Below are 70679 nucleotides of genomic sequence, written 5' to 3' on the forward strand. Positions count from 1 at the left end.
GGTGCAGGGATAACTCAGAGACCCGTGCTCCATGCTGCCCCCTGCAGTTCCTCAGTGGGATTCAGCTCCAGCTGCCCACGGGGGCGGCCCCCTCCCTTCCCTGTCGCACACGCCCACTGCCCTGCTGTGTGTCCTGGGACCACGTCCTAAATAAACCACTTGCTGAAAGCTTTGTCTCGGGATCCATATGTTTACGAGAGAACTCAAACTAAAAAGCAGACATTGGAAACTGGTGGACAGAATAGTGTTCCTCCTCCCCACCCCCCCACCCCTAGTAGTATCTACACCCTAATCCCCGAAATCTGTGAATATGTTATCTTACAGGGCAAAAGGGATTTGGCCAGTCTTGAGATTGCAAGATAATTGCAAGATTGAAATAATCCTGGATTATCTGGGTGGGCCCAATGTAATCACAAGGGTCCTTTCAAGAAGGAGGTGGGGGAGTCAGAGAAGATAATATGATGGGAGAAGTCAGAGCAATGTGATTGCTGGAAGGGACCACAAGCCAAGGAATGTGGGCGGCCTCTAGAAGCTGGAAAACGCAAGGGAACGCATTCTCCTCTAGAGCTTCTAGAAGGAATGCAGCCCTGCCAATACCTTGATTTAAGCCCAGTGAGACCCTTTTGGACTTCTAACCTCCAGAAATATAACAGACTAAATTTGCGTGGCTTTAAGTTACTAAGTTTGTGGAAATTCATTAAACAGTGAAAGCAAACTCATTCAGTAATCAATCAACCACTCTTTCCCACTGAACCCGAGCAGTCGCAGCAAGCTTCCCAACATATGCTCATCAGCAGGAATTAGTACACAAGGAATTACCCATGAACCATCCATGTGCCAGGAACACCTGCCCTCCAGATCCAGACCCCGAGGACACATCAGAACCACCCTCTCCCCATGGGTGGGTCCAGCCCTCGCTCGCCTGTGTTCTCAGCAACCTTGACAATCAGGGACACCACTTCACTAACTCTCTGTGTGAAAGATGCTTCCGGGAGCACAAGCCCCACGAATGATGCCCGGTGGCACCTCTCAAGTGCCTGACCCTGTAACACAGCCGTTTGGGTGTGAGACGCTTTGCTGCGGCTGCTTTGAGGCCGCCATTTCGTTTCAGGGACATTCTGACAAAGCCTAAGAGACACAGCACTGAACAGTCCATGCTTCATTATCAAGTAATGTGGGGAAAAGGCACCTTGATGCTAAACCCAAGACCCTCCCTACCCCATCCCTCCACCTAAGTGGGGATCAGGGATGCCTGCCACATCATAACTCGTTGGTGTGTTCAGGAGGTGTTAGATGATAGCTACTATTTTTCCCAATCGGTCGATCAAGCCCCCATCTGCCTCCTTTCCCCCCAGAGGCTGAAGCTGTCTGCAGGGCGGGGGTCAGTCTGGCCTCCCCGGCGGTCCCGCCGCTGGAGCCTCTCGCGGCCACACGGCGTCGCTGTCGAGCCACCCTGGGCCCATAGGGAGGCGCGCAGGGCTGCGGGGCGGCGAGGCTCCTCGCGGAGGCGTGGGCGCCCCCCCCCCCACCGCCCAGCAGCAGCGATCCCCCCCCGGGGCTGCGTCCTGGGTCCCAGCCCGGCGGGAGTCAGCCGCCTGGCGGGCCCCGAACCACGCCGAGGTCCGCAGCCGCCGCTGTGATCCTTCAGAAGGCGCCCCCCTTCCCCGGGCGAGGAGCCCCTCGCCGCCTTCTGCGAGAGGCTGCCTCCTGAAAGACTGGCCGAAGAAGCCCCGGTGGTCCAGGCGGACCTTCCTCCTCTCGCTCTGGAAAAGATGCACGTTCGTGCGCACACACACACACACACACACACACACACACACACAATCGCTGGAGGGCGCCCAGACACTGGCTGGGAAAATACAAATTGAAGACCAAATCTGCCGACCCAGAAAACCTCTGAGCAAAAGTAAAAGGGAAAACACACCGTTTCGTTATTAAATAAGCGTTCAACTAGAATGTACTGCACATCACAGGCAGCCCGCAAAGAGACGGCAAAGGAAGACTTCTCTCCTTCAAATGGCCAGGCAGACAGCCCATTAGGTACACGTTCTCAAGATAAGCCACGACCAGTCCTCCAGCAAGAGGACTCGACAGCGCTGTGTGTCACCACAGTTCATGCTAAATTTGCCTAGCAATTATGGTGGCCACCTGTGTTTGCTAATTGCCTTTCTGCAAAAGAAAAATACTTTCCTCTTATCTTTATGACAGGAAGCAGGTTTGCAACTTGGAACCAAGCACCAGCTGGTCAGGCTGCTCGTCTCCCACAGAAAGGGGAAGACGGGGCGCTGCTTCCTCCAGGATTCCATTTCAAAGAGATGGCTTCCAGGTCCTTAGGGAAACATTCCTGGGAGGTAAAGCCGACAAGAGGCTTATTTAGCTTTTGAAAAGATTTAGGTACATTTCAAAGAGGCAGAACTTACCAGGTTTCTCAACTGAATGCTCTAAGAACAGGGAGGGAGACAGTCTCTTCCCTTTGTTTCAATAGGGAGAATTAAACTTCTTTTGTTTTGGGGAGGCGCCTGGTTGATTTCAGCCCAGGTCATGACCTCAGGGTTCCGGTGAGTTCCAGCCCTGCATCTGGCTCTGCGCTGACATCAGGGAGCCTGCTTGGGATTCTCTCTCTCTCTTTCTCTCGCTCAAAATAAATAAACTTAAAAACTCTTTTTAAATTTGTATTTGCCCTTACACACCCGTGGTAAACACTCATTACCCCTGGAAACCACCACCTCTGCCTGCCCCACCACAGGAGCAGATACCACAGGCACAGACACCCACACATGTGCAAGCACACACACATGCACACATGGGCACGTGCATACACCAAGGCCGTGCACACGCATGCTCACACACACACATGCACAAATATGCGTGCACGCCTACTCTCACTCACCCTTTGCTTATCCTTTGTTTTCTGGACCCTTTTCTTTTCCAAGTGGAGCCAACAAAACCCAGCAAAAGTGAAGCCGGGGTCTAGGTGACCCCCAGGCAAACTGCAGGAGCCGAAGCAAAACTAAATCATGGCGACTGTAAGCCACGGAGTTTTAGGAGACAACGGACCAATACAATAAACCTTAATTTCTTTTTTAGCGCCTGATTTGTAGTTCAGGATCCAGCAGCATGGAAAGCTAACCCCTCTCACTGCGCATGCGCACGCGCGCACACCCAGCTTAGTGCACCTACAGGTGTCCGCGCACGTACATGCAGAGCACAGCCGGGAGAAATTGCTTGACCTTGCAGTCCCTACTCTGTCTAGAGCCGATGCAGCTAATGACATGCCAGACATCACCCCACGGTTGGCTTCGCAGCCCGCCTTCTGCCCTCACCCCACCTACCCCCTCTCTCGTGCTCACGGGGTTGACCACGGACCCAGGGGCCGCAAGCCCTCAGCCAGGAGAAGAAAGTGAGGGGTAGGAGAGGTGTCCAGAACCATAATGTGACCAAGGGCCTCCTGTCCTCTATAAGTCCAATGCCAAACATTTGGGCGCTGGGCCCGGGGTGGGCGCTAGTAAAGGCCAGACGCAACCTAAAAAAAAAAAAAAAAAAAAAAAAAGACTGGGCCTGGCTGGTTTTGCAGGGGTGCAAATGAGGCTGAGCCTGGGGCAAGGCCAGGGATCTGAGCCCGCCTGGCTTCTTTGCTGCGAACCCTCAATCTGTGTGTCCTGCCTGCCTCCTGACCTACCACAGCCCAGCCTCTGTCCGGCTCCACCTTCAACCAATAATAATTATTATTATTGCAAATCGTAGTAATAAAGTTCCCTGGTGTGTGTGCCAGTCTTCTGCAGAAACTTCATGAACTAGAGGGGACAGCACCTCTAATCAGGACTTTCCTGCCCTCGGGGCTCTCTGCCGAGGCCCCAGGGCCACTGAGAGATAACAAAAGCAAGCCCTCACCCCACCCCAGTTCAAGAGAGACTGTTCCGAGTTAGAATTTCTTTCCAGGGAGGTGTCAGCCCCGGAGGAGGAAGGAGGTGGTGTTGACACAAACACACCCTCAAAACCACCACCCCTCCAGCCATGCAAGGGGGACTCGGGAGCACCACCGTGGAGGACATAGGGTGCCGGAGAGGACCCTGGCACATCATCCCCACACCCTCGCCCTAGGCGCGGACTGAGCCACAGACCCTCAGGGCCAGGAGGCTGTGTCCAGAGCGCTGCGGAGGGTTTGAGTGTCCCCCTGGATCAGACATTCCCCACGTCAGGAACATTGCAGGCTGAGCCCTGAGGGGCACGCCTACCAGTCTCCTTCGTGTGACAACAGCATCATCAAGGAGCGCTACCCTTTTGCTGTCACCCTTACTCCCCTCTGGACCCTGACAGAGCCTGAAAACAACTGCCCACCCAGGGGGGGGGTGGGGGGGGTGGGGGGCGTGGAATCAGAGAGACTTCCGTGACCACACACCCTTCTTCTCCCTTCCCTACTGCTGCGAACCCGGCCAGCTTACATTGGAGAAGCTGATATTGGATGGAGGAGAAATATTTTTATTGAGATACGACTAGGCTTATTTTTTAACTGGCCAAAAATAGTTTCTTTTTTGCCCAACTTTTTTTATAAGAATTTTCAAACACACAGAAAAGTTGAAAAAATAGCGCAATAAACACCCATATGCTCACCCAAAAATTGTTGACGGGGTGTGTGTGTGTGTGTGTGTGTGTGTGCGTGTGTGTGCATGGTTTGGCTGAACCGTTCGAAAGCAAGCTTCAGACATCACAGCATTTCACTCCTAAATCCTTCAATGTACACCTCCTAAAAGAATCTGATTTTTGATGCCAGAATTTGAAAATGGTCTAATACCTGAAGGAAATGGATAAAGCTACACTTAGCTGAAACATTTTCTTTTTTTTTTTTAAGATTTTATTTTTAGGGGCGCCTGGGTGGCGCAGTCGGTTAAGCGTCCGACTTCAGCCAGGTCACGATCTCGCGGTCGGTGAGTTCGAGCCCCGCGTCAGGCTCTGGGCTGATGGCTCGGAGCCTGGAGCCTGTTTCCGATTCTGTGTCTCCCTCTCTCTCTGCCCCTCCCCCGTTCATGCTCTGTCTCTCTCTGTCCCAAAAATAAATAAACGTTGAAAAAAAAAATAAAAAAAATAAAAAAAGATTTTATTTTTAATAAATGTAATCTCTACACCCGGTATGGGGCTCGAACTCACAACCCCGAGATCAAGAGTCGCGTGCTCTACTGAGCCAGCCAGGTGCCCCTGAAATATTTCCAAGGAGCAGGGGAAGAGAGAAGCAGCAGAGAAAGTGCTAGAGCAGTGGGGTGAGAAAAACCGAATGATTTCCTGCACCCTCCAAAGTCCAGCCAGTTGAGCAGTTCTGTAAAGAAGATAAGACAGTTTCAGGTAATGACCGGTGCTATGAAGAAAGAAAACAAAGCAGGATACAGGTGATAAGAGGAGGAGGCGAGGCAGCCTTGGAGTGGGTGGCTCAGAGTGATGTCACATATGAGCTGAGACCCCAAGGACAAGAAGTCAACAAAACAAGGCAATCGGGGGATCTGTGTTCAAGACAGAGTAATCAGCCAGGGCCAGCGGCCTGGAGGCAGAAAGGAGCCTGGAGTGACAGCTCGGAGAGAAGGGGGGGACAGGAAGTAGTGAGAGAAAAGCAGTGGTCGGGATCCAAGTCTCATCGGCCAAGGGGAGGAGTTTGGGGAGAATTTTAAGCAGGCAGGCGACTTGATCTGGCTTGTAGTTTTCGATCCTCTGCAGGTTAGTTGAAAAAGACTTGGGCGGGAGGGCCAAGAGGGAAACCCGGAAACCATCAAGGAGGCTGTTTCCAATTCTACAGGCAAGGGAGGATCGTGGCTTGGATAAGGTGGTGGCAGGGAGGTAGGCCATAAGCCCCCCCCCCCATTTTAAAGTTGAGGAAACTGAGGCTCAGAGAAGTGAAGTGACTTAACCAAGGTCATGCAGCATCTAAGGGCAGGTCCAGGATTTTTTCTGGGATTTTTTTTAATTGTGGTAAAAATATATATAACATAAATTTACCATTGCAGCCACTTTTTTTTTTAATTTTTTTTTTCAACGTTTATTTATTTTTGGGACAGAGAGAGACAGAGCATGAACGGGGGAGGGGCAGAGAGAGAGGGAGACACAGAATCGGAAACAGGCTCCAGGCTCTGAGCCGTCAGCCCAGAGCCCGACGCCGGGCTCGAACTCCCGGACCGCGAGATCGTGACCTGGCTGAGGTCGGACGCTTAACCGACTGCGCCACCCAGGCGCCCCTGCAGCCACTTTTAAGTGTACAATCCAATGGCATTAAGTACATTCACCATGTTGTGTGACCATCACCACCCGTCCATTCCCAGAACTTTCTCATCATCTCACACAGAAGCTCCGTGCCATTAACTCCCCGTGATGAAACACTGGGTTCTATTCCTGAAACCAGTTCTACACTGTATGTTAACTAACTTGAATTTAAATAAAGAAATAAAACAGTAGCTCCCCCCCCCCCCCCCCCCAGTCCCTGGTTACCTCTACTCTGCTCTTTATATGTCTGAATTTGCCGATTACCACCTGTAAGTGGAATCCTACAGAATTTGCTGTTTTGTGTCTGGCTGATTTCACTAAGCCTGTTTTCAAGGCTCACTCGTGTTGCAGCATGTATGGGAATTTGATTCCTTTTTAAGGCTGAATTGTATTCCATCGTGTGTGTGTACCGCGTTGTATTTACCCAGCCACGTGTCGATAGGGGTCCAGGATTTTTACCAGGATGTCCGAGTTGCAACGTTACTCTGGTCGGCTCTGCTCCAAGACCTTCCACAGAGCCCAGCGCCGTGCCCCCTGCGGCCACCGGAGGGCGCACGGGGAACCCCAGGCAGGCGGTTTGCAGGCAGAGGAGTGTGGAGCCCCGGGCTTTTGCACACACAATCGTACACCCAGAACGTGCAGATGAGAGGGAAGCTGGCTGCGGGTAAAGTGGCTGGACTACAGGATCAGCCTCAAATGGAGGAAAGTGGGGAGGTCAGGGTGGGAGGGGCTGCCCCTGTAATCTTCTCCAACAGCACAAAGGAGACAGGTGCTGGCCACCCACAGCCTCCCGGGCAGCTGTCCTCCAGTGTGAACAACCCTGGTGCTGAGGAGCTCAGTGGGTCATGCGGGGGAGTGACGGGAGGGGGGAGAGGATGAGTCCAGCGAGGCTCGGATTCCCACTCCTGCTCTTCTCCAGCAGCAGCCAAGTGAGCTCCGGCCTGCGCAGTGGGCACATTTTACAGATGAGGAAACTGAGGCTTGGAGCCATGCACCGATTGTCCACACAAGTGGAAGGGGCCAGCTCTGAGCACCGCCACGTGGTCCTGTGCACTTCTCGTCTCCAGGCTCAGTGCCCTGATTTCTTCAACCACACCTCCTGACGGGCGGTCTTTAGGCCTCTCCACAGCGGGGGTGTCGAAGGGTATGTGGCTCTGGAGGCTGACCGCCACGGCCTCCCTCCTTCTGAGCACTGGACCTCTAATAATGCCACCTGAGTTTGCCCTGCCTGGTTTTGGCAGCCACCTCACGGTGACCAAAATTTCTGTCTGCTTAAATCCTTCGACTTTTCCCTCCTGTACCGTTTGTTGCTAAGCCATTCCTCCCCCCACCGCATCCATGTGTAGCTGGGTCTTTGGATCTGAGTCCGGGAACTGACATTTATCCCCGTCAAATTTCATCTCGTTCACTCATCTGACAAACATTTGTTCAGTGCCCACGCCGTACCAGGCACTGAAAGACAAGTCCCCTGCCCCGAAGGAGCTCTCACGGCCATTAATCACAGCCGCAGCCATCAGCGAGGGCCTGCTACGTGCCCAGCACTGAACTGGGTGCTGCCTGCAGGTTGTCTCGCTGATGCTCATGGCACTAGGGTATAGGGGACATTGCCCCCATGTTGCAGATGGGGAAACCAAGGTTCAGAAAGTTTATGTCACTTGTCTGAAGTGGCATAGCTAGAAAGTGACAGGCTCAGCATCCAACCCTCCAATCCCTTTGGATTCTGAGCCTGTCCTCCTACTTAGACATCCTCTATCTCAGCTTTGAGTTCTCTGCAGAGCTGGTAAACTTTACTGTCTGGATTTCATCAACCGCACTGATGAAACTAAGATGAAATCGGGAGCCCCGGGGTAGGCCACCCAAGCCCCCGTCCCCCAGACAGGCAGCCACCTGTGATTCCACACCCTGTGGGTTCAGCAGATACAACGCACCTGAACGTGAACCACCTGACCGTTCCCCCACCTTCACCCCCAGCCCCAGGCTCCATCTCCTGTCCAAGTAGCTATATATCTGCTTGTTAGCATCTGTGGCCATCAAACCCGTCCCCAATGCCAAGTCCTCTACATGCAGAAGCCCTTTGCCTGCACCACAGTGAAGATTCATCTGCCATTGTCCCTCCCCTGGGGCTGGGGGGGCGGGGGGGGAGACTTGGAGCCCAAGGACCCAGAGAGGGCAGTTGCTTTGGGATTTCTCAGGATCCAAACATCCCCCCCCCCACCCCCTTGGCATCTGTGGCTTCTTGTCTCCCGCACCGTCTGCTCCCGCACCGTCTGCTCCCGGAGTCTCAGCCCATCTTTTTCACTCAGTGTTTCTGCCCAGCTCAGGAAAACTAACTGCAGAGCAGGCCTGTGGGCAGGAAACAAGGCAAGTGGAATGAATAAATGCGCTGCTGGCGTGGGAGCTGAGGTGGGGGGGGGGGGGGGAGGGTTGTGACATGAGCTCCGAGCTCCCAGCCAGGACCCAGGGACACCACACCCCAGGACAGGGCTCAGACTTACCACCTCACAGAACCACATGCACCCGCCCTCCTGACAGCCCTGTAAGGTTAGAACTATTATCGTTGGGCCCATTTTGCAGGTGGGAAAACTGGGGCCCGGCCAGTGGGCTCGAAGGCTGAGTGCTCCCCCCGCTGAGACTGCTTCCTAGAAAGAGATCAGCGGCTTGTGGACAGAGCCCACCTGCCGACCGTGAACTTGGCCAGCTCCTACCATAAGCCAGGTCAGCGCTGCAAATAGGTCAGAGCCAGGCCCTGCCCTCGTGGCCTCAGGGTTGAGGGCAGAAGAGGCGGAGGACAAGAAAGGGACGCAATTCCAGGCAGTGACAAATGCTATAAAGAGCACAGAGCCTGGTAGAGAAGGTGTTCCTAGAGTTGGGGGCCCTACTCAAGCTAGCATGTCCCGGAAGGCCTCTCTGAGGAGGTGACATCGGAGGAGCTGAGAGGGGCTGGCCTTGGGAAGAACAAGGGTAAAGATGATAAAAGGGCGTGAGAGCCAAACCCACCCTTCCACCCCCCAATCAGGGTTGATTTCAGAGAGGGAAACCACCGCTCTGAGATGAAGCCCAGGCGGGCAAGCACATGGGACCGTGCCCTCAGGGTGACTGACACCTGGCTCCATGGAGACCTGCCTCCTCCACGCTCCCTCCAGGGGGCTCTGTGGGCCCCCAAAGCCTCACTCTGTGTCTTCCTCACTTCCCCCATCCCCGACTCCTTTCTGCACAAGGCCCAGCCCAAAGCAGGTGCTGCGTAATGTTTGCCGAATGAACAAACACGCAAAGGCCCTGCTCACCAAATCCCGAGCACCAGCAAGGAGGAAGTGTGAGGACAAAGCCGAGGAAATCCTACCTTGTTCTACAGGGAGCCACTTGATGGAGTTTGTGGCTCCTCTAGGTGGGGGAAGCAGCAAAGACAAAGGGATTCCAGAAGGTGGGAGGAGGGGTCGCCTACACAATTGGAAAATTTCACAAAGTCCAGATTTCAAGCTATTTTTAAAATATCTGAAGCTCTGGCAACCCCAAGCCTGCATATTCCCATGGCAACACCAGCGGGTGCTGAGCACCGCTGCCCCCTTCAGACTGGACATGCGCCCTGCACTTCCCCGCGAACCCGGCCACTCACTGTGGCCAGCACGTAACCCACCCCCCCCCATTCACATCACCTGGCCCCGTGGGCACCTGAGTCGGCCCACCCTGGTTGAAAACATGGAACGAGCAGAAAGCAGTGCCGGGGACATGGGGACTGAGACATCTGTCGCATCAGCCTGTAGCTAGGAGGTCCCCTCCCTCAAGTTCTTAGAGCAGTTCTCTAGCGTGGGCGTTTCCAGATCCACATAAAGCCAGTCTGTGTGCTGTGTTCAGGTGGCAGATGGGCTCTGAAACTCAGGCACGCCCTGGAGGTGTGACTTACAATTCCTGATGGGCCACTCTCCCGGCCATTCCCTCAGAACTACTGGAGAGCGCCACTCCTGGCCTTCCCTGGGCTGGGGGCTCCAGCTGCTAGAGTACCGGCCCTCAGCCATCCTGGGACCTGTGTCCTTGAGCTTTCCTACACGGGGTGACAGCTGAGGCCCAGCCTGCCTGGCAACCTGATGGGCTCGGCAGTGATTGGCTGGACCAGGACCTACTCTGGGTGCCTGAGGACAGCCTTGGTTAGTCATAGTCGATCTAAGGTTAGTCATTACGTTTGCCCAAGTGCAGTCCTGAGCAAGCTGCATTTTTTTCTCTTGTCATATCTCACATTGTTAGGAGCCTGGGCATTTGTTTATTCCTCTGCCCTCCCGGATCCCTCCCGGGAAAGGGGCGGGGGGACGGTGGGCAGCCTGGTCTGGCTCCAGGAGGAATGTGCGGTCCATAAGTTCCTCTTGGCCAATTCTGATCCCAAGGAGCACAAGCCAACTAAGCCCCCCATGATTGCGTATGTGCGGCTCTGGGCAGAAATGTATGACAAGTCACACAAACAAGTTTCAAACAGAACTGGGAGTGCTCGAGCGAGCCTCACTCAGCAGGGGAGGGGCAGAGAGAATGCCAAGCAGGCTCCGCACTGCCAGCGCAGAGCCCGACGTGGGTTTCGAACTCGCAAGCCGTGAGATCATGACCTGAGCCGAAATCAAGAGTCAGACGCTTAACTGACTGGGTCCACCCAGGAGTCCCAGGGCTGACCCTCAAATTAAGTGCTGTGTGCTAGGCACTGTGCTCGGGGGGTTATATGCTTTATTTAAAATCCCAACAACCCTCTAAGGTAGGTATTAATCCCCATTTTACAAGTGGGGGAAACTAAGGCTTAACCAGGTGATGTCACCTGCCCAAGGCCAAACAGCTAGCAAGTGGTGGAGTCAAGATTCAAATTCAGGCATGTAGGACCCCCCTTTTCCTGGACTCCCCTGTTCCTGGCAAGGAAATTTGAGAATAAATGGAGGGGAAGAAGGGGTCGGTTAGAGTCTGAGGGCAGAGGACAATCCATTGTGCAGGTCTACTGCTATTCTGTTAGAACCACGCAATGAGGGGGACTGAATCTGGAGCCCCTAAACCAGTGCGGAAGACTTAGGAATAGCTCTTGGCCCTTGGGAATTGACTAAACATCTCACCATCCCCGCCCAGGGCCATAGTCTGAGCACCCGACAGGCCCCACATATGCCGCAGCTTCTGACTTGAACCTGTGAGCAGGTGGTGAGCAGGCAGACAGGCAGCGACACCAAGAGGGGCTCGAATGGCCACTCAACTGGATGGAACCTTTGCAAGCGGCAAGAGACCCAGACCGCACAAAGTGAATTTAGGCACGACTTGAGCATGACTCCACTGGGGAGCCACGGCCTCAGGGGAATCATCAGCCCTTCTGAGACTATCACAGCCACGTCCCAGCCCCTGAGGCCAAGGCCACCACCCGGGTTGGGAAGAAAGGGTCCCTCCACGCTATTTATCCAACTTCCCTCCCATTTCCCCGAACATGCCTGCACTCGCGCCCCTGGGTCTGCAGGTCCCTCCCGATTCTGCCTCCTGATGGTCCAAATCCAGTGTTAACACTACCTTCTCTGGGCAACCCACCAGAGTCTGATCTATCAAACCTCGTCATTCTTTCCTTCTCTGGAAACCGCAAGAACTGCGTGAACCTCTCCTGTGGCACTGAGGCCAATCTCCTTTGTGCTGTAATTGTTTCTGGGCTGCTGTTTTCTCTGATAGGCAGACTGGAGGGTCAGGCAGGCATCATAGCTCCTAGCATGGGGCCTCATGCATACAAAGCATGAAGCACATTGGACGGATGGAAGGGTGGATGGACGGACAGTTGGACGGACGGATGGATGGATGGATGGATGGAGAGATGAACAAACAAATGAGTAGTTAGGAGAGTGGATGGCCCACAGAAAGTTCAGTGTGACCCCTATAATTGGCCAGGACACCCAGTCCCTCCACTGCTCCTGCAGAATAAGACCTGCCCTGTTTCACCTGTCATGGCGTGTCCTCTGCTTCAGCGAATCACAGATTTAGAAAAACTGTGCCGTGCAGAGCCTCCAGGGACGCTGAGGACAGGTGTGTGTTCCTTCCTTGGCCGAACCTCTGGCTCCCTGCGGGTAAGGTGAGGATGTTGGACTCGAGGATTCCCTGGGCCCTTCCAGCTGAAGACACATGTCTGTGCTGGGACGCAGCAAGAACAGGGAACACTGGCTGAGCCCAGCGTCCCTGAAAGGACACTCTGGAAAGGTTCCAACAGAAGATGAAAGCATGAAAGAGAAAAGGGAAAGAAGGAGAGGGAAGCGGGGGGAGGAGGAAGAAGGAAGAAACTGCATTTCTATAACCCAAGCTAAAAATGCATTTAGCATGTAAGATTTCCCAATGTCACATCTCTTTAAAACAAGTTAATTTCAATACGTTCAATGTAGTGTCACTTCAAGGAAGAAGTGATGGGTCTTGTAAGATAATGGAGATGCCTCAGAAAGAGACAACCTGGGGCGCCTGGGTGGCTCAGTCAGTTAAGCGTCCGACTTCAGCTCAGGTCATGATCTCATGGTTCGTGAGTTCGAGCCCTGTGTTGGGCTCTGTGCTGACAGCTCAGAGCCTGGAGCCTGCTTCGGATTCTGTGTCTCCCTCTCCCTCTGCCCCTCCTCCTCTTGCTCTCAAAAATAAATAAACATTTTTTAAAAAAATTTTTTAAAGGAAGAAAGAGACAGCCTGGGGCAGAAGGTGCCCAAAGGAAGGACGAGCTGGGGCTGGAGGGGGTTATGAAGGGGCTGCTGTCTCCACCTTTGCCACTCTAGCCAGACCACCTCCTCTAGTATCTGCTTTATGTATTGATCTTACAACCCCAATATATTGTTTGAATAAAAGCTTTCTGGGGTGTGTGTGTGTGTGTGTGTGTGTGTGTTTTAAGCCACCTAACTAATGAAGAGTGACAAGAGGCCCAGAGGGAGGTGATTTGCCCAAGGTCATTCACAAGTGCAGGACACAACCCCTGGGGGGGCCCTGGCTAAGAGAACGCCACGGTTCAGATATCATAAATCCAAGCACATCCACTGGGGGCTGGGGCCGCCCCTGGCTGGGCTTGCACATCTATACTCTGGCTCACCTCCAGCGGCCTCCGTGGGAAGTCACCAGGCTCCTTTAAACAACATTGCACTAGGACAGAAACAGACGGATAACCCAGGCCCAATTAGGAACCGGAAAATCTCACAGAGGGCGAAAGCCCAGAGCAGGGGTGCTCGGAGAGGCGGCTCAGCTCTCTGCAAGCCTCACAGTCGAAAACCTTCCTAAAACAACCCCTTGGCTGCTTCGGAGCATAATTTAATCTTCCTTTGATGACTCCGGATCTCGCCCTGCCTCGGGCCACTCTGAGAATGTCAATTACTGCTGGGCCCAGGTGGGAAGCAGAGCTGCGGGCCTGACCCTGCCCTGGAGGGGGTGGTGGTGAGGCTGGCAGAGACTTCAGGGGGTGGGGGCCAGCCTGAGCAGCCTGAGCTGGGGAGCTAGATGCCTACCTTGGTGGAGAAGGGGGCTGCGGGGGAGAATAGGAAGCCCCCGCCCCAGCCAAGAAGGGGAGCCTGACGTGGGCCCCTCACTAGCCCCCAGAGCAGACAGGGTGGGGCAGCTCCCCAGAGCCCTTGGAGGTAGAACCAGAGAGCTAAAGGCAGGCAGGAGTGATGTGGACAGCCAGCCAAGGTGACCTTGCTAAGGGAGGGACGGTGCAGGACAGTGTCCCAACAGACTTTGCAGAAAATGTTGGTTCCACTGCCCTGACCTGCCACTTCCTGGCTGGGAGACCATAAGCAAGTTGTTTAACCTCTCTGTTCCTTAGTCTCCTAATGTGCAATACTTAGAATAGTAACAGGGCTGCTGTATGGTTAAATGAGCCTCGTGTTGGCTGCTAAAAAAAAAAAAAAAAAAAAAAAAATGGGGGTGAGACCACAGTGACCGATGAGGAAAGATCTGGAAGAACATACGTCAGAACACACACAGGGTTGGCTCTCAGGTGAAGGCTGGATAGTTTGTTTTGTCTTTGGCCTCTTTGTATTCCCTGTGTTGTATGCAAGAAAAACATCATTATATAATTAAAATAATTCGGAGAAAAGAACAAAACGCTAGGGACAGTAATTTGTCCCCAAAAGGAAGGTAGAGAGCAGAGATGAAAGGGGGCTGTTCCCCTGAGCTTGAGACTCAGACAGGGGAGTCCCTGCCACCTGGGGGAGCCCAGCGGATGAGAGCCCTGAGCCTTCGGGGGGAAAGCTGGGCTTGGTGGGTCCACAGCATTCTTCCTGCCACTACCACTAATTCTCAAAAGAAAGTGAAACATTCGCCTAGGAAACAACTTCCGCCTTATATAAGTCTCCCTGGGGAAGGCTCAAATACAGCTCCTGGGGCTGAGCTGCCCAGCCACAGCAGCTGCCAGACCCTGGGCCAGACAGAGGGCTTCAGCCACATTCAACCACCAGCCCCACGGGAGGGAGCCAGGCCCAGCTACCAAGCGAGGAAGAATGGAGACACCCCCCACCCCCCGCCCCAAGCTCTGGCCACCATAGACCCCTGAGGAGCCTCCAAAGTCAGGTCTTGTTTCCTTACTATGATTGGCCAAGTCCCTTTTCCCTTTGGGACCTGCCTGGGCCCTTTCCGTTGCCCCACTATGGTGGACCCAGCCCCAGGAGGACAGCCAAAAGCCAAGAGGCTCTGGGCTTGGGGAGACCTTCCCAGGAAGCAACCTGGGCTCTGCTGACCCTGTGTGTCTGCTCAGGGCGACCAGGGACTTCCCCACCTAACCTCGCTGCCCCCCACCACCCCCTGCCACCATCAGGCCCGTGTTGCCAATGTCCACGACCAGGCCCCTTGGCCCCAGCTGTGTGGCCGGCACTGCCCTGTGCATGCAGCATGTGTGACCACGTGGCTGAGCACAGGGATACTCACAGCCACAAACACACACACACACACACACACACACACACACAGACGCACCCAAGCTCACACAGCTGCGCCTTACACTCCGACCTCGAGACACCCATCCCTACAGACACCCCTATGCCCACACCTCTGGACACACGCCACACATGTGGCCCCAGGCCTCTACATGCCCCTGGGTATGTCCTCCTGTAGCCACGCGTAAATCTGTGGACACACCCCCCCGAACCCCACATCCTTACGCATTTATACACACACGGTTCCACATGCTTGTGCTCGCACCTGGCACGCCCTCTCCCTGTGCTTCCACACCTACCCACACACCCACACAGAGCCCGTATGTACACTTCCCTCTCCCTGGCCAGGCACCTCGCCGCAGCTCTGGTTCGTGCTGCCCAGCGCCGTGGCCTTCCCCGAGCTCATGGACCACATGGGCAGCAAGGGCCCCTTCCGGTTCCTGAACCTAGTCTTGTTGGCCTCCCCATCCTGGGCCTGGCCAACCAAACCCGCTGCAGACCTTCACAGCGACCACACCTGCCTACCACTGTCGCCCACCCCCCAACGCCTCCACGGGGCCCTTGGTGTTCCCTAAGGGCCCAGATGGGAAGCCCGAGACCTGCCTCTGTTTCACATATCCGCCCAACGCCAGCCTGCCCAACGACACCCAAGGGGGGCACCGAGCCTTGCCTGGACGACTGGGCCTATGACCCCAGCACCACGGACTCCATTGTCACTGAGGCATGTCCACGGGCGACCCTCCTTCCTCCACCCACAGCGCGCAACCCACACCTGCCATGCTCAGGGACGGGAGAACAGGCGAGGCTCTAGTCAGGGCACTGGGAGGACAGGGCGCTGGGCAGGCAGAGAGGAAGGACCTGGGTGCCGAAGCACGCGAACCAGAAAGTGTCATTTCTTCACATTCAGAGCGCAAGCATCTCTCCAACAGGCAGCCCCTTCTGTGGCAGGGACAGCACTAAGGTCTGAGGATACAAAACTGCCCTGTGCCTGCTACCAAAGGGTCCGCAGCCCTGTGGGGTAACATCAGTTAATCAAAGTAGCACCGAAAGAAATTACAACTTCAAAGGACTTAGGGCTGTGACCTCAGACTATGGTCCGGTCCCTTAGGGCTGGGTGTGGGGACCGGGGGACAGGCCCTGGAGAAAGCTTCCCTGAGGAAGTGACTTTGAAGCTAAGAATGTCCAGCAAGAGTTAGCCAGGCAGCGAGGGACGGGAGGAAAATCGCATCTTGTGCAAAGGTCCCAAGATGGGAGGGAGTGTGGGGGAGGGAGCGGACCGTGCGGAAGGTTGAAAATGCCTGAGCAGACCCCCAAATCATCTCATCTGCTCCCGGTTACTGCCATTCATCCAGCCCTTTACTTATTCCCTGAGTCTTCCCCCTGCCACCTGCTGGAATCACAGAGGAAAATCAGGCTCTCGAATGAACTGACGGGCCAGCCGGGAGACCATGGAAGGAAGGAGGAGGGAGAAACAGGAAACCAGATCCTTTATTGAGGATCTACAAACAGGCAGGCTTTGCAGGCATTGTGATTTTCACCATGATGTTCTGTTGAAGGTGATTTTTTTTAATGTTTACTTCTTTTTTCGGGGGGCGGGGAGAGGGGCAGAGAGAGAGGGGGACAGAGGAGAGAGCCCCATGCGGGGCTCAAACTCACAATAGGTGAGATCAGGACCTGAGCCCAAGTCCGCTTTACCGACTGAGCCACCCAGGTGCCCCTTGTTGAAGGTGATTTTTACCTCCTTTTACAGATCAAAACAATGAAAACTCAGAGAAGGGGAGTGAAGGTCCAGTATCACACAACTGGTCAGTTTTAGAACCGGAATTTAAAGCTAACACCCATAAGAGGCACAGGGGGATACATGTTTATGGCAGTTCAAAAGAGGGAGGAACCACAGGATTCTAGGGAGCCTTCCTGGAGGGCATAGCATCTGAACAATGAACAGAGACCAGTGTTTTCATTCTCCCCTCAGGGACCAGGAGCCCCTCAAGGGCAGGATGTTGCTTTTGCCTCATTAGGAGAGGTGCATTTCAAAGTCTTTACTCTGAGCCAGTCCTGCTGGAGGCTGTGCTGTGCTGTGCTGTGTTGGGGGGTGGGGGGATGAGAGAGAGAGAGAGAGAGAGAGAGTGAGTCTTGGAATCCCAGGAGACAGCGTTCTAGAGCGGGAAGTATTACAGTGTCTCCAGTTCACGTACAAAGAAACTCAAGCGCAGCCTGGTTCCACAACTTTCCCAGGATTGCATATGCTTAGGACCGGGCAGAGGTAGGATTTGAAGCCAAGACTATCTACGTTCATAGTCTGCATAACCGCTTTTCATGTGTTTAATAAATATTTATTTATCTATAAAGCACTTAACTATGTGCCAGGCACTGTTCTAAGTGCTTTATAAATATTAACACCTTTCACCTTGCCGACAACCCTATAAGGTAGTTAGTATTAGAACGGGAGAACTGACGCATGGGGGTTGCGGAGCTTGTTCAAGTTCACACCACTGGGACACGGAAAATTCAGGAATCTAAACACCGGCACCTGGCTCCAGAGCTGTGCGCCTAGCTGTTACACTTGCCAACTCTCCTATCCCCTGGATTGTATTTCCTCTGTCTCCCTTGCTCTTTCTCCCCAGTGCCAAGCTCATGAAACGCATCCAACATTTACTCACAACCACATGCGTGATGTTGAGGACAGAGTCAAAGTGCACCTGCTCCCTGCTTGCCCTCCAGGAGCCCATCTGTAGTGAGGAGACAGACCCACCCCTCAAGGACCACTGACCGTGACACACAAGCTCCCTGACGCTGGGATTTCCAGCTGCTTTGCTGGATCCCCGGCAGCTAGAACAGTGACTAGCACAGAGGAGGCATTCTGAAGTATTTGTGGAGTATTTGTGTGCATGAGCTCTATGCACTCTGAGTGCTCTGGGAGCCCAGCATAGGGACATCTAATCAGCCCGGAGGGGGGTCCAACTGGAGTTAGCAGGTGTGCCCCAGGCCAAAGCACCAGTGGAATCAAATGCACAGTCACAAGAGCAGGATGAGAACAAAACATCCCTCTGCGAGAGACAGAGGAAGGCTGGAGGGGCGAGCAATGGGGAATGGAGGTCACCAGATATGGAGCTGGAGAAGAGGAGGGCCTGGCTTGGATGCTAGACGAAAGTGTAGCGTCTGTCCCCAGACACTAGGGAGCCATCGAGTGGTGTTGAGCAGGAGAGTGGTACGCTCAGATCACCCTGTAAGAATGGTCACTCTGACGGCAGGGCAGGGAGTGGCTCGTGGAGAGTTTTAGTCCAGGGGCAGACAGACCCGTTAGCAGGTTGACACAGGGATCCAGGGAAAAGATGATAAACAGAAGGGACCGTTGGAATAGACACCAGAGAGTTTGGGGAGTCAGAATCTGGAGAACTTGGAGACCGAATGGACGTGACGGTGAGAGATGGGGAGGAAGTCAAAGGTACCTCGATACCTGTAAAGAAGTTTCCAGATGTCCGGATGACTTGCTGTACACCGGGTCCCTGGGAAGTCAGAGAGGAGTGAGAGTCACCATCGACATCCTCCAGGGACACAGAACCTAGCTGGAGAGGTGACAGTCCTTCAGGGAGCCATAGATAACAATCATCAATTACTGTGTGCTCACCCCATGCCAGAAGCTTCTAAGAACTTTGCTCACATGCACTCGTTTAATCCTTATAACGATGCTGAGGTTCGCATCTTTATTGTCCCGTTTTTACAGATGGGGAAACCAAGGGACAGGTCCCACATTTCATAAATGGTGGAGCTGGGAGTCGCACCCGGGCAGGCAGGCTCCTTAGGACTGCATGAGCCCACCCACAATCTCTGTGTCCGCTGTGGCCCCAGGAGGCTGTTGTTCACAGATCCGACTTTCCCCCAGCATGGGGAAGGTGTTTTTCTAACCCATCTTTACCCGTACCAGGCTAGGCGCATAATAAGTGCTCAGATAACGCTGAATGAAAGCCATGCCCCATCAGAGCCTGGCAGGAGTGACTCAGACATTGCTTCCTCCCCAGGGTGCACCTCAGACTCCAGGGAGCCTGGCCAGGAGCAAAGGTTGCAGGTCTTGTACCTGGTCAAGCATCACTTCACCAGTGTGGGCTGGCCAAGTTCCCAGACTCCATTCCAGCACCTGGGGGCATGGGAATCTGCGTCCCGGCAAACACGGGGTTCACCAGCCCTCAAGGTACCGTACCCTTTTCCGGGTCAGGTGTGGCTCATGCCTGGCTCCCTGAATTCTCAGCTGTGAGAACCCAGAGAAGGGGTCCCTGCCCAGCCAGGCAAGTGTCAGTGGCCAGACCCAGCCAGACAGTAACACGAACACAGCAATTTTTCTGATTGTGGCAAATTCATGCTCCGCCTGCTTGGGGCGGGGTGGAGCGGGATTCAGGTCCCCATGCGGCAGAGGCAAAGCGATGGCTGGGCCTCACCTTACAGGTGGGTCTCCAGAGGGGAGGCAGGGTCTGCGGGTGCCGCCCCGCCCCCACCCCAGCAGCCGGTGGTCAGAAAGGCGGAGCATCTGGCAACCGCCTCAGTCCACGTGACCCTAGTTAGCTTCTGCAAGGGGTCCTTCCCGCAGATGGACAGCATGTGATCGTGAGCCAGGATCCAGCAACAGAGTTCACATCCTCACTCTGCCCTTCACTAGGAATGTCATGAGGCCAGAAGTCTTGGTTTCCTCATCCGTAAAAGGGAGGAAAAGAGCCAAGTGTGACCATTCAAGGAAAGCATTAGCACAGGGCACAGCCCCTGGGGAGCCTTCAGCTAATGTCAGTGGCTGCTGTGGCTGCTGTTGTCACAGTTATGGTGAATAGACATGCCCTGAGGGACGTCTGGGCGGCTCAGTGGGTTAAGCGTCTGACTCTTGATTTTGGCTCAGGTCATGATTTCAGTTTCGTGAGTTTGAGCCCCGCGTCGGGCTCTGTGCTGACAGTGCCTGTTTGGGATTCTCTCTCTCTCTCTCTCTCTCTCTCTCTGTCCCTCCCCCACTCATATGCTCTGTCTCTTTCAAAATAAATAAATAAACTTAAAAAAAATAGACATGTCCTGAGAACTGAGAGGGTTGTCCCCAGCAGAAGAATAGGGGGACCCCCAGTAACAGGGGAGTCAGCTGTCACGGCTCTTCCCAGCTCACCTGGGCCCTATGGCTTTGCCACACTCCCCAGCTTCCACCTAGCCCTCCTCTCATGGGAACAGCAAGCCTGAATGCAGGTCCCACCTCCACCCCCCCAGAGCCAGTGACCTGGGGAGTCAGCTCCCCTCTCCACCTCAGCTGTAGAACAGGATAATAAGGAGCTTCCCCCCTTCCCCACCCCCAGAGAAGGCACAGATGGCAGGTGACAGTGACGTGAGAGAGCACAGCACAGGGTCCAGGGTCCAGGGAAGTTCCCCTCCCCCTCTGATCCCCTAAGCTTTCCTGGCAGGGGTGACCACACATTCCTTTCTCTGAGTTCAGCAGAGACAAGGCTGGAATTTTTCAGAAAGAGCTTTACTAGGACATTAAGAGGAAACAATGGCCTTTCTTTCAAGTCTGGAGAGTGTGGGGAGCATGGATTGAGGGCTCCGAGATGGCCCCCAGCCGTAGCCCACAGCTCCCACGTCACTGAATCTCAGCCCTGTGGGTGCCCAGCTCACCCGTCTGAGGGTCCTAAAACCCACCCTGCAGCCCTTAGAGGCCCGAGTTGGCTTGGACGAACAAGCCCTTCCCCCCCCCCCCCCACCCCTGTGATTCCCCTCTGGGCCTTGAACTTTCCTGTTCTGTGCCTAGGGCCTGAACGACTGACAACATTTCTAGAATAAGGAGATGATGGCAAATACAAAAGCAGAGAGGAACACACAGCACGGAGCTGTTACGGAATCCGGCAATAGCGTAACCCGACTAAAGCTGCAGACCCCACGTGGCTCAGCCTACGTCTGGAGTCAAAGTCGAAGGAGCAATAAATCACGCTCTCTCAACACCTTGAAGTACAATCGAATCTTCAGCTATAGGTTTTCTTAACAAGGCCTCCTCAAGGGTTTTGCACAGCTCACCACACAGAAGCATGCCAACAATGTCTCTAAGTATCTTTCCCTTCCCCCCCCCACCCCCAAATTCCAGGATGCCTTTATTTATTTTTTTTTCTTTTCAGATTTTTATTTAAATTCTAGTTAGTTAACATACAGTGCAGTGTTGGTTTCAGGAGTAGAATTCAACGATTCGTCAGTTACATACACCACCCAGTGCTCATTACAAATGCCCTCCTTAATGCCCATCCAGGATGCCTTTAAAAATCGCTCCAATTCTTAGGGCACCTGAGTGGCCCAGTTGGTTAAGTGTCAGACTTCAGCTGGGGTCGTGATCTTGCAGTTCATGAGTTCAAGCCCCGCGTCAGGTTCTGTGCTGACAGAGCCTGGAGCCTGCTTCAGATTCTGTGTCTCCCTCTCTCTCTGCCCCTCTCCCATTCGTGCTGTCTCTCTCAAAAACAAACATCAGAAAACTTTGTGTTTTAATCTCTCCAATTCTCTCTGTTCCTGGTTCTCTCACTGCCATGCTCTTCCACTCCCAATCTCCCTCCTATCACCACCCACCAAGCCCACAGGTCTTTCAAACATACAAGAAGAATCACACAGCGTATCTGTTTCCTAGAATTTCTATAATGGAGACTAGAAGTCCAAAATCAAGGTGCAGGGATGCCCTCTCCCAAGGCTCTAGGAAGGAATACTTTCTTGCCTCTTCCAGTTTCTGGTGGCTGACCGTGATCCCTGGCTTACACATGCGTCACTCCAGTCTCTGCCACCATGGTCACATGATGTTCTCCCTACGTGTCTGTATCTTCTCTTTTTATAAGAACGCCAGTCCTGTTGGGTTAAGGGCCCATACCTACCCCAGTATGACCTCATCTTAACTAATTTTATCTGCCACAATGCTATTTGTCAAATAAGGTCACATGCTGAGGTACTGGGGTTAGTATTCAACCTATCTTTTTGGGGGGAGGGGGGACACAATTCAAACCATTGTGATCGCATATCTCAGGTCTGAGCCCCGTGGATTTGCACTGACCTGCAGGGCCACATTTTTATCATCCGTTCTGATGAGCTTTATTAGCCATGAAGTCTCTGGGGGCAACTTAGAGTCATTTGAAGTCCAAGATGTTTTTCATAGCTCACCACAAAGCACCTTCTTCTGAGCTTTAAACCTTCATGTTACCATTCCCTAGTTAGTAGACACTTTGCCATAGAGGTTTCTCCAGTCCGATTGTGAAGTTTTTCCAGTTCCTCGTGCTCACACGCGGTTATAGATCCTACGTACACAGCCTAGGCCCTCTCCATCCTGACATACGCCCATTGTGGTGAAGTGGACAGCCTCCCACATAGTATCTGGAGTGCGAACCCCATGACCTCTCATTAGGCATCAGTATGTCTTAACCACTAAGGTTCTCCATTTCTCTGCTCTTTCTGTGGAAGGCTCACTCCTTCAATCCCACGAGCATTTACTGAATGCCAGGCACGGTGCTAGGCAATGGGAGTACCGTCATGAGCAAAACAGACTAGACGTTCTACCCTCATCAAGATGCTAATCTTGGGGCGCCTGGGTGGCTCAGTCGGTTAAGCGGCCGACTTCAGCTCAGGGCGTGATCTCGCGGTCCGTGAGTTCGAGCCCCACGTCGGGCTCTGTGCTGACTGCCCGGAGCCTGCTTTGGATTCTGTGTCTCCCTCTCTCTCTGCTCCTCCCCTGCCCATGCTCTGTCTCTCCCTGTCTCTCAAAAATAAATAAACACTAAAAAGGTAAAAAAAAAAAAAAAAAGAAGAAGAAGAAGAAGAAGACCAAGTACAGTGGAGTATATGGGGAGATAGTAGCAGAAAATGACAGCAGAGAGATAACAGGGATAAATCTGGGAGCAGATTCTGCAGGGACTTGTGGGCCATTTGGAAGGATTTGGACATGTTTCAATCATTTTTTTAAGTAGGCTCCACACCGAGCACGGAGCCCAGTATGGGGCTTGAACTCATGACCCGGAGATCAAGACCTGAGCTGAGATCAAGAGTAGGATGCTTAACCAACTGAGCCAGGCAGGCGCCCCAGGGCATGTTTTAAACATGACTCAAAGTCCATTTTAGGAATGGTATTTCCTGTAAATTACTTCAATTTTCGGGTAGAAACTAGCTTGTGACAGTTATGCTGATGCCTACAGTGACCACAAGTACCATGGTAGAAACCAAGACTCAGCAGATCTGGTCTCAGTGGAGAAGGGCAGACAGCCTTAAGCTAATCCAAATGGGTCTGACATTGACCCTCTCGTGGTCTAAACAGAATGCTTTCTTTTTTTTTTTTTTTAATGTTTATGTATTTATTTATTTTGAGAGAGAGAGAGAGAGAGAGAGAGAGAACACAAGCAGGGGAGGTGCAGAGAGGGAGGGAAAGAGAACCCCAAGCAGGCTCTACACTGTCAGTGCAGAGTCTGACGTGGGGCTCAAACTCAGGCACTGCAAGATCACGACCTGAGCCGAAATCAAGAGTCCGACGCTTAACTGACTGAGCCACCCGGGTGCCCCAAGACAGAATGGTTTCTTAAGGCACTAAATAACCTGGAGGTTGGGGGGAGGGGAAATCGAATTTCCATTTTCCACTTCTTGTGGGATGTATTAGGATGGGCTACGTCGCCATAACAAAAGAGTCCACAATAATTCAATGGCTTATACCGTATAGAAGTGGTTCTTCTTCTCATGCAATAGCTCTGAGGTGGGAATTACAGGTTGGGGGGGTGGCTCTGCTCCATAGGGTCGTTCAGGGGCCCAGAGGGATAGCGGCTTTTGCCATCTTCGACACGCGGCTCCCAGAGTTGCTCTCATTGTCAGGAGACAGGAAGGGAGAAAACACGCAGGTCCAGGCCAAAGATTCTCTCTTAATCAAATGAGATGGAAGTAACAAGCATGGCTTCCACTCACCTTCCATTGTCAAGAACTGCATGGCCCCACTCAACTACTAGGTCACCTGAAATGTACTGTTTACTATGGAAGGGGGGTGGGGCAGTGCATGGATTTAGGGGGACAGTAGGTCTTTCCTTTAGATTTTCCTAAAGGAGCTTTCCATAGCATGCCACGAAGTACCAAAAGTCTCTCTAGACACCCACTGGCCCCTCCTCACACCCCCTCACTTCCTCCTTTACCCTTTTCCCTCCTACATCACCACACAAGTACTGCACGGGCTCCCTTCTCGGCCAGAAGAACCCGCTGGGTTTGCTGGCCATGCTGGGCCACGTGGAGACATCCTGCGGACCTGGGGTCTTCGTCCAGCCCCATCCCCCTCACTTCCAGCAGAGGAAAATGGAAAGGGCTCCCTGGGATGTGTGGTTTTTCCCCCACACTATTTCACGTCCAAAACATTCTTGTGAGGCATTTTTGGCCAATGACATTCTCCACTTCATTACACAAGTAATTCAGGATAGCTGGGCAAAGGGTGCGTGTTGGGGATTAGCAGGAGATTAGCCCAGACAGGTGGGCAGGGGCCAGAGCATGAGGGCTTTATAAATCTGTGTTAATAGAGCTTTCTCTTTATCCACAGGGCAGGAGGGAGCCAGTGCGTGCCTTAGGCAAGACAGGAACCTCATTGAGTGGTTTTAGAAAGTCATTCTGGTTAGCAGGGGAAGAATGGTGAGGAGGAACGGAAATCCAAGGCTGCAAGGCCTGTCTGAAGATCAATGCAGTAATCACTTCTGGGCCTCAGTTTCCTCATCTGTAGAACAGGGATGATAATGGCAGTAACACCCCACCATAAGGTTGTCGTGAGGACTGAAGATGTTAAAACATGGAAAGTGCGTACTTAGGGACGGTGCCTGGTGCATTTTAAGCCCGCCATAAACACTGGCTGCTATCATTACTCTTGCACTAAGACAGTAGTGGTGGAAATAGAAGATTCCAGGATGGAATGACGGTATAGCGGAGAGGGATGAGGCAAAGGAGGGTTCCCAGCCACTGAGATTGTGACCCGGCATGGAGTGGGTGACAAGTCTCATTGAGGTCGCCGTGAGACACCACCCAGGTAGAATTTCCAAGAAGGCAACTGAATCTACTGTCTCGAGGCCAGAAGAGAGGTTGGGCTGAAGATATGGATTGGAGTCTTCCTCATAAAACAGAAATGGAAGCCATAGGAGCAGGTGACATTTCCTGGGGAGAGCGGATAAAAAGGAAAATCCAGGAAGAGCCCTGGAGAATCTGGAAGGGGTAGAGAGAAAGGAGCCCACGAGGAGAAGGAGGAGGGGTGAATAGGGTGAGGAAACCAGGTGGAGGGAGAGGTCAGCGTTAGCAACATCAAGGGCTTCCAAAGGTCAGGGCACGTCAGGCTACAGAAGGTTCCATTGGGCTTGGTGAAAAATACATCGCGGGTGGCTCTGGCGAGCACAGTTCCAGCGGAGTGGTGGGGGCGGAACTGAGATATGGGGACGGGGTGATAGCAAGTAGAGCTTCTCATTCAAGAGATTGGGCTTTGAAGGGAAGGTCGAAATGAAGTGGATATGGAGGAGATAGAGTTTCTAAGAAGGAGAGAACTTGAGCGACAGAGACAGAGGATGCGGACGGAGCACAATGGCAACAATAGAGCAATGTCCCCATGGAGGAGAGGGAGAGATCTAGGGTGCGGATGAGCACTGACCTTGGATGTGTAAGGTGAAGCAGAGACAGGCAGGGAGCCACGGGGTGAGGGCAAGCTTGGAGGGGATGAGGGAAGATGTTGAGAACAGACCCGGGTGCGACTGCGACAGCCAAGTCGACTCTAGAAGCTTCCGACAGGCCACACATGCTGGGAGAGAAATTATCATCACACATCACGGGTTAGGGACCCCAAAGCCTAGGCCAGGCTGAAAGCAGAAATAACTCTTGGGATGAGGGGGCCAGGCTCAGGGAAGTCAGGTGTGGGCGGGCGCTGTGGGGCACAGGCTGAGGGGGGCTGGCACGGCTGGTCTGGCCCGAGCCAGGCTGGACCACCTTTCTCTTGTGAAGTGGGACTTGGCGGGCGTCTCCAGCAAACTCAAGGAGGTGGCCCAGTCTCTCTTCGCAGCAGGCACAGTGATTGGGGGGATCGTGCCGGGAAATCTATCTGACAGGTGAGACACTGCCTATGGGGACATCCCACCTCAGTCTGACCACCCACGCACCCTCGAAGAGCCAAAGAAAGCTGGGAGAGACAGGAATCATGGTCCCTCCCGTGTGACCTTGGGCACGTCCCAAGCCCTTCCAGGCCACAGCCTTCTCTCTGCCCCAAAGCCCTTGCAGCTTGCGTCTCCCCACCTCTTCAGACCCTGGGGGAAACCCTCAAGGTCCTCAGACACCATGTAATGGCTGTGTGGCAGTGGAGAGGGGGCACGTGGACTGTTTGGAGACGAGAAGTCCTTTGACCTCTGTTCAGGCCACCAAGCGGGGGGTAGAGGTGATCACTCATTAACTCAAACGTGGAATTGCAAACCTGTCCCCCCAAAATAGCAGTTACCAGTAAGGTTCTGTCTGAAGAGGGAGTTCCGTGCCCTGCCTGGCCCTTTGGGAGGGGAGGGGGGAGGGGAGGCATCCAACCCTTTGCCCTGAGACCTGCAGAGTCACTGTCTCAGCTAGCTCACCCGCCTCGGCTAACTCAGCCCTTGCTCTCCTTGAGCTACCGGTTTGGCCGCAAGCTGACCCTGACCAGCAGCTACCTGCTGCTGGCGGCCAGTGGTTCCTGTGCAGCCTTCAGCCCCAACCTCCACATCGACATGATCTTCAGCTTCCTGAGTGGCTGCAGCACACAGGCATGGCCCTGAGCCCCGTTATCTTGAGTGAGCCACACGGGAAGGGGGAACAGGTGTTGGGGGGGGGGGGGCAGCCCGAAGCCAAGAGAGTGGAGTCTGGGCCAGGCTCAACACAGGCTCCCTATGACCTTGGTCAAGTAAGGTGCTGCTCCTCCCAGGATCTCAGAGCACCCCCCCCACCCCACCCCCAGCATAACAACAACAGCCACTATCAATACAGAGAACTCCCCGGGGGCCTGACACTCTGGTAGGAACCTGACCCATTCAGTCCACGCCCACAAGTAGGTGACACTGTTGTCCTAATTTTATAGATAAGGACATTGAGGCAAAACAGGGGAAGTCATTTGGCTCTGGAGAGGCAGTCGAGGGTGTGGGCTCGGGGGAGCGCCTGGCTGGCTCAGTCAGGACAGCCTGCAACTCTCGATCTCAAAGTTGTAAGTTCGAGCCTCACGTTGGGTGTAGAGATTACTTAAAAAAAAAAATTTTTTTTTAAAGGCAGGGGGGCACCTGGGTGGCTCAGTCGGTTAAGCGTCCGACTTTAGCTCAGGTCATCATCTCATGGTTTGTGGGTTTGAGCCCTATGCTGGCCTCTGTGCTGACAGCTCAGAGCCTGGAGTCTGCTTCCGATTCTGTGTCTCCCTCTCTCTCTGCCCCTCCCTGGCTCGTTCGTTCTCTCTCTCTTTCTCTCTCTCAAAAATGAATAAACATTAAAAAAAATTAAAGAAGAAAAAGAAGAGTGTGATCTTAGAAGTCAGACAGACCTAAGTTTGAGTCCTGCCTTCTTTTTTTTTTTTTAATGTTTATTTATTTCTGAGAGAGAGAGGCAGCGTATGAGCAGAGGAGGGGCAGAGAGAGAGAGGAAGACACAGAATCTGAAGCAGGCTCCAGGCTCTGAGCTGTCAGCACAGAGCCTGGCACGGGGCTCGAACCCACGAACCTCAAGATATGACCTGAGCTGAAGTCGGACGCTTAACTGACTGGGCCACTCAGTGCCCCGAGTCCTGCCTTCTTGAGCCTCAGTCACAGCATCTGTAAAATCGGAGGGATGAACCCTTAGGATCAGAGTCAGATCAAGCAGCTGATAGGGGGTGGGCAGGAGCTGGTGCCCCTTCACAGGGAGGTGCCCAAGGCCCAGCAGGATTCTAATCTGGTCCTTGGGATCCTCCTGCAGGTGTCGAGCGTGTGTCCATCCAGACGCGGGCCATCATATCAACTTTACTTGGTTACTTCTATACCGGCGGCCCATTCTTTCTGACGGGTCTTGCCTATCCCATCCGCCAGTGGCTCTGGCTACAGTTAACCGTGTCCATTCCCTTCTTCGCCTTCTTCCTGTCGTCATGGTATGTGGCCCCCACCTCTTCATCTCCTTCTTTATGCTTGCCAGGGCCAAACAGAGGGAGCCCACGCTTGACCAAGCCGGCTGACTCGGTCCCAGGACACCCCTGTCCCAGAGTCAGGAAGGGCATTCCAGGGAGGAGGAGGAGGAATTAATGCACAAAGGCATGCTGCATGGGCTGGTGTCTGGAGGGCATCCAGGGGCTGCCTGCGCTGGAGGAAGGGCGTACGTTGAGATGGACGGTATGGTGCCAGGCCATAAAGGACACAGAAAGAAGAGCAGCCTCAGCTTCATGTGAGGGACAGAGAATGCCTCTAGACATGTTTGTGGTGCAGAAAGTCCTGACCAAGCTCCTGTGTGTGACACAACAGCACACAAGGACCAACCCAAGTGGGAGGGGATGAGAGACCGAGGGGACACGACCGTGCGGGCGAGAGGAGCCTCAGGGACGAGTCTGAGAGGCATTTTGAAGGAAAAAATCCACAGAGTTGGGGACCGTCTTGGACTTGGGGTTTTACGGATTCTTTTATGGAAAGAAAAGCTTAAACCTGGGACCCGGGAGAATTGGGGTGTCTGGGTCAGAGACGCCAAAGAGGTCAAGAGCTCACTATCAGTATGTCAAACCTAAGAACACGTCGAAGACAGGAACTGAGTCTCCGAAATGCAGCTGGGGCCAAAGAACAGGAAATGATGAATGAGTTCGGGAAAAGAAATGACATCTTGGAGCGACCCTTTATTGAGCACTTACTGCGTGCAAGGCCCTGTTCTAGGCATCGCCCTATGTCACCCCGATCCTCATGGCATCTCTGTGTGAAGGAGACGTGACTGTCCTGTTTTACAGACGAGGAAACTGAGGCTCAGAGAAGTGAAGCAATCCCCTAGGGTTACACAAAAAGACACAGAACTGATATGGGTTTCCATTTGAAAATGAGAATAGAATCTCCTGGAGGGGGCGGGACAATCTTGCGGAAAGAGAGGGGTGGGCAGAGGGTCCAGGGCGGAGCCAGGGCATGTCCACAGGCTGGGATGGGAGCAGAGAAGGAGCAGAGAGTAGGGAAGGCAAAATAAGGGCGGATGGTCAGCAGGATACAGTCGAGAGTTCAGGCCTCCTCGCTCTGTGACTTGGGGCAAGCCTCACCCACTCTGAGCCTCAAGATTTTCCTAGGCAAACTGGAGATAATAATGCCCGTCACCCAGGGTTACGTGGGCCTGGTTCACAGGAAGGCTCACGGACTGGAGGCCACAGTTACTATTCTCGGGGCGAGGAGAATGGAGTCTAGATCCTGGCTGTGGTGTTTGGGAGCAGGACTTTGCTCAGAGCAGAGCCATGGAGGCCGCCGGGGCAGAAACAAGACAGGGTAGTACTGAGCCCGAGAGGCCACCGCTGTCAGCTGGGCCGATGGTCTGAGGCAGGTTGATCAGTATCTGCTCCCCCAGGACCTTGCTGGAGCCGGATCCTAGGTGCCTGTGGAGGCCACAACCACGGCTGATCCCACCTCAGACCAGACTTTTTTTTTTTGCGGGGGGAGCCAGGGAACGGGTGGTGGCAGAAGGGGAAGGAGAGAGAGAATCTTAAGCGGGCTCCACGCCGGGCGCCACGATCGTGAGATCATGGCCCGAGTCGAAATCAAGTGTCGGACGCTTAACCGACTGAGCCACCCAGGCGTCCCCAGGCCAGACTTTTAAAAAAACAAAAAAATTTTTTTTATGTTTTTATTTTATTTTGAGAGAGAGAGCGTGTGAGTCGGGGAGGGGCAGAGAGAGAGAGGGAGACACAGAACCCGAAGCAAGATTCAGGCTTCAAGCTGTCGGCACAGAGCCCGATGTGGGGCTTGAACTGATGGCCTGTGAGATCGTGACCTGAGCCAAAGCCGGAGGCCCAACCGACTGAGCCACCCGGGTGCCTCCCCCTGAGACCAGATGTTTTTAAAACATCATTCCTCACATCTCCCCACACCTCTGCCTCCGCTCGTCTTCTCTTACTGACACTCAGGGTCTGCTCGGTGCAAACCAACCCCCAAAAGTACAGCCCGGAGGTGGGGACAGTGAGGTTGTCTGCCCACCTGCCAATCTCAAGACCCCACGCGGTTCTCATGCCACAGCAGAATCCCTCCTTTGCAGGCAGAATCCAAGGGTCCTCAATTCCATTTCCTAGGCTCCAACCCTACCCTGAGCCACCTTCCCAAGCTGCCCCAGGACTGTCTCCCTGCCCCCTTCTTCACCCTGGAAGGCGGCCCAGAGAAGAACAGGGAGGTGGATGTCCAGGACCCTCCAGCTGTCTACCCTTGAACACGCTGTCCCTTCCCCAGGACCCACCTGACTTGGCCTAGGCCCAAGGATCCTGGCTAAGGAAAACACCCAGCAATAACAAGTGGCCCAGGTAGGGGGCAGAGGAAAGGCTCCTCTGGAAGGGGGAAAAGAGAATCCCAGAATTTGTGCTGGCTGCAGGCAGTCCAGGTGCAAAGCCTGGCCAAGTTTAAATTCCATGAAATCTGCAGCGAAACAGCTTGGGTTTCTGGACCTCCTACCCCTTGGCCCTGGCTGTTGATGTTTTTCCAGTGCCTAAAAAAAAAAAAAGGAAAGGAAAAGAAAGAAAAAGAAAAAGAAAGAGAAAAAGAAAAAGAAAAAGAAAAAGAAAAAGAAAAAGAAAAAGGAAAAGCTTCCGGCATCGGGGGGAGCCACTGTGAGTTGATTCTGGAACCCAGGTGGATATCAGAGTCTGTACATTGGATGGTCCCATCTGGAAAGTTCTCAAAGGCTCTGAAAATACTCTGGCAGGTTGCTGCCCTCAATGGCAAGAAGGAAGAGGAAGAAAAACTCACTGTGGGGGTGAGAACCGAGAGGGATTATGGCATGGAGCAGGAACCCTCCTTTGCCTCTGTTTCCCTGCTCACGAGCTAACATCACATTGAATGTCCCAAGCAAACTTCTCTAGAGGCACCAGGCCTGCACCTCCCTCTCTCCTTCTTCCTGCCCACCAGCTGGTCACTAAGGGCACCCTTCCCTTACCTCTTCCCCAAGGAGCTCAAACGCAGCCTGCAGAAGGAGATCTCCTTGGCCAAGGCCAAGTACAGCGTAGCTGACCTCTTCCGGACACCCGACCTGTGCCGTGTGACCTTCTGTCTTTCCCTGGCTTGGTAACCCACCACCCATCCCTACCCACACCCTAGCACCTCTGCCAAACAAGGGTAATGAATAAGGCCTGTGGTGGCTTCACCTAAGGGGAAGGCCCAGGCGTCCAGAGACCCCCTTCCCTGGCTGCCCCAGCCCAGCCCCAACCCTGGAGATCTGCTCATGTCCCTGTCACACACCCAGGTCCAGCCATCAGGGTCTGCCTCCCTGTTGGGTCACGCCCACCCCGTCCACAAGGCAAATGCTCCAAACCCCTTCACAGCTCACAGCTCACAGCTCACATCGTGCCATGGCAATTTTCCCATTCTATGCCTCTCTGTCACTGCCTTCACCGGTCCAGCTCTGCCCTCTGGGACCCCACAGAGCAAGACTGGCCACCAGAGCTTGAAGACAGAAATCATATTTCTCCTTAGTCTTCTCTTTTTGTCTGACGATCTGCGGCTCCTTCAAAGCCCTTTCTGTGACCTGGCTCTGAGGCCCTTCTCCATCCCTGCATGAATAGGGTCCAATTTGTCCAGGAACTTCAAAGGGGATGCCATGAGCCCCAGAGGGAAAGGGGAGGCATCGGACCCATGTGCACAGCTTGACTCTCACCTCTCCCATTCTAGATGTTAAACTCTTACCCGACGAAGGGAAGATCATTTACTACCTCCTTTGGTCTCCCAGAGTCCTGCCAGTCCTGATATTCTCTGGAGGCAATTATGGGACATCTTTGCCACCACACCCTAGATCACGCCCACGTCAGGCATAACCAATCAGTCCCGGCGCTGAGCCCAGACACAATCCCAGAGAGCTCAAAACAGCACTCAATCAGCCCTTACCAATCAGCTGCAGTTGGGATCAGAAACGAAACCATTCGTCCTCCTGGTGACCCAATGACCAGTGGGGGGAGAGACCCCTGTCTGGCTGCTGGTGCCAACCCATCCCTCTCTGCCCCTCAGGTTTTCTACTGGTTTTGCCTACTACAGTTTGGCTATGAGTGTGGCAGAATTTGGAGTCAACCTCTGCTTCCTCCAGCTCATCTTTGGTGGGGTTGACTTCCCGGCCAAGTTCATCCACTTCCTCTCCATAAACCGTCTGGGCCAACACAGCACCCTGGCCAGTGGTCTACTCCTGGCAGGAGGGTGCATCCTGGCTCTCATCTTTGTGTCCTCGGGTGAGAAGCTGGGGCTACATCAGAACCCTCTGAAAGAGGGCCAGCATGTCAGTGGACGTCACGGGCTGCCACGGGCTGGGAAGCGGGGTGCCAGGGACTCCAAATCTGCAGACTCTACCTCTAAATCTCTGTGTTACCTTAACCAGGTCCCTGCACTCTCTGGGGCTCAGGTCTCCCATCTAGAAAATAACTCAGTTGGGCTAGATGATATCGAAGCTCCTTTCTAGATCTGACTCAAACTGGGGAAAGTGTGGCTGTGTCTGGACAGTACGAGGAATTGCTCAGGGATCTGGCAAGCCCTCATCGCTACAGAGGACAAGCTGGCATGGGAAAACAACAGGGTTCAGTGCTCAGGGAAGCCCCCATCACCTACTCCACTGCGACCTTGGAAAAGCCACTTCTATATAGATGTTTGTGTGTTGATACGCCCATATCCTTCCAAAGGAACTTGAGATATTTTAGGACAAGAATATATACAACAAAATATGGGAGGAGGGAACCAGAGCCGGGGAAAAACACAAAGGCGGCAAGACAGCCTGTAAAGCACTAGAAATAGCCAAGGGACCATTACTCAGCTTTATATTTAGACCTGAGCTTTCCAGCAGCCAAAGCAAAAAGGGAGACAAAGTCGGCTGAAGAGTGAGAACACTCAGCACTCGGGTGCTCCTGAGCCCGAGGCCCATCACATTTTCTTCCATCTGCAGATTCGCAGACCCTGAGGACAGCCCTGGCTGTGTTTGGGAAGGGGATGCTTGTCCAGCTCCTTCAGCTGCCTCTTCCTCTGTTTGATCGAGCTGTGCCCCACGGTCATTCGGTAGGTGCAGGGCGTGGGGCTGGCCGAGCCAAAAGATACAGGGTCAGGTGGGATCGCAGCATCCTCTAGCCCCCTGCCCAGGGGCCCCACACACAGGCTGCCAATCCCTACTCTGAACTCTCCCAGGCAAACAGGCATGAGCATTGGCAACTTGGGGGCCCACATGGGAAGCATGATGGCCCCGCCGGTAAAGATCACAGGGGAGTGGCAGCCCTTCATCCCCAAAGTCATATTTGGGACCATCACCTTCCTGGGAGGCAGGGCTGCCCTCTTCCTGCCTGAGACCCTCAATCAGCCCTTGCCAGAGACTATTGAAGACGTGGAAACCTGGTCAGTCCCTTGCTTCTGGTCCTCCTGGAACTCCTAGCTGGGGAAGCAGGTCCAGACCGGGGGCTTTTCCTGAAATCTCTTTCCCTAGGTCCTGGCAGGCAAAGGAACCAAAGCGGGAACCAGAAATGGAAAAAACATCCCAGAAGATCCCTCTGGACCAGGCCTGGACCCCAGCTGAGGGCAACTGAGCCCCCCTTTCCCTGCCCTCCAGAAACTAATCCTTGCCAGGTCCTTGCCTGCCTCTGGGCTCTGAGGACACCTTTGGGGGGCCGCCGTGGGGGGGGGGGGGGGCGGTGCTGAGCACATCCATGCTCCTGAACACAGTCTTCTGAAAGCTTGGTTGAGGGCATCGTCACCACACCGGAGCCCCCAGCCCTGGCCAGTTCAAAGATTCGGTCACAGGCCTTCCCACGCCCCACCCTTGCCCTCACCCTCCTTTAGCCCAGCCCTTCCCCACTGGCCACCTTCCCCCATTGTTCCAGTCCCCTTCCTCTGAGGTCCCCTGGGCTCCCTGGTTCAGTCCTAACAAAGACAGCTTCCTCTTCTTGCTCCCCACCCCCTTCTTCCATGGGAGGGTCCAATAAATGGCAATGAAGAACTCAAGCCATGCTTGCGGCTCAGGAATGGGCGTGGAAGGGAGAAGGGGGCAGGCCACCACGTGGATATGCGCACTGCTCTCCCCTGCATCCGTACTTGTGTGTAACACGTGGGTGTGGACACAGGTACAGGCAAGCTGGGCTGATGTGAACCTGTGTTCGCACGTGGGGGACTGAGGCATGTATAGGCCAAGCCTACTCGAGACGCTGCAACGACACGCCGCAGGTGCATCGCTTAAACCACAAACGTGTCTTCCTCCCACTTCCGGAAGCTGGGAGGTCCGCGACGATCGAGGTGCTGGCAGCCTCAGTTCCTGATGGGAGCCCGCTTCCGGGCTTGTAGGCGGCCGCCTTCTCATTATGTCCTCACTTGGCCTGGGGAGAGAGTGAGAGGAAGCAAGGTCTCTGTTGTCCCTTCTTATGAGGATGCGAATCCCAACGTGATGCCCCACCCTCGTGACCTCATCTATCCCTAATCACCTTCCAAAGGCCCCCACCTGCAATTACCAGCACACCGGAAGTTAGAGCACCAACATTAAACGTGGGTGAGGACGCAATACAGTCCGCTGCAAGTCCTGGGCTTAGAAATGAGTGTGTGCGTGTACGTGTCCCAGCGCGAGTGTGGGCAGAGGACCGGAGCAGCCCAGAGCAGCTGCGGGCGGAAGCCCGCGCTCCTCCGGTCCCCATCCACCAGCCCTGCTCGCCGCAGGTCTCTGATCGGTGTCGCAGGCCCATGCCACCGGACGGTTCTGTCTCCTATTTAAGTGGGAAAACCGCAGACACAGCTGAAGGCTGTTGATGTCACCCCATGCTCCCCGAGTTCCCGCCAAGCACAGCAGAAGGTCATTCCTCCCAACTGGGGCTCCGCATCCAGCCCATCCAGCAGGCAGCCTTCCCCCTGGGATCTCCACCCATTCGCTCTCTTCCGGCTCTTTCTCATCACGGGTTAAATAAGCCCCAGCCTCTCCTATCTTACCAAAAACCAACCAAACCAACCAGCCCTCCTTGGAGCCATATCTCCCTCCAGGGGCCACACTGTCTCTCTCTCTCCCCTTCTGCAGCTAAACTTTGGAAAGGAGCTGGGTGCCGCCCTGGCTTGCACCTTCGAACCCTGTACATCTCCAGACTGCACTCTGACCCAGATGCAAGTAGATCAGAGGAAGCCAGTTGCAGACAAAGAACAAAGCAAGTGCACGAAGAAAAGGAGAAGAGATACAGGGGCCCAGATAAAAAGACTTGGTGAGACTATTTGCATTGATTCCTTTTTTTTTCTTTAATGTTTACTTATTTTTGACAGAGAGCAGGGAGCAGAGAGAGAATTTCAAGCAGGCTCCACACCGACAGCGCAGAGCCCGATGTGGGACTCGAACTCACAAACCGTGAGATCATGACCTGTGCTGGAATCAAGCTGGATGTTCAACCAACTGAGCCACCCGGGCGCCCCTATTTGAGTCTATCCTTAGTGGATTCCAAGTCCCAGGTCTTCCTCAGTCCTGGATGTGCTTTCTGACCCTGAGTTCTATAAAATATCCTGAATTTTCTGAATAGCTTTTGTTTTGTTTAAGCTAAACTCAAGGGTTTCCAAACCAAACAATTCCAAAAGCAGCTTCTCTCCCTCTGTCATCTTTTAAACACTGACGTTCCCCAGAATTCTTTCCTAGAACCCCTTTCTCAAATATTCTTTACCAGCATTCTCCAGTGGAAACGTAATGCAAGCCACTTACGCAATTCAAAAACTCCTAGTCGTTGGAGCACCTGGGTGGCTCAGTTGGTTGAGCATCTCAGCTCAGGTCATGATCCCAGGGTCGTGGGATTGAGCCCCTCCTCAGGCTCTGCACTGAGCATGGAACCTGCTTAAGATTCTCCCTCTCTCTCTCTCTCTCTCTCTCTTTTTCTCTGCCCCTCTCCCCCACTCGCACTCTCTCTAAAAAAAATTAAAAATAAAAAATTCCTGGTTATTTTAATTCCTAGCTATTTTTTAGTTTAAAAAGGTAAAAATAATTTTAATTATATATATATAATGTATATATAATGTATTTAATTATATATATATAATGTCTTTTATTTAACCAAAAATATCCTATATTATCATTTCAACATGAAATCAATGTAAAAGCTATCGATAAGATATCTTATAGCCTGTAATTCGTATTAAGTTTTCAAAATCTGGTGTATATTTTACCCTAATAGCATTTGTCAGTTTGGATGGGCTCAGTTCAAGTGCTCAGCAGTGGCTAGAGGCTACCGTGTTAGACAACCCAGAACACTCCAGGGCTTCGACTGGCAGGCACAGAGTTAATTATTCTCAAATCCGTACTTAGATATTTGAAAGAGAGCTTAATAAACACGAAAGAGATCATATTCTACTGCTGCTTCAACTTTTCAGTGACTTCCCATTGGGATGAAGTCTAAACTCTGCTACAAGGCCCGTCATGCTCAGGTCCCACCCTGCCTCAATGGCTTCAGTTTAAGCACCCTCCACCGTGCACCCTGAAAAGTAGCCTCTTTCAGTTGTCCAGAATCCAGGATGGTACCCAGGATGCCCTGGCCATAACCCCTCCCGTGCTGTTTCAGGGACACACAAGAAGGGGAGCGAAGACGCCGAGGAAGACATTTCCTAGTCATGTGGTCAGGACTCCTGGTGAACTGGGATACTGGTCAGGATGTACACGGCCCATTCCTCTTGCCGTTCCCCAATCCTCCCGTCTGGACTGCACCCTTTCTCCATCTCTGTTTCTTCCTCTACAACACCAGCTCCTCCTGCTTTCCCTCCTCCCTGCTCTCAGTCCCTGAGCTCAGCCTTCAGCTGGCTCAGTGAATGGTCGTCCAATATGGGGCACCTCTCTCGGGCAGAGTCCTCATGCCGAGCCACCTCATTGGTTGCTGGCCTCCTGTCCAGCCTTTATGGCAATTTCAGATGAATTTCTAATTTCTGCACCATTCGTTGGCCCGGGTAGCCAGGCCATGAGACATAAAACTCACAATTTGGCTCCTTGCTCAGAACGTTGCTATGTGCCCAGCAGGCACTCAGAGTTTGCCAGACTTCTGTCCAGGCCACCCATTTCAAACTCACATTTAGAACATGTGATCTGAGCAAGAATACTTTCTCTGACCTGTAAATCATTTATTGGAAAAGTCTCACAAAACGATAAAAATCAAGGTCACAGGTAGCCACGCACCTTAAATCCCATTTATTTAACAGGATAAAATTATATAAAATCCAGATGTGGCAGAAAATCTGAGATATGTGATGGCGGCTAGCATGGTCACAAGAACAACGGAAGTGAGTTCTAGATTTCCTTGCTGGGTGATCAAGGACAAATCCCTTGCTTACTCTGGGCCTTGGTGTCCCTACCTATGCATCGAGAAGTTTTCATCTGAGTGACAGCAGTCATCTCTGATGGCATGTGGCTCTCGGCCAATCAGAAGTCTCGGATTTGACCCCTTCTCAGTGAGCATGGCCAGAACTTAAGTCCACATTCCACTCAATCCAGCGAATGCAACTCTGAGTACTTAATGACATAGAGTGTCCCTAAAGGATAGTTCTCAGTTCTGCAAATCATGTGCCACGGGAGCATTTCCAACCGGAAACTCTCCACGGTCTGGGAGGCTGGTAGGAAATCCCTGTGCTAGCCAGATGATCCCAGGAGCCAACCACAATTTCCAGGAGTCCCTGGAGTCTCCAATTGAGGCTTTTCCAGGCTCAGCCTCGCTGGAGCTGGTCAGGCACGAGGGAGGGAGCTCTTCTCAAAGGCAGGGTTGGGCACACACTCAGAAAAGGAGGTTGCTTGGAGGGGCCCCACCATCTCCCCTGCTGCCCTCAACTCTCTCCCTACTCCCCCATGAGGGCACCAAGTCCTGACACGAGATTGGCCCCAGAGCCCCCGAGCTGTTTGTCCAGCTGTCCTCACATCCCCAGGCCACAAGGCTCTTATATACCTTGGCCTGGAGAATGTTGTCAGGCATCTGGACACCCACCGGGTCCCAGCCCAGAACCAACACTGGGTGGGAGGAGGGAGGCTGGGCTGAGTTACATCCCTCTCTGGGACTCCCCTATTCTCTTCTGTACATAATGAAACTACATGATCCCTAAGACCCCTTTAATTGGGCACACCTCTAAAACAGCAGGAAACAACCTGGCTCTGAAGTTAGAGTAGGTTTGAAGCAGTCTAAGACTTCATGGAGCCAGTGCCTCAACAGACAATAAACAGCCCCCCGACTTAATACAGTTTACAGTTTGCGTAAACCGCACAACGATAGCCGGGCATCTTGAGTCCTTACACGAGAAGTCGGAAATAAAACTGCTTCCCCTCAACACCAAGACTTGGAGGTTTATGCCTGTGAGAACTGAGAAACGCCCCTTCCCTTCCCGGCCCTTTGCATCAACTAACTCGGACAGGGCCTGGCTACCTCCCATAAAACCCTGGAACCCTAGGCATCCATGGTGTTCAGACATATGCCAAATGCTGAAGTGCGGTGGATGGACGGTCAGTAGGAGGCAGATAACAGGGAGGGACAGCCAGAACCCCCAAATGGAAACACACCGCAAAGGCAAGGGTCCGGCACGGAAGCTCAAACCAACAATCGGGTTAGAACATGGCGGAGAAGAGTGTTGTTGGCCTGGACACAGGAAGATTGGGGTCCTGACGTGGCTACTCCAGTGGTCAAATTGGCTACGTATGCCTGGAAAGGGAAAGGGCTGCAGCGCTTTGGAGCCCAGGCTACTCTGCTGTACTCACGCAGAGGGTGGGGGAGCAGTTTTCCTCCTCACCTCGCAAAGGTTTTCCCTACTCAAATAAGAGCATGGGCATTCTTAGAAATATTTTGGTAGGAGTCTTCAGTATGACTGGAATACCCTCGGCCAAGCGGGTATGGGATTGGTCACTCCTCAAAATAAGTCTGAGACATCTTTTAAGGTAGGGTTTCCCAAACTTAGCACTAGTGACATTTGTGGTCCAGAAAATTCTTGATGGGGGGGGGGGGGTTGCTGTCTTATGCATTGTAGGATGTTCAGCTGCATCCCTGGCGCTATGACAACCAAAAACATCTCGTGACATTGCCAAATGTCTCCTGGAGGCGGGGGGTGGGGGGTGGGGGGCAAAATCGCCCCCAGTGGGGGATCACTGTTCTTAGGGTAAGATGTGCTTAGGGCTATTTTCTCTCTAAAATCAATATAAGAGTCTCACTTTTTTTTTTAACTTTTTTAATAAAGCTTATTTTTTTTGAGAGAGAGAGAGAGAGAGAACAAGCAGGGGAGGGATAAAGAGAGAGAATCCGAAGCAGATTCTGTGCTGCCAGCTCAGAGCCCAACGTAGGGCTTGAACTCATGAACCTCGAGATCATAACCTAAGCTGAGATCAAGTCCTGCGCTTAACTGACTGAGCCACCCAGGCATCCCAAGTGTCTCACCTTTTTACCAGAAACAGATAATAAGAACAGCTCATTCTCACTGAGCTGCAGGGCAGTGGCTACTTTAAGATCTTTTTTTTTTTTTTTTAATTTTTTTTTTCAACGTTTATTTATTTTTGGGACAGAGAGAGACAGAGCATGAACGGGGGAGGGGCAGAGAGAGAGGGAGACACAGAATCGGAAACAGGCTCCAGGCTCTGAGCCATCAGCCCAGAGCCCGACGCGGGGCTCGAACTCCCGGACCGCGAGATCGTGACCTGGCTGAAGTCGGACGCTTAACCGACTGCGCCACCCAGGCGCCCCTAAGATCTTTAGCTGTATTGGGGCGCCTGGGTGGCTCAGTTGGTTGAGCGTCCAGCTTCGGCTCAGGTCATGATCTCACCGTTCATGAGTTCGAGCCCCACGTCGGGCTCTGTGCTGACAGCTCGGAGCCTGGAGCCTGCTTCAGATTCTGTGTGCCCCTCTCTCTCCGCCCCACCCCTGCTTGTGCTCTGTCTCTCTCTTTCAAAAATGAACAAACATAAAAAAAAAATTTTTTTTAAAGATCTTTAGCTGTATTCACACGTTTAACCCTCCAGTAGCCCAATGAGGCAAACATGACTATTATACCCATCTTGCAAACAAGAATACTGAGATAATACAGGATTTTAGCAACCTGCCCTGTCTATACAACCAGTAAATGTGAAATAAGGATTTAGATCCAAGTAAACTGACTCCAGAGTCCATGTTGTATATACTCTGTACTATGCAAATTAAAAGCAAGAAGTTGCAACCCACTTTATTGACATTTCCAACCCATGATCCAACCAATCAGATCTCATAGAAGCCCATCCAATCAGAACTCAGCACCGCCCTGATCCTGAATGACTCGGAAGGCAAACTGTTGGAGGAAATTGAGTGATCATCTTAGAGTCGTGGCCACAAATAAAATAAGTTCATGTTCACTGAAAAAATAAAAATAAAAACTATGGACAGAGAGAACAAGACAAAGGGAAAATTTTGAATCGGGATAAGCCAGAAGGTAAAAGCTGAGACACTAGAAGAATCGATCTACCTCATGCATGATGTTGGTCTTCTGTCCCTCTTCTTCAAAAATAGCCTCTGACCTCTATAGTCTCTTCCAGCTGAACAAAGCCGTGGGAGCTGTCCCCAGGAGACCAAAGACTGGAGTTGCCAGTTTTAGCATATAAGAAACAGGACGCCCAGGGGCACCCAGGTGGCTCAGTCGGTTAAGCATCGGACTCTTGATTTCGGCTCGGGTCATGATCTCATATGGCTCGTGAGTTCAAGCCTGGTGTAGGGCTCCGAGCCGATGATGCGGGACTTGCTTGGGATTCTCCCTCTCCTTGTTTCTCTGCCCCTCCCCTGCTCGCTCTCTCCTTCTCTCTCACACACAAAATAAATAAATAAACTTTTAAAAAATTAACGAATACAGGATGCCCAGTTAAATCTGAATTTCAGATCAACGAATGATTTTTATAAGTATGTCCCATGTAATACTAGGGATATACTTACGCTAAAATAAGACGCATGTGTTGATCTGAAACTGGGAGTCCTGTATTTTCTCTGGCAACTCTTCCCCAAGACAGACTGCTTGGATCGTGTCCACTAAAAAGGAAAAAAGTCCCCTCAAGAGGCCACCACACTTCCCAGAGCCCGGTCTTCTCCCTAAAAGGAAGACCGTAAGGTCCCACCTGGCCCCTGCCACCCCCCAGGTGCCTAGACAGGCCCTCCCACTCCATCCCCTCTCACCACTCCCGCCCCGGTCCACTCTCCTGCCCTTTATACCCACTTGGAGAATTTCCAGTGACATAAGGATACTCAGGGGGTTAATCCTCCTGATACCAAGTCACACGTTAACTCATTCCCTCCAGGCCAAGGATTAAATCCTGTCCATGTAGGGGTCAGGGCTTCTGCAGACCCTGAGAGCAAAGCACCCCACCCCCAAGTGAGGGGAGGCTCGAGGGAAAGGGAGGGACAGAACACAGGGAGAGAGAGAAGGAAGGAGGGGCCGCCAGCCGGGTTCCTGTCCCCCCACAGAGCCAGCTCAGATTCGGCTCTAGGAACAAGTCAGCCACAGAAGCGGCGGCAGCTTCTCTCCTCCAGCTAAGGACAGCAGGCACACAGACGCACGGACAGAGGTGCTAGGCGGAAGTCCTCAGCCCCCAGCCGTTCGGCCGGGCCTGGCCCCATGGCCTTCAACGACCTCCTGCAGCAGGTGGGGGGTGTCGGCCGCTTCCAGCAGATCCAGGTCACTCTGGTGGTCCTCCCCCTGCTCCTGATGGCCTCCCACAACACGCTGCAGAACTTCACCGCGGCCATCCCCACCCACCACTGCCGCCCGCCCGCCGAGGCCAACTTCAGCCAGGACGGGGGGCTGGAGGCCTGGCTGCCCCGGGACGGACAGGGGCAGCCCGAGTCCTGCCTCCGCTTCACCGTCCCCCGGCGGGGACCACCCTTTCCCAACAGCACAGACGCCAACAGCACGGGGGCCACAGAGCCCTGCACCAACGGCTGGATCTATGACAACAGCACCTTCCCCTCCACCATCGTGACTGAGGTGAGGAAACCCGGGACCCCCCTGCTCTGTGTGACAACCAGACTTGCCTTCCCCACTGAGACAGACAGACAGATGCTCCCGCGCGCGCGCGCGCGCGCGCACACACGCACGCACACGCGCGCACACACCTGTCTCAGATTTTCCAGAGACCAAGATGGGAAGATAAAGAAAGAGGTTCAAGGTGGGGGCCTTTGTAGAAAAGGGGGATATCAGAGTCCAGGGAAGTCTCTCAGCTACCGGGACTGGGGAAGCAAACGGGGACGGGGAGTGTCAGGGAAGGGGCTGACGCAGGTCTCAGAGGGCCAGCCCAAGGGACGGGAAGGGGAGCCTTGCCGCCCAGGCTGGTCTCTGCCTGACCCTTGCCCCCTCTCCCCACAGTGGGACCTCGTGTGCTCTCACAGGGCCTTACGCCAGCTGGCCCAGTCCTCGTACATGGTAGGGGTGCTTCTTGGAGCCATGGTGTTTGGGTACCTGGCAGACAGGTCAGTCCTGGGTAGAGCCAAGGGGCCGGGCTGGGCCCCGGGCCTCGGCTGGGTTCACGGGAACCAAGTGGGAAGTCGGCCTTACCACCCAGGGGCTGGTGGACCCTGGTGGGTCCTTCGGGACCAGCCTCGTGACACCGCACAGGTCCTCAAAAGACCAAGGCAAACGCTCCTCTCCCTACCCAGCCTGGCACCATCAATCCTCAGGCCCCCTACTGCTGTTCTCCCCTCCTTCCCCCCACAGGCTGGGCCGCCGGAAGGTGCTGATCTTGAACTACCTGCAGACAGCCGTGTCAGGCACCTGTGCAGCCTTCGCTCCCAACTTCTCTGTCTACTGTGCCTTCCGGCTCCTCTCGGGCATGTCGCTGGCTAGCATCGCCCTCAACTGCGTGACACTGAGTGAGGGATGCTGGGAGGGCAGGGCGGGTCCCCACTCACTCACCTCTGACCACCCAACCCAGCAGCCACTTTCCAGCTTCCTCTCCCGGCTCCCCCCACCCCGGTCCTGCCGTTCCCACTCCTGAATCCTCCCTGCCCTCTTTTGGGTGGCCAACATAACAGCCTTCGTCTCGAACTCCTGACCTCTCATTCAGACACAATCGCAAACTCCATTTTTTTAGGGCCAGGAGGTTCCCATGAATGACTGAAGCAGACTGGGTACAAGAGGGATTAGGGAACGGTGAGGACTGTACCCAAAGGAGAGTCGCATCCCCATCCGGAGGGGCCAGGGCCACTCAGCTGCTCTAGCCAGAAGGGTCAGGGCTGTCAGATCTCACTCCCTCCTCTTTATTAACGCAAAAATAGCCCCATTTTTTAATGTTGGAAATTAATTCCAATATTTTTAACACAGGTCAAGCCAGCATCGTGTAGACCAAACCCATTTAATGGACTGAGCGTGGTCTGTCCGTGAACCATCAATGTGCTCCCTCCGATAGGTCACTCCCTTTCCCCTGGTTCTCAGATAAGGAACCTGAGACTGGAGAGAAGGGGAAGGATTTGCCCAAGGGCATCCCTCGAGCCCAGAAGGGAATCTATGGATTGGAGGTCCTCTGGACTACAGGAATTAACCCGGGTGGGGCCAGGGCAGGACACCTAGAAAATTCAGCCCCCAAATCCAGTCTGTTTCCAAGTCATTGGCCCAGCAGCCGAATCAGGAGCCCACAAGGAACAAGGCTGGGCCTCTTCAGACCCCAGCAGAGAGGTGGTCCGACTCCCCCCTTGACCCTCCCAGATGGAGAAAAGCCGCTGTCTCCTCCGAGCTGCTCTGGCCGCTGAATCGGCCCAGGCTGGGGAAAGCCAGAGGAGAGGCTGCTGTTGAGAGAGCACTGAATGGTCAGAGACGCTCTGAAGGGAAAAGGGGCCCTCGCCAGGACAGTAGGTCGGGGGGCAGCAAACCCCAGCAGCGGGGTGGAGGGAACAATTCCTAGGGATTCTAAACCCATCTCTCCATTCCTACGTCCGCCGAAAGTCCCCCACGCCCCCCATCAAGGAACCCACCCTCATTAGATGTGTCTTCCACTGAGCCTTGGGACAGATGAAAGTTTGGGTGGAGAGAGGGGTCTCTGCCTGTCCCGCCCCCGGGGGGGGTCTCCATCCACCCGCAGCCCAGCCAGATGCACCACTCTGTTCTAACCCTCTTTCCAGGTTTGGAGTGGTTGCCCATCCACACGCGGGCTTGTGTGGGCACCCTGATAGGCTACGTCTACAGCCTGGGCCAGTTCCTCCTGGCCGGTGTGGCTTATGCTGTGCCCCACTGGCGCCACCTGCAGCTGCTGGTCTCCGTGCCTTTCTTCGCCTTCTTCATCTACTCCTGGTGTGTGGGGCCCAGGGTGGGCAGGGCTGCAAAGGAGCCCAGAGGGCTGCAAGGGACAAGACGTCCCCCAGATCTCACACACGCTACCCCACAGAATCAGAGAAGGTCACACCTAGACCAGTGCCTCTGAGGCTGTGCAAGGAAGGACCTGCCCTGGGTATCTGGTTCTTCAGCTTCCCCCGGCTTCCTCCGGCTTCCCCCGGCTCTCCAGCCTGCCTGGACTGCTCTCTTTACTCGGCGCCCAAAAGCTGAGCTCCTGAGTCGGGGAATGAGTCATCACCGAGCTGGACACTGCTTTGTGGTCTTAGCGGAAGGGATCTGGCCAAACCTCTGGGTCCCCAGCCTTAAAAGAAATCCCACTGCAGGCCCCTGGGAAGCCCACCCCCTGCCCCCAGCCCAGCAGACTGGAACTGAAGCCACCTTGACCCCTATCCTCACCCCGGCTCCCAGGTTCTTCATCGAGTCTGCCCGCTGGCACTCCTCCTCTGGGAGGCTAGACCTCACCTTGAAGACCCTGCAGAGAGTGGCCTCGATCAATGGGAAGCGGGAAGAGGGGACCAAGCTAAGTATGGAGGTAAGACACCCCCCCCCCCACAAGACCTCCTGTGACACCCTACCAGGATTCCACCCTCAAACCCTGAACTCAGGTCCCAGAGGGCTTCCCTGAGTAAGGGGTTAGGCTGGGAGGAGCTTCTGGAGGAGTCCAGGCCCTGAGCCCTGCCCATCCTGGCAGGTGCTCCGGGCCAGTCTGCAGAAGGAGCTGACCATGGGCAAAGGCCAGGCATCCGCCCTGGAGTTGCTGCGCTGCCCCGCCCTTCGCCACCTCTTCCTCTGCCTCTCCATGCTGTGGTAGGCCCAGACAGACCTAGTGGCAAAGAGATAGAGAGACAGCCTGAGAGACGAAAGGCTGGCTGGGGAGAGAGAGTGGATGTAATGAGTGGAAGAAGCCAGGCAAAAGGGAGGAAAAGGCAGCACACCTGCCGTGAGGGGCGGCAAGCCTCCACCAGGGACAGTCTTAAAGAACGGGATGACCTCCAGCCTCAGTTCACCCCTGGTCCCCACACTGGCCATCCATCTCTCCGTCTTCCCCTTTTACCAACTCTGTTCCAGTATGGAAACACCTCATCAGGAGTGGTCACCCCCAGAGTCCATAGAAGTATACCACAAAGGCAAAGACCCGTCTGGCTTACAAAACATTTGGAGACGTTCCTGGCCCAGCAGCGCCTGCCAGAGACACAAACGTGGGCAATAAGATGCCCAAAACTCGTCTCCAAAAGTAACGCTCTGGCCAAGGCCGATCCCGGCCAAAAATGTTCCTTTCCCGTTGCAACGTTCCCCATTTCCTCTGATGTGCTACCTTCCTGATGCCGCCAACCGCAATTTCCATGATAGTTAGAAGCACGCTCCACATTTCCATCGACGAATTCTCTGGTTCCGATTTGGGATTTACTCCCGGTTGCAGGTCCTATCCAATCACCCAAGCTTCATTTCGTGGGCTCTTGACTTCTTAAGAAGCACCCATCCCAGAACGATCCCAGAACCATGCACAGGTCTGCAAAGCTCTGACCTCCCCCCAACACCTTGACCCTGAAAGATACGGCTTGAAAGTCCACCTGCCCTTGGGCCAGTAGCAACAGATAAGATAAAGACTAAAACTAAGTAAATCTTAACATGATGACTAAGCCAAAACCCCCTAATACACCGGGGACTCTAGTTAGCAGAAGATGGAGAAAGCTGGGGTATTGGAGAACTACCCCCCACTTCCACGAAATACATACTAAATGTCTGACGAAATATTAGCCAAGGCAGATTCCAGCTTCTTAAGCAGGGCACCCAGTGTGGCTCGCCCCCATTTTGAATGAGCACCCCCTCTTTTATGCCTTCCTGACAAACTCCATACCCCTCCCCCCCTCCCCACTAGGTTTGCAACTAGTTTTGCCTACTATGGGCTGGTTATGGACCTGCAGGGCTTTGGGGTCAGCATCTACCTAATCCAGGTGATTTTTGGTGCTGTGGACCTGCCTGCCAAGCTTGTGGGCTTCCTTGTCATCAACTCTCTGGGCCGCCGGCCTGCCCAGATGGCCTCCCTGCTGCTGGCAGGCATCTGCATCCTGGTCAATGGGGTGATACCCCAGGGTGAGCACCCAAGAGTACCTTGGCCCTTCATCTTTAGCCCTATCCCCAGATTCTCAGCCCCTACTCCCGAGCTCCCACTGACTCCCTCCTTTCTCGCCAGATCAGTCCATGGTCCGAACCTCCCTTGCCGTTCTGGGGAAAGGCTGCCTGGCTACCTCCTTCAACTGCATCTTCCTATACACTGGGGAGCTGTACCCCACGGTGATCCGGTGAGTGGGAGGGGTCTTGGGACAAGACTTTCCCTCGCGCATAGGTCAGACCCCAGAGGACCATCCGGAATGCCATGGCCCAAGGCCCGTCACGGCACTCATCCAGGCAGGGCATGTATCAGCCACTCGGTACACGCTCCATGGCTAACGCAGGTGTCCCTGCCCACTAAGCCCTTACCCGATCCAAGGAAAAGCTCTCCAAAGGAGCAGGGCAGAGCAGTCAGCCAAGAAGTCACATCTCACGGGGCAATCGAGTGAAGCTCCACCTTGATCTCCAAGGCACAAGTTAGAAGCTGCCACCAATTCTTAATTTCATCTATAAACCAAGTGGTCCATCTGAAACCAAAGACCAAACAGGAGAGTTCTTTCTTATCACAAGGGCCACATTTAGTAAGGGTGGCGCTTGGTAGCCGTACGGATACACGTAGCACTGCTTCCTGAGTGCCACAACTGGGGAGCGGGGCCGGGCATTTTTGCATTAAGAAACAAGAAACACGTGTCTCTTTTAAGAACGGGATACAAAATTCGAGAGAGGTCAAAGAAAGGCCAGGCTGCCCTAGGCTACTCGGAACCAGCAGGGTCATGGTCACCGTCCTGTGCCTGCATGGGACTTCAGGGGAACGAGCAACAGTAGAAAGCACTCACTATGTGCCAGGCACCGTCTTACCCTTTTTGACAAATATCAACTCATTTCGTCCGCAGAGCAAGCCTATAAGGTAGGTGCTATGGCTATTCCCATGTGATGAGTGAGAAAAGTGAGCCACAGAAAGGTTAGGTGATTTGCCCAAGGTCACACAGCTTGTAAGTGGGGAAGCTTGGATTTGAACTCAAGCACTTTGTCTCCTGAGTCAATGTTTTTAACCTCTGCTTTCATAGAGAAGGTTCTGAACAGTCTCAGCGTGCAGTCTCCAGGTCCTCTCCCCTGGGGATTCTAATCCAATAGGACTGTTTGCTCCAGAGCAACTATAACTCAAAATCCACCCCACCCCACCCCCACCCCGCCCCAGTGATCTGAGCACCACCGGCCTAACTGAACTGTCTGATTTGACAGCTCAGGAAACTGAGGCCCAGAGATGAAAAGGGACTCTTCCTAAGGTCACACAGCAGGTTAAGGGCCGAGGGGAAATTCAGTCTCCTGATTCTTTGGCCAGAGCCTTTCCCCACCTGTTTTTGGTTTTTATGGTTGTCTGTTTGGTTTTTGTTTTTTTTTTTAATCTCCAAAACAGGGATGCCTGGCTGGCTCAGTCAGTAGGACATGCGACTCTTGATCTCGGGGTTGTGAGTTCAGGCCCCACGTGGGGCTCCAATAAAGAAATAAATAAAATTATTAATAAAGAAATAATTATTTTTTAAAAAGATCTCCAAGACAAACGGCAAATTGGTTTGTCAGTCAAATGGGGGAAGAGACGAGGGAGCAGGAGGCCTCAGCCTGAGCTGCCCTGACCCCCACACCTCAGCATTCGTGCCAGAACAATGACTGACACCACCCCACCTTGGGCCCCACAGGCAGACAGGCTTGGGAATGGGCAGCACTATGGCCCGAGTGGGCAGCATCGTGAGCCCACTGGTGGGCATGACTGCTGAAATCTACCCCTCCGTGCCTCTCTTCATCTACGGTGCGGTCCCTGTGGCTGCCAGTGCTGTCACTGCCCTCCTGCCAGAGACCCTGGGCCAGCCACTGCCAGACACGGTGCAGGACATGGAAAGCAGGTGGGAGCAGGGACTTACCCCAGGTCACGCACCCTAGACTCCTGGGGCTTCCGGCTCCTGGAAGCAGTAGATGTTTGGGGCAGAGAGACGGTAGCCGGGCACAGCTGAGTAGAGAACTCCCCGGAAGCCCCCGGCTCCTGGCCCTGGCCTGGAGGCTGCATACCCAGGACACCACTCTCCTGCCCCCCCAGGAGGAGAGGAAAGCCAAGACGGCAGCAGCAAGATCAGCAGAAGCAAATGGTCCCGCTCCAGGCTTCCGCACGAGAGAATGGACTCTGAGCACTGAGAAGGGACCTCACAGAGCCTAAAAGGAAGTGAGGGTCCCACGGGTCCTGAGCCACCCACTGGAGGAGGGGAAATGGCAGCCCAAGTGTCCAGGCTGTGGTTCAGGAAAGCACCTCCCAGGGGTCTCCCTCCGTGAATAGACTCCACCAAGACCACGTCATTAAAAGGTCCGTGTGCATCTCCTTTGGTCTCTGTCGTCTCAAATGTCATAGTCACTCCACATCAGCCAGTGGCCAAAAGTTTATACCGTCCAATCCCTGCCCTCAACCTCCAGTATTTCATAAACCCTCCCCTGCCCCTACTTTCCACCCTCTTCCCTCCCTCCTTCTCTACCCTATTCAAATACTTCTATGAGTTTTTAATATCTTATGCTCCTCCCCTTCCCCCCCCCCCCCCCCCCCCCGTCCCAGTTTGGAAATTGACAAGGGACCGAATGGAAGCAGCCAATCAGAGGCTTTGTTTCAGGCTCCTCCCCCTCTGTGAGGGCAAATGGGAATCTCCTGCAGCAAAGAGGGGGGAAAAGGACCACAGACGCTGGCCCTTGATCCTCCAGATCCCAGCAGGGTCCAAACTCAAAACCAGCTTGTCACTTCCTGCCTTGCAGCTGGAGGTTCCGTCCACTAGCCACCCTAAGCCTTCCTTCCCACCACCCTTTGCGGATTTTCTTCGCTGGTCTGCCTCCTGCAGGCAGGAAGGGGAGACAAGGGAGGAGGGAAGGGGGAGGGTAGAACCGAGCCAGAGAGAGCCAGCACCAACTGCCACTTTGACGCCAGGCACTGCCCTAAGCACTTCGCATATACTGACTCGTTTAATCTTCCCAGTAACTTTCTAGAGATAAGTACTGTTTTTATCCCCCATTTGAGAAATGGGCACAGAGTGGTTAAGTCACTTGCCCAAATTCACACAGCTAGTAAATTGTGGAGTCAGGATTAGAACACAGACAATCCACCTCTGGAACGCATGCGCCTGACCCCCTCCACTGCCCAGGGCTATGAGGCACTGAGACTTTGGCCTCTTGCACCCCCAGGACTTGGCTTCTTCCCCTCCCTCCTGGACTGAAAGGAGAGAGAAGGATAAGGGGGAGGAGAAAAAGAATCCTGGTCAGAACCATGCAAAAGGAGGGATGGAAGGCAGTTTAGGGGTCACAGTCAGGAAAAGAGGAGGCTATCCGATCCCCTGTGTCGGCAAGGGAGCTCATTTCAAGGAAGTCCCCGGCCGTGGGAAAGACAGCCCTATTAGCGCCCCCAGTGGCAAGGGTCAGGGCACCAGCCATCCCCTCTTGCAAATGTGCCTTCTCAGTCATGTTTGTCCCCCTGGTACATTGCCCATCACTCATTCCCCTGCAGCTGACTCAGCCCCTCCCCATCCCTCGGGGAAAGTCCACACCTCTGAAGTTGTACACATTGTCTTCCAGGTAAGACACAGGGCTCTAGCTGAGTCAGGGCAACCTGGAGAGGGGAGGTAACCCAGAGCTGCCCTGAAGAAGCCACAAAGCCCTGGGACGGCACACGCCAGCTGCACGGAATCCATTTCCCCAGCTGCTGGCCAGGAACTTCCTGTGCTCACCCCATACCTTTGGCCAGACGGAACTTACCTTCCTTCCATTTTTAAGTCACCAGCAGGTGACTTCTGACCTGTCTCCTCAAGGAGTCATCTGTAGAACACTGGCTCACATCCCATCCTCTCACAGTGGCCCTGAGCCTGAGTTTTTATACTGTCACGCCTCACGTCAGTGGTCTCAGATGTTGTCCCTAGTTTTGACCATAAGGTCCTATCATCGGCCAGGATTTGTAGGACCTTTGTGTTCACCCTCAGTTTCTCTATCTGCAGCTCTGAGCACTCCCTGGCCGGGACGGTACACTCAGGAGGTTTCTCAACTCCATGGCCCTGGTAGACGGCTCACCAGAAGCCACCTTCCTTGGGCTCCACGCTTGTACCCCAGGACCCACCTCTACAACCCAGGCGTCGGCCCACACCAAGCCCCTTCACTTCTTTCCTTTCCCAAGAGTTTTCATGACCCCTCAGAGAAGAGATGCCCAAACAGTTCAGCTTTCATGTCATGTGGAAAGCTGAATAATGGACCTCGAAAGGTGTCCACATTCTAATACCTGAAACCCGTGAATATGTTACCTTACATGGTAAAAGGGACTTTGCAGGTGCCATGAAGCTGAGGGTCTTGACAGGGAAATACAAAGCAAAACCACAATGAGATACCACCTCACGCCTGTCAGAATGGCTAACATTAACAACAGATGTTGGTGAGGACGTGGAGAAAGAGGAACGCTTTTGCACTGCTGGTGGGAATGCAAACTGGGGCACACACTCTGGAACACGGTATGGAGGTTCCTCTAAAAATTAAGAATAGAACTACCCTATGACCCAGGATTGCACTACTAGGTATTTATCCAAAGGATACAAAAATACTGATTCAAAGGGGCACATGTGCTCCAATGTTTATAGCAACACTATCAACAATAGCCAAGGTACGGGAAGAGCCCAAAGGCCCATCGACTGATGAATGGATAAAGAAGATGTGGTGTATAGATACAATGGAATATTACTCAGCCATGACAAAGAATGAAATCTTGCCCTTTGCAACTACATGGACGGAACTGGAGGGTATTATGCTAAGCGAAATAAGTCAGTCAGAGAAAGACAAATATATGATTTTACCCACATGTGGAATTTAAGAAACAAAACGGATGGACAGAGGGGAAGGGAAGCAAAAAGAAGATAAAAACCGAGAAGGGGACAAACCATAAGAGACTCTTAAATACAGAGAACAAACGGAGGTTGCTGGCGGGGTGTTGTGTGGGGGGATGGGCTAAATGGGTGATGGGCATTAAAGAGGGCACTTGTTGGGATGAGCACTGTAAGCGATGAATCACTACATTCTATTCCTGAAATCATTAGTACCCTATATGTTAACCAATTTGGGCTTAAACTTTTTTTTTTTTTAATTTTTTTTAACGTTTATTTATCTTTGAGACAGAGAGAGACAGAGCATGAACAGGGGAGGGGCAGAGGGAGAGGGAGACACAGAATCCGAAGCGGGCTCCAGGCTCCGAGCTGTCAGCCCAGAGCCCGACTCGGGGCTCGAACTCACGGACCGCGAGATCACGACCTGAGCCGAAGTCGGCCGCCCAACCGACCAAGCCACCCAGGCGCCCCGGGCTTAAACTTTTTTAAAAAGCTAAGGATTTTGAGATGGGGAGATTATCCCGGATTATCTGGGTTGGCCTAATGTGATCATAGGAGACGGAGGCAGGAGACCAGAGTAGGTAATAGGAGATCTGACAACAGAAACCAAAGTTTGGACAAGAAGGAACAAGAAGGAACAGCAAGCCAAGAAAGACAAGCTGAAAAAGACAAGGACATGGCTTCTCCTCTGAAGCCTCCAGAAGAAACAAAGCCTTGCCAATACATTGATTTTAGACTTATGATTTCTAGAACTATAAGAAAATTGATTTGTGCTGCTCTAATCCACCAAGTCTGTGACTTGTTGCAAGAGCAGTTGGAAACTAATGCACATCCCTTATTCTCAGATGCCTCCAGGGTGTCAAACTGGCCCATAGAGGTTTTGTTTTCTCATGAGTGATTTTTTTGGTGGAGATAGGGTTTTCCTGTCTAGATCACCATAGGCCTCACCACTCCCTATTGTCCTATACCTGGTCAGAATCACACATTTATAATACCATACGGTCCTTGTAGCTACTAAGTTTGGAACTCCTAGACTGCTCTCTGTTAAACTCCCAACTCACTTGTATATGAATTTAAAATTATGGGAAAGATTTTTTGGCCCAGGGATAGGAAGCAAAAGAAAGGCACTGGATGGACCCCATTGCCCCATTGTTCCTCCTCTTTCAAGAAAACCATCTAATGATGTTCTCTGAGATGTAGTCATAGCTCACGTTGTAGTCATAGAACTGTAGCTGACTCTATTGCAAAACGCTGGAGTCATAAGCTAGACGAAATTGAGGCTCAGTTTCCCTGACCAGCTCTAGTGAGCTCTGTTCCTGCCTCTTCTAAACTCTTTCCCCAAGAGAAGCCTATACCCAGGAGCCAAGTTCCATCTGAGCCACACACATAGAAGAAACCAAACAGTCTGTTAGTGCCTCAATTGGTCAGGGTTTAGATTTAGATGGTAGACAATGTTGGGTCTGGATGGGATGTTCGGAACTGTGGCAGCCATCTTGTGACCCAGCAGGGAAACCAGAGCAAGGATTAAGGCAACAATTGAGAGTGATGTTGTGGAAAGATGAAACTAACCTGAGGTTTGATGATGTCATTGAGCCACTGACTTAACCAATCTTGAAGTCACCTACCTCTACTCTAATTGTTAAGTGTAGGAATTTAAACGTAAATCCTCCTTCCTCTTTAAGCCATTGTGAATTGATTTTTCTGTGATCTACAGTTAAAGATAGCAAATGGAAAAAAAATTTTTTTAATAAAATAAAAAAAGATATCAACTGGCCCCTGGGTGGTTCAGTCAGTTAAGTGTTTAACTCTTGATTTCAGCTCAGATATTAAATTTTTTTTAATGTTTTTATTTATTTTTGAGAGAGAATGAGCAGGGGAGGGGCAGAGAGAGAGGTAGACACAGAATCTGAAGCAGGCTTCAGGTTCTGAGCTGTCGGCACAGAGCTGGACACAGGGCTCAAGCTCACCAGCTGTGAGATCATGACCCGAGCCGAAGTCGACGCTCAACCAGCTGAGCCACCCAGGCGCCCCTCAGCTCAGATCTTGATCTCAGGGTGGTTAGTTCAAGTCCCAGGTTGGGCTCCATGCTGGGTGTGGAGGCTACTTTAAAAAAAAAAAAGACATCTTAATTAATATATTTTTTACAACTTTATTGCAATATAATAGACAATTAGTTGCTCATATTTATGGTGTACATTTTGATGAGTTTTAACAGAGGCATACACCCATGAAACTATCAACACAATCAAGATAATAAACATATCCATCACTACCAAAAGTGTACTCGTGGGGCACCTGGGTGGCTCAGTCTGTTACGTGTCTGACTCTTGATTTCAGCTCAGGTCATGATCTCACTGTTCATGAGTTGAACTCCTGCATTCGGGGTCTGAGCTGACAGCGTGGAGCTAATCTGCTTGGGATCCTCTCTCTCTCTCTCTCTCTCTCTCTCTCTCTCTCTGCCCTTCCCCTGCTTATGCTCTCTCTCTCCCAAAATAAATAAACTTTTTTTAGAAAGTTTCCTCATGCCCTTTCTTTGTGTGGACATAGGCTTCCATTTCTCTTGAACAAATATCAAAGAACGGAATGGTAGGTAGTATATAAGGCATTTGTTTAACTTTTTTTTTTTTTAATTTTAGAGAGAGAGAGAACACGCAAGCAGTGGAGAGGGGTAGAGGAAGAGAGAAGGAGAATCTTTTTTTAATGTTTATTTATTTTTGAGAGAAGGGGCGGGGAGAGAATGAACGGGGGAGGGGCAGAGAGAAAGGAAGACACACAATCCAAAGCAGGCGCCAGACTCTGAGCTGTCAGCACACAGTCCGACCCAGGGCTCGAACCCACAAACCATGAGATCATGACCTGGGCTGAAGTCGGACGTTTAACCAACTGAGCCATCCACACTCAGCATGGAGCCCAATGCAGGATTTGATCCCACATCCCTGGAATCATGACCCAGGCAGTCCTAAGAATAACCAATTTTCCGAAGTGGTTGTAACATTTCACATTCCTACCAGCAGTATATAAGAGTTGCAGTGGCTCCACATCTTGCCAAAACTTGGTATGATCTATACTTTAAATTTTAGCCACAGTAGTGAATGTGTGGTAGTACATTATTATACTTTTAATTTGCACTTCCCTAATGACTAATGGTGTTAAACAACTTTTCAGGTACTTATTTCCATTTAGATCTCTTCTTTGGTAAAGTATCTTCAAAAATGTTGCAGGTTTTTAATTTAATTGTTTGATTTCTTATGATGGAGTTGAAAGATTTTTTTAATATATTCTAGAAACAAATCCTTTGCCAGTTATGTGTTTTGCAAACATTTTCTCCAAGTTTATAGCTTGCTTTTTCATTGTTATTAACAGTGACTTTTGAATGGCAAAAATTTTTAATTTTTGATGAAGGCCAATTTACTGGTTTTTTTCTTTTATAGTTTATGCTTTCTTGTGCCTTATTTTTAAAATATTTGCCAAACTGAAGGACACTAAAATTTCCTCTTAAGTTTTCTTATATAAATGTTATAGTTTTTACTGTTACATTTATGCCTATGTTCCATTTTGAGGTATCTTTGTAAATAATGTGAGGAAAGAGGGCTGTGATGCATTGCCTTTTGCATATGGATATCCAACTGTTCCAGCAGCATTTGTTCAAAGATTTTTTTTCATCAATTAATTGTCTAGACATCTTGGTCAGAGATCAAATGGCCCTGTGTGTGGCTCTATTTCTGGACTTTCTATTCCATACCGCTGATCTGTTCATTTGTCTTTACATGAGTACCACACTGTCTTGATTACTGTGACTTTAGAATTAGTCTTGAACACAGATAGTGTAGATCCTTTAACTCTGTTTAGCTCTTTCAAAGTTGCCTTGGCTAGTCTAGAGCCTTTGCATTTCCATATAAATTTTAAAATCAACTTGTAAATTTCTGCCCCAAAAAGCTGCGGCAATTTTGGTTTGTATTACATAAAATCCAGAGATCATATTGGAAATAATTGACATCTTTTTTCATGTTTATTTATTTATTTTGAGAGAGAGGGAGAGAGAGATCGCAAAAGTGAGGAAGGAGCAGAGAGAGGGGGAGAGAGAGGATCCCAAGCAGGCTCCACGCTGTCAGCACAGAGCCCAATGCAAGGCTTGATCTCACAAACAGTGAGATCATGACCTGAGCCAAAATCAAGAGTCAGACTCTCAACTGATTGAGCTACCCAGGCACCCCGGAAATAATTGCTATCTTAACAATATATATTTTTTTTAATGTTTATTTATTTTTGACAGAGAGAGACAGAGAGACAGAGCATGAGCGGGGGAGGGGCAGTGAGAGAGGGAGACACAGAATCCGAAGCAGGCTCCAGGCTCTGAGCTGTCAGCACAGAGCCCAACGCGGGGCTCAAACTCACAGACCACGAGATCATGACCTGAGCCGAAGTCAGACGCTCAACCAACCGAGCCACCCAGGCATCCCGCTATCTTAATGATATTAAATGTTCCAATCCATGATATAGTTCTCCATTTATTTAGATCTTTAACTTCTTTCAGCAATGTTTTGTAATTTTCAGTGTCTAGGCCTCGCACATATTTTATCAAATTTATCCCTAAGCATTTTATGCAATTATTAATGATATTTTTATTTCAATTGTCCATTGCTATCATATGGATATACACTTGATTTTTGTATACTGACTTTGCATCCTGAAAATTTGCTAAGAACACGTTAGTCCCAGTAGCTCCTTTTGTAAATTCCTTAGGATTTTCGGTAAAAACAATCATATTGTCTGCAAATAAAGGCAGATTTCCATCTTCTTTCCTTTCTGGAAATCTTTCATTTATCTTACTTACATTATTACATTCCAATACAATGTTGAACAAAAGTGGTGGGAGTGAATATTCTTGTTTTTTTCCTGAACTTAGAAGGAAAACATTTAGTCTTTCACAATTAAGTATGATGTTAGCTATAGTTTTCCCACAAGTGTCGCTTATCATTTTGAAGAAGTTCTCTTTTATTCCTAGTTTGCTGAGGTGTTGTGCATGTTGAATTTTGTCAAATGCTCTTTCTGCATCTATCGAAATGATCATACAGGTTTTTTTAGTCTATTTACATGATGAATTACATTAATTGATTATTTACAGTTAGATCCTACTATTCAGCAATCACACTACTACGTATTTACCCAAAGGGTACAAAACAACTGATTCAAAGTGTGTGTGTGTGTGTGTGTGTGTGTGTGTGTGTGTGTGTGATATTATTCAGCCATAAAAAAGAATGAAATCTTCCCATTTGCAACAATGTGGATGAAGCTAAAGTGTATTATGCTAAGCAAAATCAGTCAGAGAAAGACAAATACGATATGATTTCACTCATATATGGAATTTAAGACACAAAGCATCAAACTCTTGATTTCAGTTCAGGTCATGATCTCACAGTTGTAAGGTTGAGCCCTGCATCAAGGAGCCTGCTTGAGATTCTTTCTTTCTCCCTCTACCCCTCCCTCTGCCCCTTCCCCACTCACTCACACATGCTTGTGCTCTCTCTCTCTCGCTCTCTCTCAGAAAGAAAGAAAGAAAGAAAGAAAGAAAGAAAGAAAGAAAGAAAAAACAGATGAACATAGGGGGAGAAAAAGAGAGAGGGAAACTATAAAACAGACTCTTAACTATAAAGAACAAACTGAGGCTTGCTGGAGGGGAGGCGGTGGGGGGATGGGTTAAATAGGTGATAGGGATTAAGGAGGGCACTTGTGATGAGCTCTGGGTGTTATATGAGCCACTAAATTCTACTTCTGAAACTAACATTACACTATATGTTAACTAACCGGAATTTAAATTAAAGCTTCAAACAAAAAAAATAAATTAAATAAAGTTAAATCAATTTTGCATTCCTGGGATAAACCTCACTTTGTCAAGATGTGTTATCCTTTTTATATATTTTTGGACTAAATTTAATAAAATTATAAAGAATTTTGCATTTATGTTCATAAGGGATACTGGTCTCTAGTTTTGTTTTACTGTAATGTTTTTGCCTGTTTTTTTAAACAATTTTTTTAACGTTTGTTTATTTTTGAGAGAGTGAGAGTGGGGAAGGGACAGACAGAGAGAGACAGACAGAGACAGAGAATCCCAAGCAGGCTCAACGCTAAGCTCAGAGCTCGACTCAGGGCTCAAACTCAGGAACTGAACCATGAGATCATGATCTGAGCTGAAATCAAGAGTCAGACACCTAACCAACTGAGCCATCCAGGCATCCCTGTTTTTGCCTAATTAAAAAAAAAAATTTTAACATTCATTTGTTATTGAAATACAGAGAGAGACAGAACATGAGCATGGGAGGGGCAGAGAGAGGAGGAGACACAGAATCTAAAGCAGGCTTCTGAGCTGTTAGCACAGAGCCCCACACAGGGCTCAAACTCACAAACTGCGAGATCATGACCTGAGCTGAAGTTGGACACTTAACCAACTGAGCCACCCAGGCACCCCTGTTTTTGCCTAGTTTTAAGATCAAAGTGTTATGATTGAATATTTGTATCCCTCCAAAACTCATTCGTTGAAATCTGATCCCCAATATGATAGTATTTAGAGGTGGGCCTTTGAAAGATAATTAGTTCACGAGAGTGGCATCCTCATAAATGTGATTAGTGCCCTTATAAAAAGAGGCCAGAGAGCTAGCTCTCTCTTTCTGCCATGTGAGGACACAATGAGAAGTTAGCTATCTACAACCTGGGAAAGATTCTCACCAGAGCCGAACCATGCTGGCACCATGATCTCAGACTTCTAGCCTATAGAACCATGAGAAATAGATTTCTGCTGTTAATAAGCCACACAAAAATAAATACCATAAATAAGTTTATGGTATTTTGTTATAGCAGCCTGAGCAAAGACACAAGGTAATAGAATGAGTTATGGAGTATTTTCTACTCTTCAACTTCGTATAAGTGTAGAACTTGGTATTACTTCCTCCCTTAAAATGTTTCGCAAAATTAGTCCATGAAGTCACATGTGCCTGGAATTTTCTTTTCAGGGTGGTTTTTAATTACTATTTAATTTCGTTTAACATTTCTTAGAGTGGAGGTCTGCCACTGCTAAATTCCTTCAACTTTTGTATGCCTGAAAAAGCCATGATTCTGCCTTTGGACGTGAAGGATATTTTTCCTAGGTATTGAATTTTAGGTTGACAAGTTTTTTTCTTTCAGTTCTTTAAAAATATTTCTCCATTATCTTCTGGCTTGCATGGTTTCCTACAAGCTATCCAAACTCCTAAATCTATTTCTTCAACTCTGAGAGAACACCTACTTTCGTCCCTATCCCCACTGTTCTATAGCCTTGAAATGTTCACCACTGAACAAATTCATAAGGTTCATTTTGTTTGTTTCCCTCCTCTCAAGGGATAACTGTCCTGTGCTTCCTGTTGTCTTATGTCTAAAACAGTTGTTGTAAATAATTTTACAGGCTTTTTATTAGTTTAAGGCAGGAGAGTAAATCCAGGCTCTGTTACTTTTTGGCTGAAAGCAGAAGTCCCAACAACTGATATTATAGTCTTCATGGCTTCTTGCCAATACATTTCTATAAATAGAAACAACTGAAAAAATAAAAAACAGTATCTTCTGATTTCTATACATCCATGAAGATAGGATGACAACAGAATTAAAGAAGACATTACTCAGGGTGGTGCCTGTGTACCTCAGTGGGTTAAATGTCCCCCTTAGGCTCAGGTCATGATCTCGTAGTTGGTGAGTTCGAGCCCCACATCGGGCTCTGTGCTGACAGCTCGGAGCCTGGAGTCTGCTTCAGATTCTGTGTTTCCCTCACTCTCTGCCCCTTCCCCACTACTTCTCTCTCTCTCTCTCTCTCTCTCTCTCTCAAAAATGAATAAACATTTAAAAAATAAAAATAAAAAAAGAAGATATTAATCAGAAATCCTGAACTTGGGGTTGAATGAAATAAACTATCAAAACACCTGTCTTGGGGTGCCTGAGTGGCTCAGTCGGCTGGGTGTCCTACTCTTGATTTTGGCTCAGGTCATGATCTTATGGTTTGTGAATTTGATCTCCATGTGGGGCTCCATGCTGACAGTGCAGAGCCTGCTTGGGATTCTCTCTCTGCTCCTCCCCTGCTCTCTGGCTCTCTCTCTCTCTCTCTCTCTCTCTCTCTCTCAAAATAAATAAATACTTTAAAATTTAAAAAAAATATATCTTTTCTGCTCCCAAGTATGAAGCCTATTGAGAGAGAGACAGCAGTCAAATACCTCACTATGGAGTCAAAAGCAATCAAAACGCATGCTCTCTGAAGGCGGGGAGACCTCAAAAGAGAGGAATAAGAAAAATACCCAGAAATGCCCTGTTCCTTCTCAGACTCGCCAGTCAGATAACTCACTTCTTATTCTACAAGGAAACAAAAAGTCAGAAGAATGGCAGTTTCTCCCATACCTCCCACCTAGCATCTTCCTTTCGGGAGGGATAAAGTCCACTTCCAATTACACTAAGAACATTGTTATCTTACAAGCATCAAGGATGGAAAAGAAAATATTCCAGGCATGAGGAAATAGCAAGGTCCAAAATAAGTCTCCCACCACAAACAACCAAAAAACTAAAGAAAATGAGGGAAATCATTTTCAGACATTGGACAACAGGTGGTACAGGACTGTAATTTCTTGAAAAGGGAAACAAATAATGTGAGACCTATGTGTCATTACTCAGGCTTTCTTCCCCTGGGGCAATGTCTGGACTGCTATGTAGAGAAATGCAATCCAAAGAAAGTCTGCTGATATCATGGAGCTGAGGGGGACAAAACAGAAGTACAGAGTGATCAATGCAGCTAGAATTTGCAGCATAAACTTCTGGAGAGGAAAGAGTATGCAAATAAATATAGAGTTCCACAAATCTACAGTGTATATAGAGAACTCTGCAACTCAATATAAAGAAGTCAAACACTCGAATTCAAAATGGGCAAAAAGAAGATGGCCAATGGAATGGCCAATAAGCAAATGAAAAGATGCTTATCATCATTTGTAACCTAGAAAATGTAAACCATGAGATAGCATTACACATCCACCCAAATGGCTAAAATTCCAAAGGTGGACCATACCAAGCACTGGAAAGAATGTGAAGTAACTGGAACTCTCATTCATTGCTGGTAGAAACATAAAACTTGAAAACACTTTGGGAAACAACTTGCAGCTTCCGATAAAGTTAATCACACACTTACTGAATAACCCAGCAATCCCACCTCTAGGCATTTACCCAAGAGAAATTAAAACATATGTCCACATATTGGACACAGGTGTTCACAGACACTTTATTTGGAACAGTCAAAAACCGGAAACAGCCCAAATGTTCATTAACAGGTAAATGAATAAACAAATTGTGGTATACCCACATAATGGCAATAAGAAAGAATGAACTATTGGTATACTACAAAGTGGATAAATCTCAGAAACATTTGGCTGACCGAAAGAAGCCAGACACAAAAGAATATGCACTGTTTGGTATTCATCTGAAATTCTAGAAAAAACAAATCTGTTGTCCAAGGCTAAGTAAAGATTGACTGGGATATGTCACCAGGACATGGGGGAGGGGGACATGATGGAAACCTTCTATATAGTGGTTATATGAGTGTATAAGTTTGTCAGAACTTGTGAAAATGTGCCCTCAAACATGATGGATTTTATTGCATATACTAAACCTCAATAGACTTTATTAAAAAAAAAAAAAAAGGATTTTAGTAGGGGGCCTGGCTGGCTCAGTCAGTGGAATGTACAACTCTTGATCTCGGAGTTGTGAGTTCAAGCCCCACCTTGGGTGTAGAGATTACGTTTTAAAAAAATAAAATCTGACACATGAAAAGATGCTCAACGTCACTCCTCATCAGGGAAATACAAATCAAAACCACACTGAGATGCCACCTCACACCGGTCACAGTGGCTAAAATGAACAACTCAGGAGACAATAGATGCTGGCAAAGATGTGGAGAAGCAGGAACTCTCTTGCATTGTTGGTGGGAATGCAAACTGGTGCAGCCACTCTTGAAAATAGTGTGGAGGTTCCTCAAAAAATTAAAAATATATCTACCCTATGACCCAGCAATAGCACTGCTAGGAATTTACCCAAGGGATACAGGAGTGCTAATGCCTAGGGGCACATGTACCCCAATGTTTATAGCAGCACTTTCAATAATAGCCAAATTATGGAAAGAGGCTAAATGTCCCTCAACTAACGAATGGATAAAGAAATTGTGGTTTATATATACAGTGGAATACTATTTGGCAATGAGAAAGAATCAAATCTGGCTATTTGCAGCAACATGGATGGAACTGGAAAGTATTATGCTAAGTGAAATAAGTCAGGCAGAGAAAGACAGATACCATATGTTTTCACTCATATGTGGATCCTGAGAAACTTAACAGAAGACCATGGGGGAGGGGAAGGGGAAAAAAGTTACGAGGGAGGGAGGCAAACCATAAGAGACTCGTAAATACTGAGAACAAACTGAGGGTTGATGGGGGGTGGGGGAGAGGGGAAAGTGGGTGATGGGCATTGAGGAGGGCACCTGTTGGGATGAGCACTGGGTGTTGTACGGAAACCAATTTGACAATAAATTATATTAATATATAAAAGAAGATATATTGAAATCAAATAAATAAATAAATAAATAAATAAATAAATAAATAAATAAAACCTTCTTTAAAAAAGGATTTGAGGATGTTTAATCGGCTAATGGGATAGACTATGGTAGACATTTCCTTGATTTTATCTGTTATAATTCTGGGGAGGAGAAAATTTGGGGGTGGCTTGAAGAAAATATTATAATGAGAAAAGAGACCCTGCTGATATATACCTCTGAAAAGGGTTTACTTTTTGAGGGAAGGTTAAGCTGTGGCCCTGGCTTGGAGCTGGGGAGACTCAAAAAGCCAAATGATGGGGCACTGCACATATCGCTCCTCACAAGGAAGGCAGTTTCTTCCACCTGATCCAACTTTACCTACCCTTTAGAAGGCTTGGAACAACAACTAACCTGTCGAATCTTTTTTTTAAGTAAGCCCCATGCCCCAGTATTGGGCTTGAACTCAAGACCCCAAGACCAAGAGTTAGATGCTCTACCAACAGAGCCAGCCAGGTGCCCCAACCTGTTGAAGGTTCCTACTGTGTAGTTACAGTTTAACTTGGCACCTTAGAAAAAAGTTATAAAAACTATAGCTGGCCATCAGGAGGCCTAGGGCTACAGGAGACAGAAGAATTGGTGAGCTGAAGAGACAAAGGGCACTTCTTCTCCTCCCTCTGAACGGAAAGACAGAAAACAGTTTGAGGGAGCAGGAGGCCTCAGCCCAGCTGCTCTTGCTAGGTCCTGCCCATGGTCTTCAACAACCTCCTGCAGCAGGTGGAGGGTGTCGGGTGCTTCCAGCATATCCAGGTCACTCTAGGGGTCCTCTCCATGCTCCTGATGGCCTCCCACAACACCCTGCCTCCCCTTCATTGTCCCCCACTGGGGACTACCCTTTCCCAATGGCACAGAAGCCAATAGCAAGCAAAAGGGCCACAGAGCCTTGCATCGGTGGCTGGATCTATGACAATAGCACCTTCCCTCCCACCATCATGACTGAGATGAGGAAACCTGGGTCCCCTACCTCCCTTCCAACCCCTATGTTTCCATTTTAGCAACCCCACACACAGATACAGAATTTTTGACCCTAACCCAAGTTTGTCTAAATGTGGGAAAACACTGGAGCTATGAAGACCTTTGCCCAAAATATGGGTAAGACAACAGTGGTTGGATTTGCAGACTTTCTGGTAGAGGAAATTATGGAAGCTTTCACAGGAAGCTGCTCCTTACCCCCTCTGCCCCCACCAGAGAGAGACACTGCTCTGCAAGTTTGATATTCTGTTTTGGTTTCCCTGGGGGATTGGAAAATTCTACAGGGTAGGGAGGCAGGGAGGTGATACAGAGGAAGAGAGAAAGGAGGTGTGTGAGTGGTAGAAGGAAAAGGGAGTATACCTGAGCAGGGAATTTGGGGGTCAGAGTCCTAGAGACAAAAACAGTTTACTGACTTCATCTAGAAATAGCTCTCAGCAGCTGAGGCCAGGAGATGGAGAGCAGCCAAGAAACTAAGTTGGGAAAGAGAACAGAGTTATGAGGGGTCATTTCATCTCTACTGACTTAATGCCCCTCAAACACACACACACACACACACACACACACACACACACACACACACACACACACAATTGTAGCATTACCCTGGCCTGCTAAGTGGTTCATCCAGCTGAATTCTGTACTTTGTAGCTATCACGTTGATTATGCCCTTAACATCTGTTCTAGTCAATGGTCTTTTGGTTGCAAGGAAGAGAAGATCTCTCAAATCAGCTCATGGGAAAAAGGAGCGTTACTGTAACAATACAGAGATTTTAGGGAATCCAGGGACAAGAGACAAAATGTGTCTGGGCCTCAGGGAAACTGGAGCCAGGAATTAGAGCACCAGAGGCATCTCTATGCACTTACTCCATTACTCTTTCCTTCTCACCACATTTCGTCTGCATGTTCATCTTGCAAGATGACCACCAGCCCTATATCTACTCCATTATCTCTCAGATTTAGGACCCACCACCAACCAGAATGCTTGTGTGCATCTTAACTCAAATTCTTAGCAAAGGCTCTGATTGGGTCAGTGCAACATGCTGAACCAGTGCAGCGGTGAACCTCCTCTTACCCCACAACTGGCTCAGGTGTCAGTCATCTAATCATCATGCCAAGGGGCAATATAGTGGAATTACACAGCCCACTGCTTATTAGTCAGGGCCATGCAGAGAAGATGCGCTAAGAAGGGGCCCTGGTAGGGCATAGTCCCCAAATTTACCTAATGCAGCATCTGCCTGAATTGATCCAAGTTAAGCCATGCTCCCATTAGGCGGACCCAAGACACAGAAGCAGAAGGTGACCAAGCATGGCTAGTCCTCCTCCCTCTGAGGCATGCAGGGATCATATGCCACCCACCCCCATGCAGAGTAGGGGGTCTTTTTTTCATTATTTGCCAGCCTCAACCCAAGTTCTAAGACATTCATGTCCACCCCCTCTTAATTTATATGTTATCAATCTTTCCGATTCTGCTTCCCCATTTCCCTTCTTAAAACTCCACATTCCTCTTCCCAAAGTTGACAGTACTCTAGGATCTATCAACCTACCTCTTGCTCTTCTGTTCAAAAGAGGAGGCAGTTTGATCCAAAGCTCGTATTTCTTGCCATGTAGGACAAAGAATCTGAGTAAGTGAGCACCTTGCATTTCCTTCAAAATGGAGTCATGGTGGTAATCTCTTTATCATTTTTTGGTTTCATTGGCTGACAAAGTCAGACTCATATAGTTCTTCATTCCCAGAGATGTACGCAGATGCCAAGGCTAATACAATCCTGTTCCAATAGATGCTAAGGATGGGACCATCATCCACCACCACACAACAGCATGGGGCACTAAAAGTCCTATTTCAAAAGCACAACCAGCATACCTCTTCTTTGAGCCAGTAATGTCAAAGCTTGTGCCTGCACAAGAGAACGTTTCATTAGGATAATAGGCAGTTTACAGTGTGAAGCCGGACCTTCTGAGTTGTAAAGCAAATGAAATGGCTCACACGTTAACAGGAGTTGCTTAAGCAAGCAGCCTAATTGTGGTGAAAACACTCCACCCAGGCCACATAGCTGTATCTGTAAGGCACAATAGCATAGGTCACCTGAAAGAAACAAGTCCCAGCTTGTTCCCTGGAATGACCCGATAACCCAAGGGGATGCTTCAGCACTCTGAAAGCAAAGCAAAAGATAAATAAATATAACAAAAAAAAAAAAGATGCTGGGTATAGGTTAGAATAAAATCCTGCCTGAGCTCTTCTCCTTATTTTCTTCTGAATTAAATGTCCTGAGCAATAACTAGCAGATTCCATCTGAGCTATGGTAGTCAGAATCCTTGTTTGCAAGTCGCTATAGTTTAACTCAAGCTCATTTGAGCATTAAAAGAGTATATAAAGTCTCCCGTAACCACAGATAGGCAAGGGTGGAGCTGGTGCTAGGGATAATGAGAACTGAGGACATGGAAGTCATCAGGACCCTTGCTGGCTCTAGCCTATGCTTCTCTTTGCATTCTGGGTATGTCCACAATGCACAAGACCCTTCACAAGGTGGCCACTGACCATTTTGGGCTCACTCCTAAGTCAGCTTCCTCACGAGCTGACTTCCTCCACTCCAACTTTTTTTTAAGTTTATTTATTTATCTTGAGAGAGACAGAAACAGCATGAGTGGGAGAGGGGCAGAGAGAAAGGGAAAGAGAGAATCTGAAAAAGGCTCCACGCTGCCAGCCCAGAACCCAACGTGGGGCTCAAACTCACAAGACCGTGAGATCATGTCCTGAGCCAAAACCAAGAGTGGGACTCTTAATTGACTGAGCCACCTAGACGCCTCCTCTCGGTTCCAACCTTAAAAAATTTCTAGAAAAGACTTATTGGCTGGCTTGAGTCATGTGCCTCCCCTTTGATCCAATGACTGTACGACAGGGAGGGCATGACTTATTATGAATGACCCAGCTTGACTCTCCTTGTTCATTCCTGTTCTGCAGATGTGAACAGCCACCGTTTTACCTTTCTGCTTCCTGGTACCCCACAGCCATTTGTTTTCTCTTTTTCTCCTTTTCTCTCCCCTGAGGCCAGTATCATAGCATCTGTCATTTATCAGAGCCTTTATCAAGTTAGCAGTGCAGAGCCATCCTCGGCATCAATTCTCTTAGTCTCCCTCAAATCCAAAATGTTTTTTCCAAGACATTGTTTCCTGTTAGTGATAAAGTACACATGAAGCCTGGGAGAACACAGCAATATTTGATATCTGGGTTTTCCGGTGCACAGGAAGAGAACACAGATGGTAAAAGCCAATACTAACCCTCAGGTGGTATAACCATCATGCAACTGGTGCTTTTGCAGATGGCAAGGACCTTAGAGCAGGACCAGAGGCAAAGAGATAGTTTCTGAGTATCCCGTATTCATGGATCAATTTCTAAGCTGGACTACATATAGATTTCATCACTAACTCCCACAGAGTTACATACTCTGTAACCCACAGAGTATGTCCCACATGCATTTCCACAGTCATATTCCATTCAGGTCTTTCCATTAAAGTATTGGGGTTTTGGAGGGGTTTTTTAATTTTACTTTAGGGGGAGGAGGGGCAGAAAGAGAGAGAAAGAGAGAGGAAGAGAGACAGAGAATCCCAAGCAGGCTCTGCACTCTCAGCACAGAGCCTAATGCGGAGCTCGATCCCACAACCCCAGGATCACGACCTGAGCTGAAATCAAGAGTCAGACACCCAACTAACTGAGCCACCTAGGTGCCCCAAAGTATTGTTAAAAATTAATTCCCAGCCTGACGCAGCCCCATAATCTTTTTCAAATAAAACTATATCAGAAAACACATAGAATTATAGAATAGCAGTTATATGAATAAAACAGCAATAAACTCCATTGCTGTGGGGAAAGAGTATTCAAATGCTGACATCCCAAATTTTACAACATATGAGTGTGTGTATCTATGGTAAAAGTAATAATTATATTCACAAATAGGGATTTGTCTCCAACCAAATCAAAATTATCAAGTAACTACACTTGAAAGATGAATTCATTTGTGTGTATATTAACACATCTTAGGGGGCATTCCCTAATTTTCCTGATCATGCCAGCCCCTTTTCCTTTTTTCTGTTAACAAAAGAAATGACAGTTTTAAATCCAGTCAAAAGTGTATAAAAATTAGCTCCTAACTGTAAGGGAAATGCCACATATATTTATTATTTTTACTTAATTGTAATGGCACACCTGTCAGCCGTATGATTTTTTTTCAGGCTATTTTACTCCCCCTAGAACACAAGTACTTTCAAAATGACAACTTTTTCTTATATTCATTAAAAAGAGCAATAAAATTTAAACTATCAGTTACAGTATTCGATTGCTGTTTATTTCAGGGTTGCAAATAACCACAGCTCTCTCAAATTCGTTTATGGAAAGTTAATGGAAGGATGCAAAAGTATTTCACGGAACCCAAGGCCAAGAACTCGAGCCCAACATTTTGAGTGACTAGGATGAGATAGCTGAAGGGAAGTCTTCATCTCTACTTCTCTGGCACTGACTAAGCTCTCTCCCTGACTTCTCTCTGACTAGAATTTCCCCCTCTCCCCTCTTCCCTCTCCCCTCTTCCCCTCTTCCCAGCTCAGCCCAGCTCCTGGGTCAGGTTTCTTCAGCTGTGCCCAGAGAGTGACAAGAGCTCATGAGGGTGAAGGGTTAGTGCTCAAGGAAAGGGGAGTAGTCTAAGCTGCCACCCCAAAAGGCATCTTTCACATGTTTTGAAATAACTCGAATCAATCTCCCCAGGAGACGGTGGTGAGAAACATTGTGTGTCAGGAGGATGGAAGTGTCCCTTATGGGTTAGTCCCAATTCAAGATCCTCAGCCCCACAGGAGAGGGGTAGCGAGGATTCCCTGTGGCCAGTCCAGCTTTCCTTGACCCAGCTCTTCCTTTCTCACGGTGGGACCTCATGTGCACACACAAGACCTTGCACCACCTGAGCCAATCCATTTTCATGGCAGGAATGCTGGTCGCAAGTTTGATGTTTGGGACATTGCCAGACAGGTCAGTAATGGATAACGCTGGATCAGGAGCAAAGAGCTCTCTGGGCTGGACACGGAGGCATCGCTGACAATCCAAGGAAGGACACACGACTGATCCACCCAAGCCTGACCATGTCTGGAAAGTCCATAGGAATCACACAACAGTCCATCAACACTTTCCATGCCTCACTCCATTTCAATTAGTCCTCAAAATATGCTTGTAAAGCCAACACAAGTAGTACCATTATCTGAATTTTACCAATGAGAAAACTCAGGTTTGAGGATGGTAAATAACATGTTCAAACTGTTTAGAAGGAACCCAAGAAAGCTGTCAGTTATTAATTCTGAAGAGTGGAGTTGGAAAGAAGAGAAGTTTTCACTTTTCATTACCACACTTTTGAACTTTCGTGGTAATTTGTTATTTTTATAATTGTAACAAGGAAATAATGTTTACTTTTTTTAAAGAAAAAAGTACAATCATATAACTAGTAAGTAGCAAAAGAAGGACAAGAATCTAGGTTTCCTGACACCCTGAAGAAGTCACTTCTCACTATTTCTGCCTTGTATGTGAGTGTCACAGAATAAAAACAGACCTAAGAATCAGTAAGAGCTAGGAACAAGTGTCAGATATACAACTTATTGTGAGTCCATGGGAAAGTTACACAACCTCTCTAAGACTTGGTTTTTCCATCTATAAAATGGAGGTGTTGGTCTAAAGAATAATATTCTTTATTAGTAGAAATGTTGTATCAGATCAAAGGTACTCAAAACCAGCTTTATCCTTCATAAAAGATAAGCCACATTCATATCCATTTTGCAAAAGCATAAATTTGCAAAGATTTTTCAAAATAATTTAAAGATCACTATCTCTTGGGAGAGGTCTGACAGGAGTCACCATAGGCCGACAGCCAAAGTACCAGCCACACCTCATAGCATCAGTTTCCAAGCCTTGGGAGTTTGTTAAAAATTAGGTTTCTAAGGGTGCCTGGGTGGCTCGGTTGGTCGAGCGTCCAACTCTGGATTTCAGCTCAGGTCATGATCTCACAGTCATGGGATTGAGCCCTGTGTTGGGTTCTGCGCAGGGTGTGAAGCCTACTTAAGATTTTCTCTCTCTCTCTCTCTCTCTCTCTCTCTCTCTCTCTCTCTGCCTCTCTTTTCTGCTCTCTTGGTCTCTCTCTCTCTCTCTAAAAAAATAATAAGTTTCGGGGCGCCTGGGTGGCTCAGTCGGTTGAGCGTCCAACTTCAGCTCAGGTCATGATCTCATGGCTCCTGAGTTCAAGCCCCGCGTCGGGCTCTTTGCTGACAGCTCAGAGCCTGGAGACTGCTTCAGATTCTGTGTCTCCCTCTCTCTCTCTGCCCCTCTCCCATTCGCTCTCTCTCTTTAAAAAAAATTAATTAATAAGTTTCTAGCTTACCTTACAATCAACAGGACTTGCCTGAGACTCAGTCACCTGAGTTGTTTTATACACACTGCAGTGATTGTGATGAGGGGTTGTGGGCCGCTCCACCAAGGTGCGCTGGGATGTGTCAGGACCCTGGACAGCAGCAACAAGACTCCCAAGACTCAGGTGTGACTGTGATGAAAGGGTGTGTGCCCCTCCACGGAGATGCTCTGGGATGTGTCAGGACCCTGGACAGCGGCAACGAGCCTCCCTAAGATGCCCGCCTTCACCTTATTATTCCCCAATTTCCATGTCAGCAGCCACCTCATGGTCATATCTGGGCAGCCTCGCAAGCATCTGTTAGATTGCCCAGGGCACCATGGGCAAGACAACCAAGAACACTGGCCAGAGGAGAAAGCAATATGTTCTCCACACATTTCCTCTCCCCACCACATGCTGGGCTGCCAAAAGGTGCTGATCTGGACCCGTCTTCAGTTAGCAGAATCAGGCACCTGAGCTGCCTTTACACCCAACTTCCCAGCCTATTGTGTTTGCCGCTTCCTCTCAGGTATGGCTATGCCTGACAACAGCAGCAACTCTTGACGTTGACTGAGAAGGGCCCTGGGAGGGCCAGGCTCATGGGGACTCCTGAATCACAGGGATTCAGTGGACCAGGAGACCTGACAAATTCAGACCTCTGCTCCTTCCTCAAGTTAAAACAGTTTATCTCTCCCAGCACCCCTGCCTCTCAGGGCCTCTCCTGGAGTAAGCAGTGCCCAGGGCAGAAAGAAAGTCAAACTATGGCCTCTTTGGTGGCTCTGATCACTTGGGGTTAGCATCCATCTAGGGTTCCCTGAAAGGATAATCTGGGTAAAGACTTGATAGGAATTGGGTGGGGATCCTTAAAGAGGCCAATCAAACTATGTTACTTTAATTCAGCATCATTTATTGAACACAGTCTTTCAAAAGGCACTTAGTTTGTGTCAGACTCTGCACTGGGGATACAAAGTGAATAAGAGAACACTACCCATGACCTCAACAAGTTAACAGTCTACTGACAGAGACTTCCAAGCAGTTACAAATTGGTGTGAGTGGGCTATAGGATATAGGGTAAGAATCCTGGGATGGGACAATCAGGCCCT

General features: G+C 50.5%; 2 protein-coding genes across 3 annotated transcripts; both read left to right on the forward strand.

Moving 5' to 3' along the window:
- Positions 1 to 15280: 15280 nt before the first annotated feature.
- On the forward strand, positions 15281 to 33858 carry SLC22A8 (solute carrier family 22 member 8). The gene is given in 16 exon segments (XM_047823306.1): positions 15281 to 15290; positions 15477 to 15581; positions 15584 to 15610; positions 15613 to 15776; positions 15778 to 15849; positions 26106 to 26209; positions 26752 to 26876; positions 26879 to 26911; positions 28056 to 28224; positions 30926 to 31049; positions 31242 to 31357; positions 32294 to 32508; positions 33213 to 33253; positions 33255 to 33322; positions 33449 to 33652; positions 33741 to 33858. Coding segments are annotated over 16 exon segments (1677 nt in total). The 3' UTR covers positions 33841 to 33858.
- Positions 33859 to 41723: 7865 nt separating this feature from the next.
- On the forward strand, positions 41724 to 48967 carry SLC22A6 (solute carrier family 22 member 6). 2 transcript variants are annotated; one of them, XM_047878470.1, is made up of 10 exons: positions 41724 to 42217; positions 42596 to 42699; positions 42944 to 43098; positions 44344 to 44512; positions 44963 to 45086; positions 45246 to 45361; positions 46434 to 46648; positions 46749 to 46857; positions 48364 to 48567; positions 48762 to 48967. In XM_047878470.1, exons 1-10 carry the CDS (start codon positions 41849 to 41851, stop codon positions 48844 to 48846), a joined length of 1650 nt encoding a protein of 549 aa, XP_047734426.1. In that variant the 5' UTR covers positions 41724 to 41848; the 3' UTR covers positions 48847 to 48967. The 2 variants fall into 2 exon arrangements, with proteins under 2 accessions (XP_047734426.1, XP_047734427.1); XM_047878471.1 differs by having other exon boundaries at positions 48496 to 48567.
- The last annotated feature ends 21712 nt before the right edge of the window (positions 48968 to 70679 follow it).

The sequence above is a fragment of the Prionailurus viverrinus genome, chromosome D1 (assembly GCF_022837055.1).
Source record: "Prionailurus viverrinus isolate Anna chromosome D1, UM_Priviv_1.0, whole genome shotgun sequence".
Taxonomy (NCBI): domain Eukaryota; kingdom Metazoa; phylum Chordata; class Mammalia; order Carnivora; family Felidae; genus Prionailurus; species Prionailurus viverrinus.

What these genes read in the sequence shown, in the direction of transcription:
- SLC22A6 (XM_047878470.1), top strand. Translation starts at nt 41,849, where the DNA reads ATGGCCTTCAACGACCTCCTGCAGCAGGTGGGGGGTGTCGGCCGCTTC. An exon ending in CTGTACCCCACGGTGATCCG is followed by an intron (nt 46,858 to 48,363) that starts GTGAGTGGGAGG and finishes TGGGCCCCACAG; the next exon opens with GCAGACAGGCTTGGGAATGG. An exon ending in GTGCAGGACATGGAAAGCAG is followed by an intron (nt 48,568 to 48,761) that starts GTGGGAGCAGGG and finishes CCCCCCCAGGAG; the next exon opens with GAGAGGAAAGCCAAGACGGC.